The sequence below is a fragment of the Lynx rufus genome, unplaced genomic scaffold, assembly GCF_022079265.1.
Source record: "Lynx rufus isolate CCGP_SWC_20201006 ecotype Redwood Valley unplaced genomic scaffold, mLynRuf1.p SCAF_3, whole genome shotgun sequence".
Taxonomy (NCBI): domain Eukaryota; kingdom Metazoa; phylum Chordata; class Mammalia; order Carnivora; family Felidae; genus Lynx; species Lynx rufus.
In genome coordinates, this window is record NW_025814845.1 from 195750378 (window position 1) to 195819142 (window position 68765).

The 68765-nt window shown below is 53.8% G+C and overlaps 8 protein-coding genes across 8 annotated transcripts in view; all 8 read left to right on the plus strand.

Annotated features, from left to right (window-relative positions):
• The first annotated feature begins 521 nt into the window (after nucleotides 1-521).
• On the plus strand, nucleotides 522-3445 carry LOC124521257 (putative protein FAM90A23P). Its single transcript, XM_047092349.1, has 4 exons — nucleotides 522-641; nucleotides 1127-1326; nucleotides 1736-1844; nucleotides 2504-3445. The coding sequence occupies exons 1-4, from the start codon at nucleotides 522-524 to the stop codon at nucleotides 3443-3445; spliced, it is 1371 nt and encodes a 456-aa protein (XP_046948305.1).
• A 3311-nt stretch (nucleotides 3446-6756) lies between these two features.
• Nucleotides 6757-8364, plus strand: LOC124520772 (ubiquitin carboxyl-terminal hydrolase 17-like protein 6). Its single transcript, XM_047091843.1, has one exon. It carries the CDS (start codon nucleotides 6757-6759, stop codon nucleotides 8362-8364), a length of 1608 nt encoding a protein of 535 aa, XP_046947799.1.
• Nucleotides 8365-20723: 12359 nt separating this feature from the next.
• On the plus strand, nucleotides 20724-23569 carry LOC124521258 (putative protein FAM90A23P). Its single transcript, XM_047092350.1, has 4 exons — nucleotides 20724-20765; nucleotides 21251-21450; nucleotides 21860-21968; nucleotides 22628-23569. The coding sequence occupies exons 1-4, from the start codon at nucleotides 20724-20726 to the stop codon at nucleotides 23567-23569; spliced, it is 1293 nt and encodes a 430-aa protein (XP_046948306.1).
• Nucleotides 23570-26880: 3311 nt separating this feature from the next.
• On the plus strand, nucleotides 26881-28488 carry LOC124520773 (ubiquitin carboxyl-terminal hydrolase 17-like protein 6). The gene has a single exon (XM_047091844.1). It carries the CDS (start codon nucleotides 26881-26883, stop codon nucleotides 28486-28488), a length of 1608 nt encoding a protein of 535 aa, XP_046947800.1.
• A 12364-nt stretch (nucleotides 28489-40852) lies between these two features.
• LOC124521259 (putative protein FAM90A23P) lies at nucleotides 40853-43698 on the plus strand. Its single transcript, XM_047092351.1, has 4 exons — nucleotides 40853-40894; nucleotides 41380-41579; nucleotides 41989-42097; nucleotides 42757-43698. Exons 1-4 carry the CDS (start codon nucleotides 40853-40855, stop codon nucleotides 43696-43698), a joined length of 1293 nt encoding a protein of 430 aa, XP_046948307.1.
• Nucleotides 43699-47009: 3311 nt separating this feature from the next.
• On the plus strand, nucleotides 47010-48617 carry LOC124520775 (ubiquitin carboxyl-terminal hydrolase 17-like protein 6). Its single transcript, XM_047091846.1, has one exon. The coding sequence runs from the start codon at nucleotides 47010-47012 to the stop codon at nucleotides 48615-48617; it is 1608 nt and encodes a 535-aa protein (XP_046947802.1).
• Nucleotides 48618-61013: 12396 nt separating this feature from the next.
• LOC124521260 (putative protein FAM90A23P) lies at nucleotides 61014-63859 on the plus strand. Its single transcript, XM_047092352.1, has 4 exons — nucleotides 61014-61055; nucleotides 61541-61740; nucleotides 62150-62258; nucleotides 62918-63859. Exons 1-4 carry the CDS (start codon nucleotides 61014-61016, stop codon nucleotides 63857-63859), a joined length of 1293 nt encoding a protein of 430 aa, XP_046948308.1.
• A 3311-nt stretch (nucleotides 63860-67170) lies between these two features.
• Nucleotides 67171-68765, plus strand: part of LOC124520776 (ubiquitin carboxyl-terminal hydrolase 17-like protein 6) — a 1608-nt gene continuing 13 nt past the window's right edge. The window contains exon 1 of the mRNA XM_047091847.1: nucleotides 67171-68765. This exon is cut by the window's right edge and continues 13 nt beyond it. Within this exon, the coding sequence (XP_046947803.1) occupies nucleotides 67171-68765 (1595 nt within the window).

Here is a 68765-nt window from a genome sequence, read left to right on the forward strand (position 1 = left end):
TCGAGCAGAAACGAAACGTTTTCCTTGACTTTGTCTCTGAGGGTGGTTTCTCTGGGGGTCAAGTAGGAGAGGTACATTCTGGAGAGGCAAGCATCCTTCTCTTTGCACATGCAACCCTGGGTGCCACAGGGAGTATCGCCGTAGCGTGGATTGCGGTGTCCATGGGGGTCGGGACTTTGTGTGTGGTTTTCCTTCCGGAGGGCGCTGGGAGAGACTTCCCGAAAGTCTCTCCGGTGAGTCACGCAAGACCACCTCCACGGCCTTGCCTGAGGGTGCCGTCCTGCGGGTGGGTCCACGGGAGAGCGCGTAGAACATGCAGGAGGGAGAGGTCCCACCTCCCAGGTGAGGACCGTGTTTGACCTGGTGGGCGTGACGCCCCCTCCTCATGCCCGCTGGGGGAGAAAGGTTCATGAAGGAGTCGTTGTGTCTGTGGGAATGACTCTCCTTTTCCCATTGCCTCAGGAAGTCCAGAAACCCATCTTCGAGCAAGGCTGACTTGACCCTCCAAGGAGAGGGGGCAGATGGCGGGTGGTCACACCCAGCACGCACCTTCCAGACCCTTGAAAGCCCCAAACGGGAAGAGGCAACGGAGAGCACCCATGGCGCCCAGGGTTCCCAGGCTAGAGGACGAGGATCCTCGGGTAAGTGGAGCCCTGGAGGCGTGGCGAACCAGTGGGCGGGTTGGAGGGGCTGGGTCGGGTGGGGGTGGGGGAGCCATGCCTCTGAAGCCGGGGATCGCACACGACGAGGGAATGAAGACTCTGTGTCTGGAAGTCGGTCGTCCTTTCCTAGCCCACGGTGGCCTGCCTTGGCATCTCAGCAGCCTGCCCATTGGGATAAGCTCCCTCGGCCGTAGGGTCACGTCCAGCCTGGTGTCTGTCCCATCGTGGCGTGGGGCTCATTCTACGCGGCCCGAGACCTGCAATCCCAACTCCCGGTCCGTCCCTCACAGAGGCTCGGGTAGAATCCTAGGAACTTCCATCTCCTGGCACCTCCCGAGCCGTCCACGATGTGCCCTGGCCCACCCACACCAGTCCTCTGCTCCCCGAGTGTGTCCTTGTCATGACCTTTGCAGTTGGACTGTCATTGGTGCTGATTCACTGAGCCCCTCCTCCTTGGTCCGCAGCTCAAGTGTAAGGACTGCGGAGCCTTTGGGCACAACGCATCCAGCACCAGGTGCCCCATGAAGCGCTGGGACGGGTGCCTCGCCCCCCAGGCCTTTGTCCCCAGGAAGCCGAAGGAGAATGTGGAACCACGCCAGCAGCAGGACCGGCACAAGCCCGGGCCCCTCAACCAGGCTGCGAGGGACATGGACGAGGGACAAAGGTGAGGATGCGGCCGGCTCCGGCCTGCCCGTGGCCTGGCAGCTCAGGTCGCTGTGTCTCTGTACCCGGACACTGGGTGCTGTGTCGTCTTCAGACACACACAGGGGTGGGGGAGGCAGAGAAAGGAGCTCCCCGCCCCCCAGGGGACGTCACGAGCCTATTGAGCTGCTCTGGGGGAGTCCCCGAGGCTGTGTGTCCTGCGGTAGGGAGACAGGGGGAGGCGGCAGGTGACAGGCAGTGGCGCACACGGCTCTCAACGCAAGGACGTCTTGGGCCAACCTGGACGGCTCGCTGGAGTGGGAGCCAGGAGGGCAGATGAAGAAAGGAGATCTTGCCCAAGCCCCATCGCTCGCTCCCCAGGTGAAGACACGAAATGCCGCTCCTTCACCTTCCCGTTCTTGGTCGTGCAGGCGAGAAGCCCAGCAGAGGAAGGCGCTGCTGCAGAGATTCCCCAGGATAGGCCCTGGAAGGCAGCAGCGAGCCTGGAGGGACTCCACAGAATGCTGTGACTATGTGAGGGTGAGTGTCCCCCGTCCCTGCTCTCGTTCTCTCCTGGGGACGGGGATGTGACGGGCTTCCCGGCCCTCCTGGCTGAGGAAGGGGGTCCACCCCGATTCTCCACATTGGGATTTCCGTGCGGGTCCTTTCCAGCCACGTTTGCTGGGTGTCCATGATCCGGCAGGATTCCTTGCATGTGTGCTAACCGGGTGCCGGGTGGGCGTGCCAACATAATTTCGGGACGCTGTGCCCACACCTAGGCCTCTTGGGAGGCACAGGCATCTTTCCCTGGTGACACATACACCCGCCCCATTGGCCATCCAAACTCAGTAGCCCCCCCGCCCCCCGCCCCCCGCCCCCCGCCGCGAACCTCCACCTGCAGGACGCCTGTCCTTTCCCTGGAAGCCTGAATGGACGTGCTTGTCCACTTCGGGAGGCAGGCACGATGCACAACCTTTGTGGTCCGTCGCTCCCGTGGAATCAAAGCATCAAGGGGCTAGTGCCCAGTGTTTCTTCCCAATCGACGCTGAGCTGGAGGCCCTTGTCCTCTGTCAGTACACTCCTTTCCCGTCTCTCCCGGTTGTTTGCGTTTCTGTTTCTTTGCTGTGCTTGTCGTGCATGTGTCCTTGGTGGGCAGGAAGGACTGATGGCCGTTGTCTGTGTGTTGTGTGTTCCCACAGCATCCGCACAGGCCGATGCCCGTGTACACCACCAAGAGGGTGTCCGTGCTGGCGCCGTACGTCCCGGCGGAGCCTCCTAGCGGGACGCCTGACACGACACAGCTGTCCCCGTCGGCTGCTCCTCTCGGGAGACCTGCGGCGAGCACCTTCCCGCCTGCTGGCCGACAGGATGCCCAGCAAGTGGGGACCCCAGCCCCGCCTGCCCCGCCTGCCCCGGCACACCAACGCTCTGCCCGGGATCCAGGCCTCGGTGTCCAGCTGAGACAACACCGGCCCCGATGTGCCTCCCTGGAAGCTTCCAGGGCTGTCTCCAAGGCGCATGGCATTGGCCACGCCCAGGCACCAGCCAAGCGTCCTGAGGTGAGCCCTGATCCTCCTCCAACCCGTTTGGCTCCGAGTCCCCAGCCCCACATCCAGACACCAGGCAAGAGATGGGCCCCGCTCCCCGACGACCCTTGCCAGAACCCCCGAAAGAAACCATGTTACAGCCCCTTCCAGCCACCCCACAAGAGCACAGGGAGCACCCATGTGGGGCTGCGCCAGAGTCTGTGTCGTCCAGCAAGGAGAAGTGCATGTGGTCCCACGGGGGCAGCCCAGCTGGCCAAGAAGACACCTGCCTCGGTGCACAGCAGGGGCCTCCAGCCTGCACGCCCCCAACCTCACCTGGACACTCTCCAGGCGTGCACCTTGCCCCCGTGCCCGCCCTGTCCGCAGGCACCCGGCCAGCCCCTGCGAATGGTCTTCAGCCGCCTGGACAAAGGCGGCTGGAGCTCCAGGTTCATAGCAGCTCCCTGTCTGCCACCTCCCGAGAGGCCAGTCCCCGCTGGCCAGGGCCCGCCCGTCACACACCAGTCTGAGGGAGGCTGTGTGCCTGTCTCCCGGAGCATCCTCCACGATGACCTGCAGCTTTCCTCGTCCTCGGAGGAGAGCGACCGGGAGTGAGACACCTCGTGTCCTCGGACACTCGTCCTCTGGCTCTTGTGACCCCGAGCAGGTGACTGCGGAGCGGCGGGCAAGGCAGGGCCGTGACCTATTTTTGCTAAAGCAGCAATTCCCCCAAAGACCTGCAAGGACAAAAACTTGCCTCCACACCGTGTTTGGTGTCCTGCTTCGGGCGGGGAGTGGGTTGAGCGCCCACGTGCAGACGCTCATGGTGCACTTTTCCTTTATGCATCTACACCTTCTGGTTCACCTGCTCCGTCTCAATCAACAAGGTCTCGTTTCTTTCGTTTCAATAGATTCTATGAGAAGTCCAGCGCCAGGAGAGCAAGAGGTCGTCCACTCGAATGTAAAGTTAAGGATCTGTGAAATGAATGTGTAGTGGGTTTAGAATGTCTGAATTTGGGGACGCCAGAGGAATGATTCCAGTCTGGGCTGGGCAAGTGGAGGCAATCTTTTGTTTTAGAACAGTTCACTGATATCATTTTTCTGCAGATCGTATCGGGGAATATTTTACATGCTGTCTGCATTTTTGTTTTTCCCTGATAGTGCAACGTTGTGTGTAGTGTTACCACAGCTAATAAAGTTTGCTCAGACACGACCGAATGTGCATGGTTTTCTTTTTCGTGTGTACACTGTAGTTTCCCGTCACTTAGAGTAGAATCCTGCATTTGTTCCCAAGTGCACTTGGGACTTGGATCCTCACCTAGTGGAGGACAACTAAGTATTCAGAAGCAGCAAAGAAACACGGGTTAGCCTCTCTTCCCCTTTCAAGATAAAGTGTCTCCAAGTGTCCTGGGAACAAGACAATGCTAGAGGTGAATTCAAAATCGAGGAGGGTCGGGATGCCTGGGTGGCTCCGTCAGAGAAGTGTCTGACCTGGAGGCGGCGACTCACGTCATGATCTCAGGGTTGGGGAGAGTGAACTTTGAGTTTCCCTCCCTCCTCGGGATTGCCTCTCTCCTTTTCTCTCTAACCCTCCCCCACATTCTCTCTCCCTCCCTCCGTCCCTCTCTCTCTCTCTCTCTGTCTCTCTCTCTGTCTGTCTCTCTCTGTCTGCCAACATAAAAACCCATGAACTGAAAGAACATGTGCGTGGGAAATCAATCAGCATTAGGGGCTGCTGTCCACATGTCTCTCAAAGGCACTTTCATTCACAAGTCACATCAAGGAGGGTGGCATAGAAGAGATACAAGGGAAAGGATGAGAAAGACATTCCACAGATAGATACTAGAGAGGGGAAGGAGACACGAGAGTTAGGAGATAGACACATAGAGTGATGAGCGATTGATGAGAGAGGACAGAGAATTAGGTGGTCAAAGGGTTCTTTGGAAGCAATTCTGCAGGCCTCTTTGCCCACGTGGCAGGTGGCCGGGGCTGAGGCGACAGAAGCAAGGGGGTGTTCGTGGAGTCTGAAGACGGGCGGGCTCCAGACCCGGGGAGAATGGACTTGTCGGGGCCAGGCACTCAGACAGGAGCAGGTGTCTCGTCTTGGGACAGGGGTCAGCTTTTTGCTCCAGGAAGGTCTGGAATGGACTGGCTCAAGTCACTACGTTCAATAGGGCAACTTGCTTTGCTCAGACCAGTCACGTGAGAGTTCCTAGCAGCTAACACCGTCCAGTGAAAACACAACCGGTTTTCTAGGAGGAGATGACAACCAAAGGGAGAGATGATTCCTTGCAGAAACAGGTCCAAACTTGGCGCCTGCCAACGGATATTTGAAGAACAGGGAAAGGTGTGCTTGTGCCCTGGCCTGGCTCGCCCCCCTCCTCTGCCCACTCTCTGGTAGATTCTCCTTGGGGTGTGGTCCTGAGAGTGGCAGGCGCCAGGCTGGCCCGGTGGAGCACGGCCTGGACGTGAGGCCGGGCCAACTGAGGGCGGAGAGCATTGGGATGAGGTGTGGGCATGGGTGTGGCAGGGGTAAGGATGCTGCGGGTAAGGGTGGGGCCGTGGTCCGGTCCCATGCAGTGAGGCCAGGCAGAGGCTGACGGAAGCCGTGGGTGGGGCTGGCGGGCACCAGGCAGGGAGAGGGCCGTGTCTTGAGGCTGTGGTCACAAGAGTCTGAAGACTCCTTTTGTGCATCCCATTGGGTGTCCTCCTTGGCCCCTTGCCCCTTTCCTTCCCCTCACCTGAGGGAGACACCTCACGTGCTCGCAGCCTTTTCCTCCCAGTCGGTGACCCCGAGGAGGTGACTGTTTCATTGAGGATCCTCTCTCCCTCTCTCTCTGTCTCTCCCTGGCTTGTCCACATGAGCGCTCTCTCTCGCTCTCTGCCTCTCTCTGTCTCTCTCTGTCTCTCTCTGTCTCTCTCAAAATAAATCAATTAACATGTTAAAAGTGAAAAACAAACAAACATTAGAGAAGAAATCACAATGTCGGCAGACCTGGTCAGTTCTGAAATCTGGTCTAGAGATACTGACACATTAAAGCCACGGTTTCCACGAGGGGACATCGGTCCATGCATGTCTAAATTCCAATGTCAAACCGTCTATAAACGTCACAAATCCACAACAAACATGTCCTGAACCACGGGAACCTATACCTACCTTGCTATGTGATTTGCTAGTAATACCAGTGACAATTTGGCAAATGATGGGTTTAGGATTTGTTCTCCTATTGGGAAGGGAGCTACAAAATGAAGAAAGCATTTACAAAGCCCGAAACCAGGCAAAGGATATTTCTTGGGACAATTTCTCGGCCACCCCTTGGGAGACAGACATGTTGCAAAGGACCTTCATGATAGTTGTATACACAGATCCCATGGAGACAGTTCAGGAGTGTTAGAATCAAATCCATGGACAGTAATCATTCCAGAATAATTTGCTGGTGTCACATACATTCTGGCTGACGGAGAGGAGGTGCTCCTACATGATACCAGAGCTCAATTGGTGCAATGATCTCCATAGCCTAAAAAATTCATGGCCGTCATTCCTCGACACTTTGTGTTATCTAAGAGCAAAGTGGATACTCAAAAAAGGATTCCCTCTAGGTTGGAAATGCTCAAGTCCGTGTGTCCAGAGAGGGAGCAATGGAAATGAGGGAGGTGGAGAAAGTGGTGAAACGTGTGTGTGTGTGCCTCTTGAGGAGGGAGGGGCAGGAGGAAGGCTGGGCTGAGTCGTCTGTCTGCAGAAGAGTGACCACACCCTAAGACCCTTCATCCAACTGCAGCTGGTAGCTGATTGGATGACGTGGTCCTAGTCAGGTGGGTGGGGCGAGCTTTACGAGGGCTGAGGAGAGGGCCACAGCCATCATTCTGAGACTGGCCTCCTGAGAGAAGCATCGCTCTGCAACGTGAGGCTCCACGTTTCAGGAGACATGGAGACGCCCTCTTCCCACTGCCGAGAGGAGACTCAGTTCCATGTCTTTCCAAACCTCAAACCTAGCGGATCAAATACGGGTGGTGCTGAAGGCCACGGAGGACCCACTCTGCCTGAGAAGCCGGCACCGTCATCGCACACACCCTGCGACCTGCCTAACGGTTGGGCTCCCACGTCGACAGGTCTGCCCCCCGCAGAGAAACCTGTGAGTTGGAGGAGACCTTCTGCGGTTGGGGCTGGCCTGCAGAACCTGGGGAACACGTGCTATGCGAATGCGGCCCTGCAGTGTCTGACCTACACACCACCCCTCGCCAGCTACATGCTGTCCCAGGAGCACTCGCGAAGCTGTGGGAGGCAGCCATTCTGCGTGCTGTGTGCTCTGCAGGCTCACGTGACCCGGGCCCTCTGCCGTCCGGGAGACGTGATCCGGCCTCCACCAAAACTGCTCGCGGCCTTCCACACACACAGGCAGGAGGATGCCCATGAGTTTCTGATGTTCACTCTGGATGCTATGCAGCAAGCGTGTTTGCGTGAGGACAAGGCTTCAGAGCCTCAGGCTCAGGACGCCACCCTCATCCGGCAAATCTTTGGGGGGTACTGGAGGTCTCAAATCCAGTGTCTCCACTGCCAGGGTGTCTCCAGCACTTTGGACCCTTACCTGGACATTAGCCTGGACATCAGGGCAGCTCAGAGTGTGAGCCAAGCTTTGCAACACTTGGTGAAGCCCGAACAGTTGGATGGTGAAAATGCCTATCGCTGTAGTACTTGTCTCGACAAGGTACCTGCTTCCAAGACGTTGACTTTGCACACTTGCTCCAAGGTCCTGATGCTGGTATTGAAACGATTCTGCCATGTCACGGGCAGCAAACTGGCTAAGGAAGTGCAATATCCTGAGCGCCTTGACATGCGACGCTACGTGTCTGGGCAGAACGGGGGGTCGCTGACTTATGTGCTCTATGCCGTGCTGGTGCACGCGGGCTGGAATTGTCACAGCGGACATTACTTCTGTTACATCAAAGCTGGGAATGGCCAGTGGTACAAGATGGATGATGCGAAGGTGACCGCCAGTGACGCGACGTCTGCCCTGAGCCAACACGCCTATGTCCTCTTTTACGTCCAGAAGAGTGAATCGGAAAGAGACCGTGCGAGTGAGCCAGGTGCTGGGGAATCTACATCCCTCCAGGCTGACCACGCAGGCACGGCTGCGGCCCAAGGGGGGCCTGAAACCGACCCCAACATCGAGGTGCCACAATTGGAGGATCACGGGGAAGAGACACCACTGCCAGCAATCACGTTAGACCAGTGGAGATTGCTCCAAGAAAGCCACCGTCCCAAGTCTGAACTCAACCTCAGGAAACTAGAATTTGCTCTTCCCCCCGACGCAGTCCTAATTCACCAGTCCAAATACAGAGACGAGATGGGAAAGGATCACCGTGAACCAAACATCCACCGGCTCAACAGTTCAGCCAGGGACATCCCACCTCAGAGGGCAACGGCCATTAACCAAGTCCCTTGTCTCACCGGCAGAGCCAGAGCTACCAAGAGGAAGAACAAGAAGGGACAGAGGTCTCAGGAAGCAGTCCAGGGATCCCACTACAGGCTTTGAGATACATGCCTGCCCACGTGCACACTCACTACTCACTCACTCACAGTCCCTTGTAGGCCACGTTTTGTGTGTTGTAGGTGGGTGTGATCGGGACATGCGGAGGGACCATGAATCTGGCTGTATTCGTGGGGTATGGCGTTCCAGTTGACCTGGAGAATCCTGAGCTTTAAGGCTGGCTGGCTGCAATGATGTTACTGGAGAGGTGTGGATTATGCTGGGTATTTGGAAGGCTTCTCCCCTCCGTCAGCACCGAGGATCATCGGGCACTCTCAGAGCCTGAAAGGGTCAGAGGAAGTGGCCAATGAGGCATGAAGGTGGAAACAAGGCAGAGCACCGGGAGTCCTTGTGAAAATGCCTGGGACTCACGGTCCCATCATCCCATTCCCTACTCTCTGTGTATTGGTAAAGGACATGTGCCCAAACATGTGCGTGTGGGGACTCTCGGTGATATCCAAACATGCGCCGGCAGGGGAAGGAGTTTGAAACAATCTCAGTGCTTCCACACGGAGGAGTGGCAAATGACCAGGAAACTGGAAGAACTCTAGCTCTACGTGGGAGCAGACAGCCTTTTCAGGAATGTCTTGTGTCGGAAGGAGAGGAGCAGAAGGAAACACTAATTCATAACTGTGCAAAGTGTTTCCTCGTATACATAATATATTTTGTAAAGTCTCCACATGTTCATGCGTTGGCTAATTGCCTGGCAATGGCAAGGAGCAACTAAATGCTTATGTCTCTGGAGACGGGTGGGTGGAGCCTTCCTGGCCCATGTTCATTAGATGAGGTTCCCTGAACAATCCCCCTCCCATGAGGCTGCAGAGCAAATGGGGGAAAGGAACCTTCTTCCACCTCTTCTTGCTGAGCCACCAAGCAGCTCTACCTTGTTCCGCAGAGTTGACCACCATCCCCCCATCGGACAGTCTCCTCCACAAGGGAGGAGGCTCAGGGATTTCTGCTCAGTTGCATTGCAATCTTGGTCCTCGGTTGTACACCTCAGAAAATCAGTCTCACGTGGACACCGAGGCAACAATGTGGTATTTCAGGTCAGGGTATGGATGGATGCTCTCAGTCACACCTGTATTTCTTAGGAGCGAGACTCACTAAATACACCGTTGAATGGGAGTTAGTGCATGATCCTTCAATTCCCCCTAGGGGAGGGGGGCCATATAGGAGATCTCTGGTCGTTTGCCAATGGCACTGACAGGGTAAAGCCTGTTGTTGCTGTTGTTGTGGTGGTGGTGGTGGTGGTTTACAGTCTGCATTAAACATACACATCACACGTAGTGGGAACTCATGTCAGTATGTGAATTTTGTACAGGAAATCATATTGAATTCTGGGTGTTCAAATATCATAGCCGATAGAGGAAAAACACTTTTTCTTAATCTACTTTTAAAATTTATTGGTCTGTTGTTTTCATGTTTTAAACATGAAGTAAAATGTTTAAATAAACAGAGAGGGACACACACACAGAACAGAGACAGAGTGTGAGCATGGGAGGGGGAGAGAGTGAGAGACACAGAACCCAAAGCAGCTCCAGGCTCTGAGCTGTCAGCACAGAGCCCAACGTGGAGCTCAACCCCACGAACCATGAGATCCTGACCTGAGCTGAGGTTGGACACTCAACCGACTGAGGCACCCAGTCCCCCCTCCACTTTCCAAATTTAAATCAAATTGAGTTAACAGTGAGTGTAGTCTTGGTTTCAGGGGTGGAATGTAGGGCTTCGTCCCTTACATGAAACACCCGCTGCTAACCCCCACAGGGGCCCTCCATAACGCCCGTTGCAAATGGAGCCCACCCACTCCTCCCCTCTAGCAACCCTCACTTTCTTCTCTACACTGAAGGGTTCTCCTGGGGCACGTGGGTGTCTCAGCCGGTTCGGACTCTCATTCAGTCAGCTCATGATCTCAGGGTTTGAGACTTCAAGCCCCGTGTCCGGCGCTCTGATGACAGCTCAGAGCCTGGAGCCTGCTCTGGATTCTGTGTGCATGCCTCTCTCCGCCACTCCCCTGGTCATGCGCTCTCTCGCTCTCTCTCTCTCTCAGATAAAGAGAAAACAAAATTTTTTGAAGAGTCTCCTATGGCTTGCCTCCCGCTGTGAGTTTATCTCATGTTATTTATTCTTCGCTTGCCCTAGGTTCTTCTGTTTTGTTTTTCATTCCACAGATGAGTGATGACATGGCACTTTCGCAGTGAAAGAGTTCGACAGGGCTAGCTGGATGTTAGCGCTCAAAAGACATGCACACGTGACATCTATCTTTCCTGTGGATTTGATTCTAAAGTGGGCAGAATCGTGGGTAAAATGCAAACAGTGTATGTGCAACTGAGCCACCAAGGGAAAAGCCACAGAAAATAACCACGCTAGGTCATCCTGTAGAAATTTTGGGATCCAACTTTCTCTTCCTGGATTAAAACCTGTATATCACTCACACACACACACACACACACACGCACACACGGACAATATTTGATCTGGATCTCAAGACGGCTCCATAAGCATCCAGTCAGCTCCCCAGATGCCTATGACCAGCTCTTCCTGGGTGGCCGTGTGTCACGTGTTCCACCCACACATGATGAAGTCCACACCCCTGGCTCTGCAATCCGTGGGGGAGGTCACAAGAGGGAGTCTTGCCACACTGCTCTCTGTCCAGCAGGGGGCGCCGCTGGCCAGCACGGGCATTGCCTAGACTCCCAGGAGGACCTGGCATTGGGCACTTGCTCAGGCTGGCAGGTCGGAGTCTCCGTGCCTCGCACTGCAGCCTGAGCATTTCGTGGGGCATCAAGGCGACCATGAACAATTACAGAAGGTCTGGTGGGTCTAGGATTCCCTCCTTGTGACTTAACTTTGGCCGTGCCGGACCCTGGACTCTGAGCTACAATTGACAACCTTGAGCTGCTCGGGCCACTGGTGACGATCTATTTTCCAGACATTCCAGTTAAACATAAATAAAACATAAATCCAGTTAAGTCAAGACATTCAATTTTAAAAACTGTTGACAATGAGCAAAGAAGATTGCATAGGGGAAAACCAGGAGGTGGCCTCACGTGCGGTGATGTGGGAGCAATCACGGCAATAGGAACAGCGTTATTTGGTCTCGCCAAATCCAGCCAGCCTAATCTGGATTTGTCACGGAAAGCTTAATTCAGAGCTGTCACCCTGCAATTCGTAAGCGTATTCATGACGATCCAGAAAAGGCAGTGTGGGGGGAGGGGCCAAGATGGCAGAAGAGCATGGAAGTTTTTTTTGCGTCTTGCATCCATAAAATGCAGCCACATCAACACAAAAGCATCCTGCACACCTCGAAAACTGATCTGAGGATTCACGCCACAGGTTGCCCAACCTGAACCCCAGAACTCAGTGGGGACGCGGCGCAGAGAGGTGAACTGGGGAAGAGAGAAGCCACAGAGGGCAGGGAGCTGTTTTTGCCTGCAGAGAGAGGACGGAGGAGACAGGGGCAGAATATGGGGAAAGCAATCCCCTCGCCCTCCCCTCCCCCCGCCAAAAGCAGCTGGGGAGAAAGTGGAAATGTGGAAAGAGCCACAGGCACTGAACCAAAACGGGAGGAAGGAGGAAGGAGCGGGTTTAATTTCCATGAAGACGGTACAAACAGGGGGAGAGCAGAGTGCGAAACTCCGCATCTGATACCTGGCGGTGCTCTGGTCGGAAGGGCGAATCCCCGAGAGCAGAGTGAAGACTGGGGGTGTGGAGGAGGGGTGTCTGGAACCACACGGAGAAAAGCGGTTCCCCTGCTGCGAGGACACGAGGTCGAGTGTGTGTGGCCACCCCAGCCGACCCCAGAGGTGCCAGCAGACCCCGGACAACAGCCACATTCGCTGGTGCTGGAACAAGGTCGTTAAGGGGGATGCCCGGTACCAGAAGTGTGTGGTGATTGTCCGTAATCCTCGAAACGCTGCTGCTCCACCATCGCGTGAACGTTCTCGGGCGCAGGCTGGCACCCAGCCGCAGTCTCTGGGCATCGGCAGCGGCACGGTGTTGCCAACGTTCCTGGGTGCGGCCGGCACCCGGCCACTGCTCGCTGAGACCCTGACGCAGAGGATCTGAGCAGGTCTCAGCCTGCTCAGGCCCTCAGAAGTGAGGGGTCGGGAAACACAGCCGCCTGGGAGGTAAATCCCAGGAGGGAGGTGTCTCCTGGCAACCTGACGGCTGGGCCACGGACAGTGTCAAAGCGGCGAGTGGACAGAAGCCGGAGACAAAGGACGGGGGTAGGATTGCTGATCGCAGACAGCCGAGTTCAGATACTACAGACTGGGCACCTGAGCGACGCCGAGGTCTCCGCTCCCGCGCATGCGCATATGCACCTCCAAGCGCCCCAGCAATCCGCGCTTGTAGGCTAGCTGCGCCATCTAGTGGAGAACACAGCCGTGACACTTAGCACCGCCCAACTGGGCCAACCTGGCTCTTCAGGAACCCAAGTGTCTCCGCCACTTGGTAGTGTATGGACTCCAAAGTGCTTCATCCTTTGACTTCTAGGGGACAACAATGTAACTTCAATCTGTATTTCAGTCTGTTCGCGGGTCCATCTCTTTTCTTTTCTTTTCCATTTCTTTTCTTTTTCATGAAGACAGAAAGAGAAAAAATATGTTGTTATTTTCCATGGTTTAAAATAATTTCCTTGAACTTTTTTCGACTATATTCGTTTAATTTTTTGTAAATGTGTCCAATTCTATTTGAATTCCCTCATTTCATTTTATCCTATTTCACTGTATTCTTTTTTCCAAATGTTCAAACGGTTTCCTTTTTTTATGTGCTTTCCCTTTTTCCTCTAATCTTTCAAGCCCATTTCAACAACCAGACCAAAACTCACCTAGGATCTAGCATCATTTGTGTGATTTGTGTGTGTGTGTGAGTGTGTTGTTTCTCATTTTTAAGTTTTGAATTCTTTTATCTTATTCATTCCTTTCCTTCCTCCAAAATGACGAAGCCAAGGGATTCACCCCAACAGAAAGAGCAGGAAGAAAGGACAGCCAGGCCCTTAACCAACACAGATACGAGCAGAACGTTTGAACCAGAATTTAGAATCACGATGATAAAAATGCCAGCTGGGGTCGAAAGTAGATGAGAATGCCTTTCTGTGGGGATAAAAGAAGTAAAAGCTAGCCAGGATGCAATAGACAATGCTAAAAGCGAGCTGCGATCTGGAACAGATGCCACAGCGGCAAGGATGATAAGGCCGAGCAGGGAACCAGCGATAGAGGGGACAAAGCAATGGAGAATAACGAAGCAGAAGGAAAGAGGGAGACTAAAGCAAAAGAGCGGGGTTTAAGAATTCGGGAACTCAGCGACTCATTGAAAAGGAATCACATCACAATCATAGGGGTCCCAGAAGACGAAGAGAGAGAGACAAGGGGGTAGAAGGGTTATGTGAGCACATCACAGCAGAAAACTTTCCTAACCTGGGAAAGACACACAAAATCCAGGAAGCACAGAAGACTCCCATTAGATTCAACAACGTCCAACCATCCACAAGGCAGAGCCTAGTCGACTTCACAAAATACTCAGGCGAGGAAAGAATCATGAAAGCAGCAAAGGAAACAAAAGTCCTTCCCCTACAAGGGACGACTGACCACATTTGCAGCAGACCTATCCACAGAAACCTGGCAGCCCAGAAATGAGTGGCAGGATATATTCATCGCACTGAATCCTGAAAGGATGCGGCCAAAACGTATTTGTCCAGCAAAGCTGTCATTCCAAATAGAAGTAGAGACGGAAAGTTTCCCAAGCAAAAATTAAAGGAGTTCCTGACCACTCAACCAGCCCTGCAAGACATTTGAAGGCAGACTCTCCCAGGGGGCAAAGGACTTAAAGGAAAAAACAGACCACAGGCAGAAAACACTGGCAAGGATCGGCGAACACCCCCAGAAACTCCAACTCTACAAGCAACACAATGGCAATAACTTCATACCGTTCAGTACTCACTCGAAACGTCAATGGACTCAATGCTCCAATCGAAACACATAGGGTAACAGAATGGGTGAGAAAAGAAGGTCATCCATACGCTGCTTACAAGGGACCCACTTTAGATCTAAAGACGCCTTCAGATTGAAAGCAAGGGGATGGAACACCATCTCTCATGCTCATGGTTGACAAAAGAAAGCAGGAGTAGCCATACTCATATCGGACAATCTAGACTTTAAAATAAAGACTCTAACGAGACACGTAGAAGGGCGTTATATCATAATCATTGGGTCTGTCCACCAAGAAGACCTCACGATTGTGAACATTTATGCACCAAACGGGGTGCGCCCAAATGCATACATCAAGTCATCACACACATAAAGACACTCATTGAGAATGATGCCATACTAGGAGGGAACCTCAACACCCCACTTACAGCAACGGACAGCTCACCTAAACCGACACTCAACAAGGAAGCAATGGTTTTGAATGACACACTGGACCAGATGGACTTGACAGATATAGTCAGAACATTTCATCCTAAAGCAGGCAAATAGACCTTCTTCTCCAGTGCACACGGAACATCCTCCACAATAGATCACATACTGGGACACAAATCAGCCCTCAACAGGGACAAAAAGATCGAGATCATATCGTGCATATTCTCAGACCACAATGCTATGAAACTCGAAATCACGACAAGAAACAATGTGGCCATGGAACAAATACTTGGAGACTAAAGAACACCCTACTTAAGAGTGAATGGGCTAACCGAGAAGTTAAAGAGGAAATTAAACAGTCCACGGAAGCCAAGGAAAACGGTAACACCACAGGCCAAAAGCTCTGGGACGCAGCAAAGGGGGTCATTCGAGGGAAGTCTATAGCAATCCAGGCCTTCCGAAAGAAAGAAGAAACGGCTCAGAGACACAATCTAACCGTTCACCTTAAAGAGTTGGAAAAAGAACAGCAAAGAAAACCCCAAACCAGCAGAGACAGGATATAATGCAGATTAGAGCGGAAATCAATGCTATGGAAACCAAAAAAACAAAACACAAACACAAAAACAAGTACAAAAAGAAAACAAACAGCAACAACACCAGAACGGATCCATGAAACCAGAGCTGATTCGTTGAAAGAATTCACAAAACTGATCAATCCCTAGCCAGTTTGCTCAAAAAGAAAAAGGAAAGGACCCGAATAAAGGAAATCAAGAACGAAACAGGAGAGACCACAACCAACACAGCAGAAATACAAACAGTACTACGAGAACGTTGTGAGCAATTATACACCAATAAAATGGGCAATCTGGGAGAAATGGACAAATCCCAAGAAACGTATAAACTACCCAAACTGAAACAGGAAGAAAGAAAATTTGAACAGACCAAAACAAGTAAAGAAAATGAATTAGGAGTCAAAACTCTCCCCCTCCCCCCACCCCCACGAAAAGGAGAATACAGAGTCCAGGGCCACATGGCTTTCCAGGGGAATTCTCCCAAACGTTTAGAGAAGAGTTCACATCTATTCCCTTGAAGCTGCTCCAAAAGAGAGAAACGGAAGGAAAACTTCCAAGCTCTTTCTACGGAGCCAGCGTTTCCTTGATTCCAAATCGAGACAGAGACCCCACGACAAAGGAGAACGATGGACCCATTTCCCTGATGAACATGGATGCGAAACTCCTCAACGAGTTATTAGCCGATCGGATCCAACAATATATCCAAAAAGCGATTCGCCACGACCAGCTGGGATCTCTACCTGGGATGCAGATCTGGTTCAATATGCACAAAACAGTCAATGTGATTCATCACATCTAAGAAAAGAAAGGACAAGAACCACACGATCCTCTCAATCGATGCGGAGAAAGCATGGGACAAAATACAACATCCTATCTTGACACAAACCCTCAAGGACGTAGGGCTAGAAGGATCATAGAAGTCATATGCGAAAGACCCAATGCGCGTATCATCCCCCATGGGGAAAACCTGAGAGCTTTCTCCCTAAGGACAGGGACCACACAGGGAGGTCCACTCTTGCCACTGTTATTCACCATCGCATTGGAAGCCTTAGCCTCAGCCATCAGACAACACAAAGGACTCAAAGGCCTCCAAATGGGCCGGGAGAGGTCAAACGTTCCCTCTTGGTGGAGGACATGATACTCTGTATGGAAAACCCAAAAGATTCCACCAAAAACTGCTAGAACTGATCCATGACTTCAGCAAAGTTGCAGGATGTGAAATCAATGCACAGAAACGGGCTGCATTCCCATACGCCAATGACGAAGCAACAGGAAGAAAAATCAAGCATCGGTCCCATTGACAATTGCACCCAAAATCACAAAATACCTACGAATGAATGTAACCAAAGAGATGAAAAATCGATACACTGAAAACTACATGAAATTTTAGAAGACAGAAAACACAATGGAAAAATATTCCACGCTCCTGGTTGGGAGGACGAAATATGGGTAAAATGTCACTACCACCCAAAGCAATCTACATACTCAAAGCAACACCTATCCAAAGAACACCAGCCCTCCTCACAGAGCTGGAACAGACAATACTAGAATTTGTATGGACCCAGAAAAGGCCCTGAAGAGCCAAAGCTCTGTTGAAAAAGAAAGGAAAGCTGGATGCATCACAATCGCAGACGTCGAGCTGTAATTACACAGCTGTAATCATCAAGACAGTATGGTACTGGCACAAAAACGGACACTCAGCTCAAGAGAACAGAAACGCACCCACCCACAAATGGATGGCCAACTATTCCTTGACAAAGCAGGAAAGAATATCCAATGGAATAAAGCCAGTCTCTTCAACAAGTGGTGCTGGGAAAACTGGACAGCGACATGCGGAAAAAGGAACCCGCACCACTTTCTTACACCGTACACATAAAGAAACTCAAAAGGGAGGAACGTCCTAAGCGTAAGACAGGAAGCCATCAAAACCCTCGAGGAGAAAGCAGGCAAAAGCCTCTGTGATCTGGGCCACAGCAACTTCTTACTCAACACGTCTCCGTCTCCGGAGGCAAGGGAAACAAAAGGAAAAACGACCTATTGAGAACTCACCAAAAGAAAACTCTTCTGCACCGTGAAGGAAACAGATCAGCTACACTAACAAATCAGCTAAATCATCAATGGTAGAAGATATTTGCGAGCGACACATCGGAGAAAGACTCCGTATACAAATCGATAAAGAACTGATCACACTCAACAGCCAAAAACCAAGGAATCCAGTGAAGAAATGGGCAAAAGTCATGAATAGACACTTCTCCAAGAAGACATCCAGATGGTCGACTGACACATGAAAAAATGCTCAACCTCACTCATCATCAGGGAAATCCGTCTCCAGATCGCAATGAGCTACCACTTCACACGTGTCATAATGGCTAACATTAACAACTCAGGCAACAACCGATGTTGGCGAGGGTGCGGAGCAACAGGATCTCTCTTGCACTGCTGGTGGGAAGGCAAACTGGCGCCGCCACTCTGGAAAACAGTATGGAGGTTCCTCAAAACATTGAAAGCGCAGCGACCCTATGAGCCAGCGATTGCACGCCTAGGTATTTATCCAAGGGATATGGGTGTGCTGTCTCGAAGGGGCACCTGCACGCAAACGCCCCCAAAAGCTTCTAGCAGCACTCCCAACGATAGCCAAAGTGTGGAAAGAGCCCGAATGGCCATAGATGCATGGAATGGAAAAAGAAGAGGTGGCACATATATATACAGTGGAACATTACGCGGCGATCGAAAGGAAAGACAGGGTGCCATTCGCAACGATGTGGCTAGAAGTAGAGGGTATTCTCCTCAGCGAAATTAGTCAGAGAAAGACAACTAGCATATGGCTTCACTCATATGAAGGCTCTAAGGTGCAAAACAGATGAGCATCAGGGAAGGGAAGGAAAAATACTATAAAAACAGGGAGGGGTACAAAACCAAGCAGGGAGGGGGCCAAGGGATATTTGAAGAACAGGGAAAGGTGTGCTTGTGCCCTGGCCTCGCTCGCCCCCTCCACCGCCCACTATCTGGGGGATTCTCCCTGGGGAGTGGTCCCGAGAGTGGCCGGCGCCAGGCTGGCCCCGTGGAGCCACGGCCTGGAAGCGAGGCCAAGCCAACGGAGGTTTGAGAGCATTGGGAAAAGGGTGTGGGCATGGGTGTGGCAGGGGTAAGGATGCTGCGTGTAAGGGGGTGGGGCCGTAGTATGGTGCCATGGAGTGAGGAGGCCAGGCAGAGGCTGAAGGAAGTGGTAGGCGGGGCTGGAGGGCACCAGGTTGGGGGAGGGCCATGCCTTGAGGGCAGTGGACAGAGGCCACAGGAGCAGCCTCCCGGAGAAGATAGGAAAGGCCAAATGAAAAGCGCACAACACGCCCAACACAGGCCAATGTTCAAGGAGGGAAACCATCCAGGGTGCCGACGGCACTGCCGATGCAGGCCCTCCACCTCGGCCAGTGGGGCCGCTAGCTTTCGCACTGCTGTGGGAGAAAGGCGCTCGCTCGCCTGACACTCAGGAATGCCCCGCCGATGGGGTTGCACCCTGTCCCTTGGGTCTGGCCCTTCAGGATCCCAAAGACATCTCCCTGACACAGTGTCCGTGGCTGAGGCCAGCCAGGCCAGGCCAGGAGAAGTGGTGGCAGTCACACCTACATGCCCCAATGGCAGCAAAAGCTAAACAGAACGTCCGAGTTGATGGGCAAAAACAAAGAGCCCCAAACGAGGGGCGTCGGCCACAGGGAGCCCCCTGCGTCAACACAGGGACTTGTCAGCAACAGCGACTTGGGTCACGAGACCAAGTGCCAAGGCAGCTAGTTCCCAGGGGACACGGGACACAGGATCCCATTGCTCCGAAGGTCCCAGCGAGCGCAGTCACCGCCCTAGAGACAGAAAGGGGGACGGGGAGGGCAGGGCAGGGTGTGGAGTGAAGGGACACTGCAAATAGGTCATGGACACACCGCTCCTGTTGGGAAAGGGAGAAGCTTGGACACGGAGGACGCCGAGGGGGCCCCCAACCACAGGAACGTACGTGAGGCCAGGGGCCCCGCAAGCTTCCCTGGAGACCCACGAGAAACACCAGTTTACGAATGCAACAGGCACGCACACACGAGTCTCTTTGTCCAAGGGTGAAGATGTGTTCTGAGACGTCTATCTCCACATACATGCATACCAGTTACAACGGCAAGCAATCGCTAAACCTCCAGGATTCGTTCCTAGTGTGGAGACGTGAGCAGCACCAAGGGGACGGGCTGCATGGGATTAAAGTGCCCGAGAGGTCACGTGACCTTGGGCGGGTCTAAGAGTCCGGCAAGGAAGGAAGTGTCCCTCACTGACCATCCCTCGGGCACGCCGAGGGCACGCCTGAGTCTCCTCCACCGCAGTCCGCCTGCCACCCGCCGCTCCGGACGTCTCCTGACACACAGGAGGAGCACATTGGCGTTTCAGGTGCGTTGGGACGATCTGGGGCTCCCACGAGCTGGCACAGAAGTGGGCCAGGGAGGAAATGGAGGTGGTGATGCGCCTCGACTCACCAGGTGAAGGACGCTTTAGTGTTGAGGACTATTGTGAGAACAGAGACTGAGGAAAGGCGTGGCTCTCGGTGTTCCCGAGCACATGAGGTTCTGCTTCCAGAGGAACCGAACCCCAGAGTCTGACTGGTGTGAGGGCGTGTGGGAGCAGTGACAGCATCCTGCTCCATGTCGCCGTGGGGCCTCAGAGCCTAAGGAATTTTCTTGTTCACCCGAATTTCACAGCAAATGCTCATTTGCCACGGCTGACACGTGAGTTCAGCGTGGGGGCCCCATAAAGGCCACGTGAAAGAAAAGGGTTCATTCAGGTCCTGCGTGGGGAAGCTTCCAGTCGAGTCGAGCAGAAACGAAACGTTTTCCTTGACTTTGTCTCTGAGGGTGGTTTCTCTGGGGGTCAAGTAGGAGAGGTACATTCTGGAGAGGCAAGCATCCTTCTCTTTGCACATGCAACCCTGGGTGCCACAGGGAGTATCGCCGTAGCGTGGATTGCGGTGTCCATGGGGGTCGGGACCTTGTGTGTGGTTTTCCTTCCGGAGGGCGCTGGGAGAGACTTCCCGAAAGTCTCTCCGGTGAGTCACGCAAGACCACCTCCACGGCCTTGCCTGAGGGTGCCGTCCTGCGGGTGGGTCCACGGGAGAGCGCGTAGAACATGCAGGAGGGAGAGGTCCCACCTCCCAGGTGAGGACCGTGTTTGACCTGGTGGGCGTGACGCCCCCTCCTCATGCCCGCTGGGGGAGAAAGGTTCATGAAGGAGTCGTTGTGTCTGTGGGAATGACTCTCCTTTTCCCATTGCCTCAGGAAGTCCAGAAACCCATCTTCGAGCAAGGCTGACTTGACCCTCCAAGGAGAGGGGGCAGATGGCGGGTGGTCACACCCAGCACGCACCTTCCAGACCCTTGAAAGCCCCAAACGGGAAGAGGCAACGGAGAGCACCCATGGCGCCCAGGGTTCCCAGGCTAGAGGACGAGGATCCTCGGGTAAGTGGAGCCCTGGAGGCGTGGCGAACCAGTGGGCGGGTTGGAGGGGCTGGGTCGGGTGGGGGTGGGGGAGCCATGCCTCTGAAGCCGGGGATCGCACACGACGAGGGAATGAAGACTCTGTGTCTGGAAGTCGGTCGTCCTTTCCTAGCCCACGGTGGCCTGCCTTGGCATCTCAGCAGCCTGCCCATTGGGATAAGCTCCCTCGGCCGTAGGGTCACGTCCAGCCTGGTGTCTGTCCCATCGTGGCGTGGGGCTCATTCTACGCGGCCCGAGACCTGCAATCCCAACTCCCGGTCCGTCCCTCACAGAGGCTCGGGTAGAATCCTAGGAACTTCCATCTCCTGGCACCTCCCGAGCCGTCCACGATGTGCCCTGGCCCACCCACACCAGTCCTCTGCTCCCCGAGTGTGTCCTTGTCATGACCTTTGCAGTTGGACTGTCATTGGTGCTGATTCACTGAGCCCCTCCTCCTTGGTCCGCAGCTCAAGTGTAAGGACTGCGGAGCCTTTGGGCACAACGCATCCAGCACCAGGTGCCCCATGAAGCGCTGGGACGGGTGCCTCGCCCCCCAGGCCTTTGTCCCCAGGAAGCCGAAGGAGAATGTGGAACCACGCCAGCAGCAGGACCGGCACAAGCCCGGGCCCCTCAACCAGGCTGCGAGGGACATGGACGAGGGACAAAGGTGAGGATGCGGCCGGCTCCGGCCTGCCCGTGGCCTGGCAGCTCAGGTCGCTGTGTCTCTGTACCCGGACACTGGGTGCTGTGTCGTCTTCAGACACACACAGGGGTGGGGGAGGCAGAGAAAGGAGCTCCCCGCCCCCCAGGGGACGTCACGAGCCTATTGAGCTGCTCTGGGGGAGTCCCCGAGGCTGTGTGTCCTGCGGTAGGGAGACAGGGGGAGGCGGCAGGTGACAGGCAGTGGCGCACACGGCTCTCAACGCAAGGACGTCTTGGGCCAACCTGGACGGCTCGCTGGAGTGGGAGCCAGGAGGGCAGATGAAGAAAGGAGATCTTGCCCAAGCCCCATCGCTCGCTCCCCAGGTGAAGACACGAAATGCCGCTCCTTCACCTTCCCGTTCTTGGTCGTGCAGGCGAGAAGCCCAGCAGAGGAAGGCGCTGCTGCAGAGATTCCCCAGGATAGGCCCTGGAAGGCAGCAGCGAGCCTGGAGGGACTCCACAGAATGCTGTGACTATGTGAGGGTGAGTGTCCCCCGTCCCTGCTCTCGTTCTCTCCTGGGGACGGGGATGTGACGGGCTTCCCGGCCCTCCTGGCTGAGGAAGGGGGTCCACCCCGATTCTCCACATTGGGATTTCCGTGCGGGTCCTTTCCAGCCACGTTTGCTGGGTGTCCATGATCCGGCAGGATTCCTTGCATGTGTGCTAACCGGGTGCCGGGTGGGCGTGCCAACATAATTTCGGGACGCTGTGCCCACTCCTAGGCCTCTTGGGAGGCACAGGCATCTTTCCCTGGTGACACATACACCCGCCCCATTGGCCATCCAAACTCAGTAGCCCCCCCGCCCCCCGCCCCCCGCCCCCCGCCGCGAACCTCCACCTGCAGGACGCCTGTCCTTTCCCTGGAAGCCTGAATGGACGTGCTTGTCCACTTCGGGAGGCAGGCACGATGCACAACCTTTGTGGTCCGTCGCTCCCGTGGAATCAAAGCATCAAGGGGCTAGTGCCCAGTGTTTCTTCCCAATCGACGCTGAGCTGGAGGCCCTTGTCCTCTGTCAGTACACTCCTTTCCCGTCTCTCCCGGTTGTTTGCGTTTCTGTTTCTTTGCTGTGCTTGTCGTGCATGTGTCCTTGGTGGGCAGGAAGGACTGATGGCCGTTGTCTGTGTGTTGTGTGTTCCCACAGCATCCGCACAGGCCGATGCCCGTGTACACCACCAAGAGGGTGTCCGTGCTGGCGCCGTACGTCCCGGCGGAGCCTCCTAGCGGGACGCCTGACACGACACAGCTGTCCCCGTCGGCTGCTCCTCTCGGGAGACCTGCGGCGAGCACCTTCCCGCCTGCTGGCCGACAGGATGCCCAGCAAGTGGGGACCCCAGCCCCGCCTGCCCCGCCTGCCCCGGCACACCAACGCTCTGCCCGGGATCCAGGCCTCGGTGTCCAGCTGAGACAACACCGGCCCCGATGTGCCTCCCTGGAAGCTTCCAGGGCTGTCTCCAAGGCGCATGGCATTGGCCACGCCCAGGCACCAGCCAAGCGTCCTGAGGTGAGCCCTGATCCTCCTCCAACCCGTTTGGCTCCGAGTCCCCAGCCCCACATCCAGACACCAGGCAAGAGATGGGCCCCGCTCCCCGACGACCCTTGCCAGAACCCCCGAAAGAAACCATGTTACAGCCCCTTCCAGCCACCCCACAAGAGCACAGGGAGCACCCATGTGGGGCTGCGCCAGAGTCTGTGTCGTCCAGCAAGGAGAAGTGCATGTGGTCCCACGGGGGCAGCCCAGCTGGCCAAGAAGACACCTGCCTCGGTGCACAGCAGGGGCCTCCAGCCTGCACGCCCCCAACCTCACCTGGACACTCTCCAGGCGTGCACCTTGCCCCCGTGCCCGCCCTGTCCGCAGGCACCCGGCCAGCCCCTGCGAATGGTCTTCAGCCGCCTGGACAAAGGCGGCTGGAGCTCCAGGTTCATAGCAGCTCCCTGTCTGCCACCTCCCGAGAGGCCAGTCCCCGCTGGCCAGGGCCCGCCCGTCACACACCAGTCTGAGGGAGGCTGTGTGCCTGTCTCCCGGAGCATCCTCCACGATGACCTGCAGCTTTCCTCGTCCTCGGAGGAGAGCGACCGGGAGTGAGACACCTCATGTCCTCGGACACTCGTCCTCTGGCTCTTGTGACCCCGAGCAGGTGACTGCGGAGCGGCGGGCAAGGCAGGGCCGTGACCTATTTTTGCTAAAGCAGCAATTCCCCCAAAGACCTGCAAGGACAAAAACTTGCCTCCACACCGTGTTTGGTGTCCTGCTTCGGGCGGGGAGTGGGTTGAGCGCCCACGTGCAGACGCTCATGGTGCACTTTTCCTTTATGCATCTACACCTTCTGGTTCACCTGCTCCGTCTCAATCAACAAGGTCTCGTTTCTTTCGTTTCAATAGATTCTATGAGAAGTCCAGCGCCAGGAGAGCAAGAGGTCGTCCACTCGAATGTAAAGTTAAGGATCTGTGAAATGAATGTGTAGTGGGTTTAGAATGTCTGAATTTGGGGACGCCAGAGGAATGATTCCAGTCTGGGCTGGGCAAGTGGAGGCAATCTTTTGTTTTAGAACAGTTCACTGATATCATTTTTCTGCAGATCGTATCGGGGAATATTTTACATGCTGTCTGCATTTTTGTTTTTCCCTGATAGTGCAACGTTGTGTGTAGTGTTACCACAGCTAATAAAGTTTGCTCAGACACGACCGAATGTGCATGGTTTTCTTTTTCGTGTGTACACTGTAGTTTCCCGTCACTTAGAGTAGAATCCTGCATTTGTTCCCAAGTGCACTTGGGACTTGGATCCTCACCTAGTGGAGGACAACTAAGTATTCAGAAGCAGCAAAGAAACACGGGTTAGCCTCTCTTCCCCTTTCAAGATAAAGTGTCTCCAAGTGTCCTGGGAACAAGACAATGCTAGAGGTGAATTCAAAATCGAGGAGGGTCGGGATGCCTGGGTGGCTCCGTCAGAGAAGTGTCTGACCTGGAGGCGGCGACTCACGTCATGATCTCAGGGTTGGGGAGAGTGAACTTTGAGTTTCCCTCCCTCCTCGGGATTGCCTCTCTCCTTTTCTCTCTAACCCTCCCCCACATTCTCTCTCCCTCCCTCCGTCCCTCTCTCTCTCTCTCTCTGTCTCTCTCTCTGTCTGTCTCTCTCTGTCTGCCAACATAAAAACCCATGAACTGAAAGAACATGTGCGTGGGAAATCAATCAGCATTAGGGGCTGCTGTCCACATGTCTCTCAAAGGCACTTTCATTCACAAGTCACATCAAGGAGGGTGGCATAGAAGAGATACAAGGGAAAGGATGAGAAAGACATTCCACAGATAGATACTAGAGAGGGGAAGGAGACACGAGAGTTAGGAGATAGACACATAGAGTGATGAGCGATTGATGAGAGAGGACAGAGAATTAGGTGGTCAAAGGGTTCTTTGGAAGCAATTCTGCAGGCCTCTTTGCCCACGTGGCAGGTGGCCGGGGCTGAGGCGACAGAAGCAAGGGGGTGTTCGTGGAGTCTGAAGACGGGCGGGCTCCAGACCCGGGGAGAATGGACTTGTCGGGGCCAGGCACTCAGACAGGAGCAGGTGTCTCGTCTTGGGACAGGGGTCAGCTTTTTGCTCCAGGAAGGTCTGGAATGGACTGGCTCAAGTCACTACGTTCAATAGGGCAACTTGCTTTGCTCAGACCAGTCACGTGAGAGTTCCTAGCAGCTAACACCGTCCAGTGAAAACACAACCGGTTTTCTAGGAGGAGATGACAACCAAAGGGAGAGATGATTCCTTGCAGAAACAGGTCCAAACTTGGCGCCTGCCAACGGATATTTGAAGAACAGGGAAAGGTGTGCTTGTGCCCTGGCCTGGCTCGCCCCCCTCCTCTGCCCACTCTCTGGTAGATTCTCCTTGGGGTGTGGTCCTGAGAGTGGCAGGCGCCAGGCTGGCCCGGTGGAGCACGGCCTGGACGTGAGGCCGGGCCAACTGAGGGCGGAGAGCATTGGGATGAGGTGTGGGCATGGGTGTGGCAGGGGTAAGGATGCTGCGGGTAAGGGTGGGGCCGTGGTCCGGTCCCATGCAGTGAGGCCAGGCAGAGGCTGACGGAAGCCGTGGGTGGGGCTGGCGGGCACCAGGCAGGGAGAGGGCCGTGTCTTGAGGCTGTGGTCACAAGAGTCTGAAGACTCCTTTTGTGCATCCCATTGGGTGTCCTCCTTGGCCCCTTGCCCCTTTCCTTCCCCTCACCTGAGGGAGACACCTCACGTGCTCGCAGCCTTTTCCTCCCAGTCGGTGACCCCGAGGAGGTGACTGTTTCATTGAGGATCCTCTCTCCCTCTCTCTCTGTCTCTCCCTGGCTTGTCCACATGAGCGCTCTCTCTCGCTCTCTGCCTCTCTCTGTCTCTCTCTGTCTCTCTCTGTCTCTCTCAAAATAAATCAATTAACATGTTAAAAGTGAAAAACAAACAAACATTAGAGAAGAAATCACAATGTCGGCAGACCTGGTCAGTTCTGAAATCTGGTCTAGAGATACTGACACATTAAAGCCACGGTTTCCACGAGGGGACATCGGTCCATGCATGTCTAAATTCCAATGTCAAACCGTCTATAAACGTCACAAATCCACAACAAACATGTCCTGAACCACGGGAACCTATACCTACCTTGCTATGTGATTTGCTAGTAATACCAGTGACAATTTGGCAAATGATGGGTTTAGGATTTGTTCTCCTATTGGGAAGGGAGCTACAAAATGAAGAAAGCATTTACAAAGCCCGAAACCAGGCAAAGGATATTTCTTGGGACAATTTCTCGGCCACCCCTTGGGAGACAGACATGTTGCAAAGGACCTTCATGATAGTTGTATACACAGATCCCATGGAGACAGTTCAGGAGTGTTAGAATCAAATCCATGGACAGTAATCATTCCAGAATAATTTGCTGGTGTCACGTACATTCTGGCTGACGGAGAGGAGGTGCTCCTACATGATACCAGAGCTCAATTGGTGCAATGATCTCCATAGCCTAAAAAATTCATGGCCGTCATTCCTCGACACTTTGTGTTATCTAAGAGCAAAGTGGATACTCAAAAAAGGATTCCCTCTAGGTTGGAAATGCTCAAGTCCGTGTGTCCAGAGAGGGAGCAATGGAAATGAGGGAGGTGGAGAAAGTGGTGAAACGTGTGTGTGTGTGCCTCTTGAGGAGGGAGGGGCAGGAGGAAGGCTGGGCTGAGTCGTCTGTCTGCAGAAGAGTGACCACACCCTAAGACCCTTCATCCAACTGCAGCTGGTAGCTGATTGGATGACGTGGTCCTAGTCAGGTGGGTGGGGCGAGCTTTACGAGGGCTGAGGAGAGGGCCACAGCCATCATTCTGAGACTGGCCTCCTGAGAGAAGCATCGCTCTGCAACGTGAGGCTCCACGTTTCAGGAGACATGGAGACGCCCTCTTCCCACTGCCGAGAGGAGACTCAGTTCCATGTCTTTCCAAACCTCAAACCTAGCGGATCAAATACGGGTGGTGCTGAAGGCCACGGAGGACCCACTCTGCCTGAGAAGCCGGCACCGTCATCGCACACACCCTGCGACCTGCCTAACGGTTGGGCTCCCACGTCGACAGGTCTGCCCCCCGCAGAGAAACCTGTGAGTTGGAGGAGACCTTCTGCGGTTGGGGCTGGCCTGCAGAACCTGGGGAACACGTGCTATGCGAATGCGGCCCTGCAGTGTCTGACCTACACACCACCCCTCGCCAGCTACATGCTGTCCCAGGAGCACTCGCGAAGCTGTGGGAGGCAGCCATTCTGCGTGCTGTGTGCTCTGCAGGCTCACGTGACCCGGGCCCTCTGCCGTCCGGGAGACGTGATCCGGCCTCCGCCAAAACTGCTCGCGGCCTTCCACACACACAGGCAGGAGGATGCCCATGAGTTTCTGATGTTCACTCTGGATGCTATGCAGCAAGCGTGTTTGCGTGAGGACAAGGCTTCAGAGCCTCAGGCTCAGGACGCCACCCTCATCCGGCAAATCTTTGGGGGGTACTGGAGGTCTCAAATCCAGTGTCTCCACTGCCAGGGTGTCTCCAGCACTTTGGACCCTTACCTGGACATTAGCCTGGACATCAGGGCAGCTCAGAGTGTGAGCCAAGCTTTGCAACACTTGGTGAAGCCCGAACAGTTGGATGGTGAAAATGCCTATCGCTGTAGTACTTGTCTCGACAAGGTACCTGCTTCCAAGACGTTGACTTTGCACACTTGCTCCAAGGTCCTGATGCTGGTATTGAAACGATTCTGCCATGTCACGGGCAGCAAACTGGCTAAGGAAGTGCAATATCCTGAGCGCCTTGACATGCGACGCTACGTGTCTGGGCAGAACGGGGGGTCGCTGACTTATGTGCTCTATGCCGTGCTGGTGCACGCGGGCTGGAATTGTCACAGCGGACATTACTTCTGTTACATCAAAGCTGGGAACGGCCAGTGGTACAAGATGGATGATGCGAAGGTGACCGCCAGTGACGCGACGTCTGCCCTGAGCCAACACGCCTATGTCCTCTTTTACGTCCAGAAGAGTGAATCGGAAAGAGACCGTGCGAGTGAGCCAGGTGCTGGGGAATCCACATCCCTCCAGGCTGACCACGCAGGCACGGCTGCGGCCCAAGGGGGGCCTGAAACCGACCCCAACATCGAGGTGCCACAATTGGAGGATCACGGGGAAGAGACACCACTGCCAGCAATCACGTTAGACCAGTGGAGATTGCTCCAAGAAAGCCACCGTCCCAAGTCTGAACTCAACCTCAGGAAACTAGAATTTGCTCTTCCCCCCGACGCAGTCCTAATTCACCAGTCCAAATACAGAGACGAGATGGGAAAGGATCACCGTGAACCAAACATCCACCGGCTCAACAGTTCAGCCAGGGACATCCCACCTCAGAGGGCAACGGCCATTAACCAAGTCCCTTGTCTCACCGGCAGAGCCAGAGCTACCAAGAGGAAGAACAAGAAGGGACAGAGGTCTCAGGAAGCAGTCCAGGGATCCCACTACAGGCTTTGAGATACATGCCTGCCCACGTGCACACTCACTACTCACTCACTCACAGTCCCTTGTAGGCCACGTTTTGTGTGTTGTAGGTGGGTGTGATCGGGACATGCGGAGGGACCATGAATCTGGCTGTATTCGTGGGGTATGGCGTTCCAGTTGACCTGGAGAATCCTGAGCTTTAAGGCTGGCTGGCTGCAATGATGTTACTGGAGAGGTGTGGATTATGCTGGGTATTTGGAAGGCTTCTCCCCTCCGTCAGCACCGAGGATCATCGGGCACTCTCAGAGCCTGAAAGGGTCAGAGGAAGTGGCCAATGAGGCATGAAGGTGGAAACAAGGCAGAGCACCGGGAGTCCTTGTGAAAATGCCTGGGACTCACGGTCCCATCATCCCATTCCCTACTCTCTGTGTATTGGTAAAGGACATGTGCCCAAACATGTGCGTGTGGGGACTCTCGGTGATATCCAAACATGCGCCGGCAGGGGAAGGAGTTTGAAACAATCTCAGTGCTTCCACACGGAGGAGTGGCAAATGACCAGGAAACTGGAAGAACTCTAGCTCTACGTGGGAGCAGACAGCCTTTTCAGGAATGTCTTGTGTCGGAAGGAGAGGAGCAGAAGGAAACACTAATTCATAACTGTGCAAAGTGTTTCCTCGTATACATAATATATTTTGTAAAGTCTCCACATGTTCATGTGAACGTTGGCTAATTGCCTGGCAATGGCAAGGAGCAACTAAATGCTTATGTCTCTGGAGACGGGTGGGTGGAGCCTTCCTGGCCCATGTTCATTAGATGAGGTTCCCTGAACAATCCCCCTCCCATGAGGCTGCAGAGCAAATGGGGGAAAGGAACCTTCTTCCACCTCTTCTTGCTGAGCCACCAAGCAGCTCTACCTTGTTCCGCAGAGTTGACCACCATCCCCCCATCGGACAGTCTCCTCCACAAGGGAGGAGGCTCAGGGATTTCTGCTCAGTTGCATTGCAATCTTGGTCCTCGGTTGTACACCTCAGAAAATCAGTCTCACGTGGACACCGAGGCAACAATGTGGTATTTCAGGTCAGGGTATGGATGGATGCTCTCAGTCACACCTGTATTTCTTAGGAGCGAGACTCACTAAATACACCGTTGAATGGGAGTTAGTGCATGATCCTTCAATTCCCCCTAGGGGAGGGGGGCCATATAGGAGATCTCTGGTCGTTTGCCAATGGCACTGACAGGGTAAAGCCTGTTGTTGCTGTTGTTGTGGTGGTGGTGGTGGTGGTGGTTTACAGTCTGCATTAAACATACACATCACACGTAGTGGGAACTCATGTCAGTATGTGAATTTTGTACAGGAAATCATATTGAATTCTGGGTGTTCAAATATCATAGCCGATAGAGGAAAAACACTTTTTCTTAATCTACTTTTAAAATTTATTGGTCTGTTGTTTTCATGTTTTAAACATGAAGTAAAATGTTTAAATAAACAGAGAGGGACACACACACAGAACAGAGACAGAGTGTGAGCATGGGAGGGGGAGAGAGTGAGAGACACAGAACCCAAAGCAGCTCCAGGCTCTGAGCTGTCAGCACAGAGCCCAACGTGGAGCTCAACCCCACGAACCATGAGATCCTGACCTGAGCTGAGGTTGGACACTCAACCGACTGAGGCACCCAGTCCCCCCTCCACTTTCCAAATTTAAATCAAATTGAGTTAACAGTGAGTGTAGTCTTGGTTTCAGGGGTGGAATGTAGGGCTTCGTCCCTTACATGAAACACCCGCTGCTAACCCCCACAGGGGCCCTCCATAACGCCCGTTGCAAATGGAGCCCACCCACTCCTCCCCTCTAGCAACCCTCACTTTCTTCTCTACACTGAAGGGTTCTCCTGGGGCACGTGGGTGTCTCAGCCGGTTCGGACTCTCATTCAGTCAGCTCATGATCTCAGGGTTTGAGACTTCAAGCCCCGTGTCCGGCGCTCTGATGACAGCTCAGAGCCTGGAGCCTGCTCTGGATTCTGTGTGCATGCCTCTCTCCGCCACTCCCCTGGTCATGCGCTCTCTCTCTCTCTCTCTCTCTCTCAGATAAAGAGAAAACAAAATTTTTTGAAGAGTCTCCTATGGCTTGCCTCCCGCTGTGAGTTTATCTCATGTTATTTATTCTTCGCTTGCCCTAGGTTCTTCTGTTTTGTTTTTCATTCCACAGATGAGTGATGACATGGCACTTTCGCAGTGAAAGAGTTCGACAGGGCTAGCTGGATGTTAGCGCTCAAAAGACATGCACACGTGACATCTATCTTTCCTGTGGATTTGATTCTAAAGTGGGCAGAATCGTGGGTAAAATGCAAACAGTGTATGTGCAACTGAGCCACCAAGGGAAAAGCCACAGAAAATAACCACGCTAGGTCATCCTGTAGAAATTTTGGGATCCAACTTTCTCTTCCTGGATTAAAACCTGTATATCACTCACACACACACACACACACACACGCACACACGGACAATATTTGATCTGGATCTCAAGACGGCTCCATAAGCATCCAGTCAGCTCCCCAGATGCCTATGACCAGCTCTTCCTGGGTGGCCGTGTGTCACGTGTTCCACCCACACATGATGAAGTCCACACCCCTGGCTCTGCAATCCGTGGGGGAGGTCACAAGAGGGAGTCTTGCCACACTGCTCTCTGTCCAGCAGGGGGCGCCGCTGGCCAGCACGGGCATTGCCTAGACTCCCAGGAGGACCTGGCATTGGGCACTTGCTCAGGCTGGCAGGTCGGAGTCTCCGTGCCTCGCACTGCAGCCTGAGCATTTCGTGGGGCATCAAGGCGACCATGAACAATTACAGAAGGTCTGGTGGGTCTAGGATTCCCTCCTTGTGACTTAACTTTGGCCGTGCCGGACCCTGGACTCTGAGCTACAATTGACAACCTTGAGCTGCTCGGGCCACTGGTGACGATCTATTTTCCAGACATTCCAGTTAAACATAAATAAAACATAAATCCAGTTAAGTCAAGACATTCAATTTTAAAAACTGTTGACAATGAGCAAAGAAGATTGCATAGGGGAAAACCAGGAGGTGGCCTCACGTGCGGTGATGTGGGAGCAATCACGGCAATAGGAACAGCGTTATTTGGTCTCGCCAAATCCAGCCAGCCTAATCTGGATTTGTCACAGAAAGCTTAATTCAGAGCTGTCACCCTGCAATTCGTAAGCGTATTCATGACGATCCAGAAAAGGCAGTGTGGGGGGAGGGGCCAAGATGGCAGAAGAGCATGGAAGTTTTTTTTGCGTCTTGCATCCATAAAATGCAGCCACATCAACACAAAAGCATCCTGCACACCTCGAAAACTGATCTGAGGATTCACGCCACAGGTTGCCCAACCTGAACCCCAGAACTCAGTGGGGACGCGGCACAGAGAGGTGAACTGGGGAAGAGAGAAGCCACAGAGGGCAGGGAGCTGTTTTTGCCTGCAGAGAGAGGACGGAGGAGACAGGGGCAGAATATGGGGAAAGCAATCCCCTCGCCCTCCCCTCCCCCCGCCAAAAGCAGCTGGGGAGAAAGTGGAAATGTGGAAAGAGCCACAGGCACTGAACCAAAACGGGAGGAAGGAGGAAGGAGCGGGTTTAAATTCCATGAAGACGGTACAAACAGGGGGAGAGCAGAGTGCGAAACTCCGCATCTGATACCTGGCGGTGCTCTGGTCGGAAGGGCGAATCCCCAAGAGCAGAGTGAAGACTGGGGGTGTGGAGGAGGGGTGTCTGGAACCACACGGAGAAAAGCGGTTCCCCTGCTGCGAGGACACGAGGTCGAGTGTGTGTGGCCACCCCAGCCGACCCCAGAGGTGCCAGCAGACCCCGGACAACAGCCACATTCGCTGGTGCTGGAACAAGGTCGTTAAGGGGGATGCCCGGTACCAGAAGTGTGTGGTGATTGTCCGTAATCCTCGAAACGCTGCTGCTCCACCATCGCGTGAACGTTCTCGGGCGCAGGCTGGCACCCAGCCGCAGTCTCTGGGCATCGGCAGCGGCACGGTGTTGCCAACGTTCCTGGGTGCGGCCGGCACCCGGCCACTGCTCGCTGAGACCCTGACGCAGAGGATCTGAGCAGGTCTCAGCCTGCTCAGGCCCTCAGAAGTGAGGGGTCGGGAAACACAGCCGCCTGGGAGGTAAATCCCAGGAGGGAGGTGTCTCCTGGCAACCTGACGGCTGGGCCACGGACAGTGTCAAAGCGGCGAGTGGACAGAAGCCGGAGACAAAGGACGGGGGTAGGATTGCTGATCGCAGACAGCCGAGTTCAGATACTACAGACTGGGCACCTGAGCGACGCCGAGGTCTCCGCTCCCGCGCATGCGCATATGCACCTCCAAGCGCCCCAGCAATCCGCGCTTGTAGGCTAGCTGCGCCATCTAGTGGAGAACACAGCCGTGACACTTAGCACCGCCCAACTGGGCCAACCTGGCTCTTCAGGAACCCAAGTGTCTCCGCCACTTGGTAGTGTATGGACTCCAAAGTGCTTCATCCTTTGACTTCTAGGGGACAACAATGTAACTTCAATCTGTATTTCAGTCTGTTCGCGGGTCCATCTCTTTTCTTTTCTTTTCCATTTCTTTTCTTTTTCATGAAGACAGAAAGAGAAAAAATATGTTGTTATTTTCCATGGTTTAAAATAATTTCCTTGAACTTTTTTCGACTATATTCGTTTAATTTTTTGTAAATGTGTCCAATTCTATTTGAATTCCCTCATTTCATTTTATCCTATTTCACTGTATTCTTTTTTCCAAATGTTCAAACGGTTTCCTTTTTTTATGTGCTTTCCCTTTTTCCTCTAATCTCTCAAGCCCATTTCAACAACCAGACCAAAACTCACCTAGGACCTAGCATCCTTTGTGTGATTTGTGTGTGTGTGTGTGTTGTTTCTTATTTTTAAATTTTGAATTCTTTTATCTTATTCATTCCTTTCCTTCCTCCAAAATGACGAAGCCAAGGGATTCACCCCAACAGAAAGAGCAGGAAGAAAGGACAGCCAGGCCCTTAACCAACACAGATACTAGCGGAACGTTTGAACCAGAATTTAGAATCACGATGATAAAAATGCCAGCTGGGGTCGAAAGTAGATGAGAATGCCTTTCTGTGGGGATAAAAGAAGTAAAAGCTAGCCAGGATGCAATAGACAATGCTAAAAGCGAGCTGCGATCTGGAACAGATGCCACAGCGGCAAGGATGATAAGGCCGAGCAGGGAACCAGCGATAGAGGGGACAAAGCAATGGAGAATAACGAAGCAGAAGGAAAGAGGGAGACTAAAGCAAAAGAGCGGGGTTTAAGAATTCGGGAACTCAGCGACTCATTGAAAAGGAATCACATCACAATCATAGGGGTCCCAGAAGACGAAGAGAGAGAGACAAGGGGGTAGAAGGGTTATGTGAGCACATCACAGCAGAAAACTTTCCTAACCTGGGAAAGACACACAAAATCCAGGAAGCACAGAAGACTCCCATTAGATTCAACAACGTCCAACCATCCACAAGGCAGAGCCTAGTCGACTTCACAAAATACTCAGGCGAGGAAAGAATCATGAAAGCAGCAAAGGAAACAAAAGTCCTTCCCCTACAAGGGACGACTGACCACATTTGCAGCAGACCTATCCACAGAAACCTGGCAGCCCAGAAATGAGTGGCAGGATATATTCATCGCACTGAATCCTGAAAGGATGCGGCCAAAACGTATTTGTCCAGCAAAGCTGTCATTCCAAATAGAAGTAGAGACGGAAAGTTTCCCAAGCAAAAATTAAAGGAGTTCCTGACCATTCAACCAGCCCTGCAAGACATTTGAAGGCAGACTCTCCCAGGGGGCAAAGGACTTAAAGGAAAAAACAGACCACAGGCAGAAAACACTGGCAAGGATCGGCGAACACCCCCAGAAACTCCAACTCTACAAGCAACACAATGGCAATAACTTCATACCGTTCAGTACTCACTCGAAACGTCAATGGACTCAATGCTCCAATCGAAACACATAGGGTAACAGAATGGGTGAGAAAAGAAGGTCATCCATACGCTGCTTACAAGGGACCCACTTTAGATCTAAAGACGCCTTCAGATTGAAAGCAAGGGGATGGAACACCATCTCTCATGCTCATGGTTGACAAAAGAAAGCAGGAGTAGCCATACTCATATCGGACAATCTAGACTTTAAAATAAAGACTCTAACGAGACACGTAGAAGGGCGTTATATCATAATCATTGGGTCTGTCCACCAAGAAGACCTCACGATTGTGAACATTTATGCACCAAACGTGGTGCGCCCAAATGCATACATCAAGTCATCACACACATAAAGACACTCATTGAGGATGATGCCATACTAGGAGGGAACCTCAACACCCCACTTACAGCAACGGACAGCTCACCTAAACCGACACTCAACAAGGAAGCAATGGTTTTGAATGACACACTGGACCAGATGGACTTGACAGATATAGTCAGAACATTTCATCCTAAAGCAGGCAAATAGACCTTCTTCTCCAGTGCACACGGAACATCCTCCACAATAGATCACATACTGGGACACAAATCAGCCCTCAACAGGGACAAAAAGATCGAGATCATATCGTGCATATTCTCAGACCACAATGCTATGAAACTCGAAATCATGACAAGAAACAAGGTGGCCATGGAACAAATACTTGGAGACTAAAGAACACCCTACTTAAGAGTGAATGGGCTAACCGAGAAGTTAAAGAGGAAATTAAACAGTCCACGGAAGCCAAGGAAAACGGTAACACCACAGGCCAAAAGCTCTGGGACGCAGCAAAGGGGGTCATTCGAGGGAAGTCTATAGCAATCCAGGCCTTCCGAAAGAAAGAAGAAACGGCTCAGAGACACAATCTAACCGTTCACCTTAAAGAGTTGGAAAAAGAACAGCAAAGAAAACCCCAAACCAGCAGAGACAGGATATAATGCAGATTAGAGCGGAAATCAATGCTATGGAAACCAAAAAAACAAAACACAAACACAAAAACAAGTACAAAAAGAAAACAAACAGCAACAACACCAGAACGGATCCATGAAACCAGAGCTGATTCGTTGAAAGAATTCACAAAACTGATCAATCCCTAGCCAGTTTGCTCAAAAAGAGAAAGGAAAGGACCCGAATAAAGGAAATCAAGAACGAAACAGGAGAGACCACAACCAACACAGCAGAAATACAAACAGTACTACGAGAACGTTGTGAGCAATTATACACCAATAAAATGGGCAATCTGGGAGAAATGGACAAATCCCAAGAAACGTATAAACTACCCAAACTGAAACAGGAAGAAAGAAAATTTGAACAGACCAAAACAAGTAAAGAAAATGAATTAGGAGTCAAAACTCTCCCCCTCCCCCCACCCCCACGAAAAGGAGAATACAGAGTCCAGGGCCACATGGCTTTCCAGGGGAATTCTCCCAAACGTTTAGAGAAGAGTTCACATCTATTCCCTTGAAGCTGCTCCAAAAGAGAGAAACGGAAGGAAAACTTCCAAGCTCTTTCTACGGAGCCAGCGTTTCCTTGATTCCAAATCGAGACAGAGACCCCACGACAAAGGAGAACGATGGACCCATTTCCCTGATGAACATGGATGCGAAACTCCTCAACGAGTTATTAGCCGATCGGATCCAACAATATATCCAAAAAACGATTCGCCACGACCAGCTGGGATCTCTACCTGGGAGGCAGATCTGGTTCAATATGCACAAAACAGTCAATGTGATTCATCACATCTAAGAAAAGAAAGGACAAGAACCACACGATCCTCTCAATCGATGCGGAGAAAGCATGGGACAAAATACAACATCCTATCTTGACACAAACCCTCAAGGACGTGGGGCTAGAAGGATCATAGAAGTCATATGCGAAAGACCCAACGCGAGTATCATCCCCCATGGGGAAAACCTGAGAGCTTTCTCCCTAAGGACAGGGGCCAGACAGGGAGGTCCACTCTTGCCACTGTTATTCACCATCGCATTGGAAGCCTTAGCCTCAGCCATCAGACAACACAAAGGACTCAAAGGCCTCCAAATGGGCCGGGAGAGGTCAAACGTTCCCTCTTGGCGGAGGACATGATACTCTGTAAGGAAAACCCAAAAGATTCCACCAAAAACTGCTAGAACTGATCCATGACTTCAGCAAAGTTGCAGGATGTGAAATCAACGCACAGAAACGGGCTGCATTCCCATACGCCAATGACGAAGCAACAGGAAGAAAAATCAAGCATCGGTCCCATTGACAATTGCACCCAAAATCACAAAATACCTACGAATGAATGTAACCAAAGAGATGAAAAATCGATACACTGAAAACTACATGAAATTTTAGAAGACAGAAAACACAATGGAAAAATATTCCACGCTCCTGGTTGGGAGGACGAAATATGGGTAAAATGTCACTACCACCCAAAGCAATCTACATACTCAAAGCAACACCTATCCAAAGAACACCAGCCCTCCTCACAGAGCTGGAACAGACAATACTAGAATTTGTATGGACCCAGAAAAGGCCCTGAAGAGCCAAAGCTCTGTTGAAAAAGAAAGGAAAGCTGGATGCATCACAATCGCAGACGTCGAGCTGTAATTACACAGCTGTAATCATCAAGACAGTATGGTACTGGCACAAAAACGGACACTCAGCTCAAGAGAACAGAAACGCACCCACCCACAAATGGATGGCCAACTATTCCTTGACAAAGCAGGAAAGAATATCCAATGGAATAAAGCCAGTCTCTTCAACAAGTGGTGCTGGGAAAACTGGACAGCGACATGCGGAAAAAGGAACCCGCACCACTTTCTTACACCGTACACATAAAGAAACTCAAAAGGGAGGAACGTCCTAAGCGTAAGACAGGAAGCCATCAAAACCCTCGAGGAGAAAGCAGGCAAAAGCCTCTGTGATCTGGGCCACAGCAACTTCTTACTCAACACGTCTCCGTCTCCGGAGGCAAGGGAAACAAAAGGAAAAACGACCTATTGAGAACTCACCAAAAGAAAACTCTTCTGCACCGTGAAGGAAACAGATCAGCTACACTAACAAATCAGCTAAATCATCAATGGTAGAAGATATTTGCGAGCGACACATCGGAGAAAGGCTCCGTATACAAATCGATAAAGAACTGATCACACTCAACAGCCAAAAACCAAGGAATCCAGTGAAGAAATGGGCAAAAGTCATGAATAGACACTTCTCCAAGAAGACATCCAGATGGTCGACTGACACATGAAAAAATGCTCAACCTCACTCATCATCAGGGAAATCCGTCTCCAGATCGCAATGAGCTACCACTTCACACGTGTCATAATGGCTAACATTAACAACTCAGGCAACAACCGATGTTGGCGAGGGTGCGGAGCAACAGGATCTCTCTTGCACTGCTGGTGGGAAGGCAAACTGGCGCCGCCACTCTGGAAAACAGTATGGAGGTTCCTCAAAACATTGAAAGCGCAGCGACCCTATGAGCCAGCGATTGCACGCCTAGGTATTTATCCAAGGGATATGGGTGTGCTGTCTCGAAGGGGCACCTGCACGCAAACGCCCCCAAAAGCTTCTAGCAGCACTCCCAACGATAGCCAAAGTGTGGAAAGAGCCCGAATGGCCATAGATGCATGGAATGGAAAAAGAAGAGGTGGCACATATATATACAGTGGAACATTACGCGGCGATCGAAAGGAAAGACAGGGTGCCATTCGCAACGATGTGGCTAGAAGTAGAGGGTATTCTCCTCAGCGAAATTAGTCAGAGAAAGACAACTAGCATATGGCTTCACTCATATGAAGGCTCTAAGGTGCAAAACAGATGAGCATCAGGGAAGGGAAGGAAAAATACTATAAAAACAGGGAGGGGTACAAAACCAAGCAGGGAGGGGGCCAAGGGATATTTGAAGAACAGGGAAAGGTGTGCTTGTGCCCTGGCCTCGCTCGCCCCCTCCACCGCCCACTATCTGGGGGATTCTCCCTGGGGAGTGGTCCCGAGAGTGGCCGGCGCCAGGCTGGCCCCGTGGAGCCACGGCCTGGAAGCGAGGCCAAGCCAACGGAGGTTTGAGAGCATTGGGAAAAGGGTGTGGGCATGGGTGTGGCAGGGGTAAGGATGCTGCGTGTAAGGGGGTGGGGCCGTAGTATGGTGCCATGGAGTGAGGAGGCCAGGCAGAGGCTGAAGGAAGTGGTAGGCGGGGCTGGAGGGCACCAGGTTGGGGGAGGGCCATGCCTTGAGGGCAGTGGACAGAGGCCACAGGAGCAGCCTCCCGGAGAAGATAGGAAAGGCCAAATGAAAAGCGCACAACACGCCCAACACAGGCCAATGTTCAAGGAGGGAAACCATCCAGGGTGCCGACGGCACTGCCGATGCAGGCCCTCCACCTCGGCCAGTGGGGCCGCTAGCTTTCGCACTGCTGTGGGAGAAAGGCGCTCGCTCGCCTGACACTCAGGAATGCCCCGCCGATGGGGTTGCACCCTGTCCCTTGGGTCTGGCCCTTCAGGATCCCAAAGACATCTCCCTGACACAGTGTCCGTGGCTGAGGCCAGCCAGGCCAGGCCAGGAGAAGTGGTGGCAGTCACACCTACATGCCCCAATGGCAGCAAAAGCTAAACAGAACGTCCGAGTTGATGGGCAGAAACAAAGAGCCCCAAACGAGGGGCGTCGGCCACAGGGAGCCCCCTGCGTCAACACAGGGACTTGTCAGCAACAGCGACTTGGGTCACGAGACCAAGTGCCAAGGCAGCTAGTTCCCAGGGGACACGGGACACAGGATCCCATTGCTCCGAAGGTCCCAGCGAGCGCAGTCACCGCCCTAGAGACAGAAAGGGGGACGGGGAGGGCAGGGCAGGGTGTGGAGTGAAGGGACACTGCAAATAGGTCATGGACACACCGCTCCTGTTGGGAAAGGGAGAAGCTTGGACACGGAGGACGCCGAGGGGGCCCCCAACCACAGGAACGTACGTGAGGCCAGGGGCCCCGCAAGCTTCCCTGGAGACCCACGAGAAACACCAGTTTACGAATGCAACAGGCACGCACACACGAGTCTCTTTGTCCAAGGGTGAAGATGTGTTCTGAGACGTCTATCTCCACATACATGCATACCAGTTACAACGGCAAGCAATCGCTAAACCTCCAGGATTCGTTCCTAGTGTGGAGACGTGAGCAGCACCAAGGGGACGGGCTGCATGGGATTAAAGTGCCCGAGAGGTCACGTGACCTTGGGCGGGTCTAAGAGTCCGGCAAGGAAGGAAGTGTCCCTCACTGACCATCCCTCGGGCACGCCGAGGGCACGCCTGAGTCTCCTCCACCGCAGTCCGCCTGCCACCCGCCGCTCCGGACGTCTCCTGACACACAGGAGGAGCACATTGGCGTTTCAGGTGCGTTGGGACGATCTGGGGCTCCCACGAGCTGGCACAGAAGTGGGCCAGGGAGGAAATGGAGGTGGTGATGCGCCTCGACTCACCAGGTGAAGGACGCTTTAGTGTTGAGGACTATTGTGAGAACAGAGACTGAGGAAAGGCGTGGCTCTCGGTGTTCCCGAGCACATGAGGTTCTGCTTCCAGAGGAACTGAACCCCAGAGTCTGACTGGTGTGAGGGCGTGTGGGAGCAGTGACAGCATCCTGCTCCATGTCGCCGTGGGGCCTCAGAGCCTAAGGAATTTTCTTGTTCACCCGAATTTCACAGCAAATGCTCATTTGCCACGGCTGACACGTGAGTTCAGCGTGGGGGCCCCGTAAAGGCCACGTGAAAGAAAAGGGTTCATTCAGGTCCTGCGTGGGGAAGCTTCCAGTCGAGTCGAGCAGAAACGAAACGTTTTCCTTGACTTTGTCTCTGAGGGTGGTTTCTCTGGGGGTCAAGTAGGAGAGGTACATTCTGGAGAGGCAAGCATCCTTCTCTTTGCACATGCAACCCTGGGTGCCACAGGGAGTATCGCCGTAGCGTGGATTGCGGTGTCCATGGGGGTCGGGACCTTGTGTGTGGTTTTCCTTCCGGAGGGCGCTGGGAGAGACTTCCCGAAAGTCTCTCCGGTGAGTCACGCAAGACCACCTCCACGGCCTTGCCTGAGGGTGCCGTCCTGCGGGTGGGTCCACGGGAGAGCGCGTAGAACATGCAGGAGGGAGAGGTCCCACCTCCCAGGTGAGGACCGTGTTTGACCTGGTGGGCGTGACGCCCCCTCCTCATGCCCGCTGGGGGAGAAAGGTTCATGAAGGAGTCGTTGTGTCTGTGGGAATGACTCTCCTTTTCCCATTGCCTCAGGAAGTCCAGAAACCCATCTTCGAGCAAGGCTGACTTGACCCTCCAAGGAGAGGGGGCAGATGGCGGGTGGTCACACCCAGCACGCACCTTCCAGACCCTTGAAAGCCCCAAACGGGAAGAGGCAACGGAGAGCACCCATGGCGCCCAGGGTTCCCAGGCTAGAGGACGAGGATCCTCGGGTAAGTGGAGCCCTGGAGGCGTGGCGAACCAGTGGGCGGGTTGGAGGGGCTGGGTCGGGTGGGGGTGGGGGAGCCATGCCTCTGAAGCCGGGGATCGCACACGACGAGGGAATGAAGACTCTGTGTCTGGAAGTCGGTCGTCCTTTCCTAGCCCACGGTGGCCTGCCTTGGCATCTCAGCAGCCTGCCCATTGGGATAAGCTCCCTCGGCCGTAGGGTCACGTCCAGCCTGGTGTCTGTCCCATCGTGGCGTGGGGCTCATTCTACGCGGCCCGAGACCTGCAATCCCAACTCCCGGTCCGTCCCTCACAGAGGCTCGGGTAGAATCCTAGGAACTTCCATCTCCTGGCACCTCCCGAGCCGTCCACGATGTGCCCTGGCCCACCCACACCAGTCCTCTGCTCCCCGAGTGTGTCCTTGTCATGACCTTTGCAGTTGGACTGTCATTGGTGCTGATTCACTGAGCCCCTCCTCCTTGGTCCGCAGCTCAAGTGTAAGGACTGCGGAGCCTTTGGGCACAACGCATCCAGCACCAGGTGCCCCATGAAGCGCTGGGACGGGTGCCTCGCCCCCCAGGCCTTTGTCCCCAGGAAGCCGAAGGAGAATGTGGAACCACGCCAGCAGCAGGACCGGCACAAGCCCGGGCCCCTCAACCAGGCTGCGAGGGACATGGACGAGGGACAAAGGTGAGGATGCGGCCGGCTCCGGCCTGCCCGTGGCCTGGCAGCTCAGGTCGCTGTGTCTCTGTACCCGGACACTGGGTGCTGTGTCGTCTTCAGACACACACAGGGGTGGGGGAGGCAGAGAAAGGAGCTCCCCGCCCCCCAGGGGACGTCACGAGCCTATTGAGCTGCTCTGGGGGAGTCCCCGAGGCTGTGTGTCCTGCGGTAGGGAGACAGGGGGAGGCGGCAGGTGACAGGCAGTGGCGCACACGGCTCTCAACGCAAGGACGTCTTGGGCCAACCTGGACGGCTCGCTGGAGTGGGAGCCAGGAGGGCAGATGAAGAAAGGAGATCTTGCCCAAGCCCCATCGCTCGCTCCCCAGGTGAAGACACGAAATGCCGCTCCTTCACCTTCCCGTTCTTGGTCGTGCAGGCGAGAAGCCCAGCAGAGGAAGGCGCTGCTGCAGAGATTCCCCAGGATAGGCCCTGGAAGGCAGCAGCGAGCCTGGAGGGACTCCACAGAATGCTGTGACTATGTGAGGGTGAGTGTCCCCCGTCCCTGCTCTCGTTCTCTCCTGGGGACGGGGATGTGACGGGCTTCCCGGCCCTCCTGGCTGAGGAAGGGGGTCCACCCCGATTCTCCACATTGGGATTTCCGTGCGGGTCCTTTCCAGCCACGTTTGCTGGGTGTCCATGATCCGGCAGGATTCCTTGCATGTGTGCTAACCGGGTGCCGGGTGGGCGTGCCAACATAATTTCGGGACGCTGTGCCCACTCCTAGGCCTCTTGGGAGGCACAGGCATCTTTCCCTGGTGACACATACACCCGCCCCATTGGCCATCCAAACTCAGTAGCCCCCCCGCCCCCCGCCCCCCGCCCCCCGCCGCGAACCTCCACCTGCAGGACGCCTGTCCTTTCCCTGGAAGCCTGAATGGACGTGCTTGTCCACTTCGGGAGGCAGGCACGATGCACAACCTTTGTGGTCCGTCGCTCCCGTGGAATCAAAGCATCAAGGGGCTAGTGCCCAGTGTTTCTTCCCAATCGACGCTGAGCTGGAGGCCCTTGTCCTCTGTCAGTACACTCCTTTCCCGTCTCTCCCGGTTGTTTGCGTTTCTGTTTCTTTGCTGTGCTTGTCGTGCATGTGTCCTTGGTGGGCAGGAAGGACTGATGGCCGTTGTCTGTGTGTTGTGTGTTCCCACAGCATCCGCACAGGCCGATGCCCGTGTACACCACCAAGAGGGTGTCCGTGCTGGCGCCGTACGTCCCGGCGGAGCCTCCTAGCGGGACGCCTGACACGACACAGCTGTCCCCGTCGGCTGCTCCTCTCGGGAGACCTGCGGCGAGCACCTTCCCGCCTGCTGGCCGACAGGATGCCCAGCAAGTGGGGACCCCAGCCCCGCCTGCCCCGCCTGCCCCGGCACACCAACGCTCTGCCCGGGATCCAGGCCTCGGTGTCCAGCTGAGACAACACCGGCCCCGATGTGCCTCCCTGGAAGCTTCCAGGGCTGTCTCCAAGGCGCATGGCATTGGCCACGCCCAGGCACCAGCCAAGCGTCCTGAGGTGAGCCCTGATCCTCCTCCAACCCGTTTGGCTCCGAGTCCCCAGCCCCACATCCAGACACCAGGCAAGAGATGGGCCCCGCTCCCCGACGACCCTTGCCAGAACCCCCGAAAGAAACCATGTTACAGCCCCTTCCAGCCACCCCACAAGAGCACAGGGAGCACCCATGTGGGGCTGCGCCAGAGTCTGTGTCGTCCAGCAAGGAGAAGTGCATGTGGTCCCACGGGGGCAGCCCAGCTGGCCAAGAAGACACCTGCCTCGGTGCACAGCAGGGGCCTCCAGCCTGCACGCCCCCAACCTCACCTGGACACTCTCCAGGCGTGCACCTTGCCCCCGTGCCCGCCCTGTCCGCAGGCACCCGGCCAGCCCCTGCGAATGGTCTTCAGCCGCCTGGACAAAGGCGGCTGGAGCTCCAGGTTCATAGCAGCTCCCTGTCTGCCACCTCCCGAGAGGCCAGTCCCCGCTGGCCAGGGCCCGCCCGTCACACACCAGTCTGAGGGAGGCTGTGTGCCTGTCTCCCGGAGCATCCTCCACGATGACCTGCAGCTTTCCTCGTCCTCGGAGGAGAGCGACCGGGAGTGAGACACCTCATGTCCTCGGACACTCGTCCTCTGGCTCTTGTGACCCCGAGCAGGTGACTGCGGAGCGGCGGGCAAGGCAGGGCCGTGACCTATTTTTGCTAAAGCAGCAATTCCCCCAAAGACCTGCAAGGACAAAAACTTGCCTCCACACCGTGTTTGGTGTCCTGCTTCGGGCGGGGAGTGGGTTGAGCGCCCACGTGCAGACGCTCATGGTGCACTTTTCCTTTATGCATCTACACCTTCTGGTTCACCTGCTCCGTCTCAATCAACAAGGTCTCGTTTCTTTCGTTTCAATAGATTCTATGAGAAGTCCAGCGCCAGGAGAGCAAGAGGTCGTCCACTCGAATGTAAAGTTAAGGATCTGTGAAATGAATGTGTAGTGGGTTTAGAATGTCTGAATTTGGGGACGCCAGAGGAATGATTCCAGTCTGGGCTGGGCAAGTGGAGGCAATCTTTTGTTTTAGAACAGTTCACTGATATCATTTTTCTGCAGATCGTATCGGGGAATATTTTACATGCTGTCTGCATTTTTGTTTTTCCCTGATAGTGCAACGTTGTGTGTAGTGTTACCACAGCTAATAAAGTTTGCTCAGACACGACCGAATGTGCATGGTTTTCTTTTTCGTGTGTACACTGTAGTTTCCCGTCACTTAGAGTAGAATCCTGCATTTGTTCCCAAGTGCACTTGGGACTTGGATCCTCACCTAGTGGAGGACAACTAAGTATTCAGAAGCAGCAAAGAAACACGGGTTAGCCTCTCTTCCCCTTTCAAGATAAAGTGTCTCCAAGTGTCCTGGGAACAAGACAATGCTAGAGGTGAATTCAAAATCGAGGAGGGTCGGGATGCCTGGGTGGCTCCGTCAGAGAAGTGTCTGACCTGGAGGCGGCGACTCACGTCATGATCTCAGGGTTGGGGAGAGTGAACTTTGAGTTTCCCTCCCTCCTCGGGATTGCCTCTCTCCTTTTCTCTCTAACCCTCCCCCACATTCTCTCTCCCTCCCTCCGTCCCTCTCTCTCTCTCTCTCTGTCTCTCTCTCTGTCTGTCTCTCTCTGTCTGCCAACATAAAAACCCATGAACTGAAAGAACATGTGCGTGGGAAATCAATCAGCATTAGGGGCTGCTGTCCACATGTCTCTCAAAGGCACTTTCATTCACAAGTCACATCAAGGAGGGTGGCATAGAAGAGATACAAGGGAAAGGATGAGAAAGACATTCCACAGATAGATACTAGAGAGGGGAAGGAGACACGAGAGTTAGGAGATAGACACATAGAGTGATGAGCGATTGATGAGAGAGGACAGAGAATTAGGTGGTCAAAGGGTTCTTTGGAAGCAATTCTGCAGGCCTCTTTGCCCACGTGGCAGGTGGCCGGGGCTGAGGCGACAGAAGCAAGGGGGTGTTCGTGGAGTCTGAAGACGGGCGGGCTCCAGACCCGGGGAGAATGGACTTGTCGGGGCCAGGCACTCAGACAGGAGCAGGTGTCTCGTCTTGGGACAGGGGTCAGCTTTTTGCTCCAGGAAGGTCTGGAATGGACTGGCTCAAGTCACTACGTTCAATAGGGCAACTTGCTTTGCTCAGACCAGTCACGTGAGAGTTCCTAGCAGCTAACACCGTCCAGTGAAAACACAACCGGTTTTCTAGGAGGAGATGACAACCAAAGGGAGAGATGATTCCTTGCAGAAACAGGTCCAAACTTGGCGCCTGCCAACGGATATTTGAAGAACAGGGAAAGGTGTGCTTGTGCCCTGGCCTGGCTCGCCCCCCTCCTCTGCCCACTCTCTGGTAGATTCTCCTTGGGGTGTGGTCCTGAGAGTGGCAGGCGCCAGGCTGGCCCGGTGGAGCACGGCCTGGACGTGAGGCCGGGCCAACTGAGGGCGGAGAGCATTGGGATGAGGTGTGGGCATGGGTGTGGCAGGGGTAAGGATGCTGCGGGTAAGGGTGGGGCCGTGGTCCGGTCCCATGCAGTGAGGCCAGGCAGAGGCTGACGGAAGCCGTGGGTGGGGCTGGCGGGCACCAGGCAGGGAGAGGGCCGTGTCTTGAGGCTGTGGTCACAAGAGTCTGAAGACTCCTTTTGTGCATCCCATTGGGTGTCCTCCTTGGCCCCTTGCCCCTTTCCTTCCCCTCACCTGAGGGAGACACCTCACGTGCTCGCAGCCTTTTCCTCCCAGTCGGTGACCCCGAGGAGGTGACTGTTTCATTGAGGATCCTCTCTCCCTCTCTCTCTGTCTCTCCCTGGCTTGTCCACATGAGCGCTCTCTCTCGCTCTCTGCCTCTCTCTGTCTCTCTCTGTCTCTCTCTGTCTCTCTCAAAATAAATCAATTAACATGTTAAAAGTGAAAAACAAACAAACATTAGAGAAGAAATCACAATGTCGGCAGACCTGGTCAGTTCTGAAATCTGGTCTAGAGATACTGACACATTAAAGCCACGGTTTCCACGAGGGGACATCGGTCCATGCATGTCTAAATTCCAATGTCAAACCGTCTATAAACGTCACAAATCCACAACAAACATGTCCTGAACCACGGGAACCTATACCTACCTTGCTATGTGATTTGCTAGTAATACCAGTGACAATTTGGCAAATGATGGGTTTAGGATTTGTTCTCCTATTGGGAAGGGAGCTACAAAATGAAGAAAGCATTTACAAAGCCCGAAACCAGGCAAAGGATATTTCTTGGGACAATTTCTCGGCCACCCCTTGGGAGACAGACATGTTGCAAAGGACCTTCATGATAGTTGTATACACAGATCCCATGGAGACAGTTCAGGAGTGTTAGAATCAAATCCATGGACAGTAATCATTCCAGAATAATTTGCTGGTGTCACGTACATTCTGGCTGACGGAGAGGAGGTGCTCCTACATGATACCAGAGCTCAATTGGTGCAATGATCTCCATAGCCTAAAAAATTCATGGCCGTCATTCCTCGACACTTTGTGTTATCTAAGAGCAAAGTGGATACTCAAAAAAGGATTCCCTCTAGGTTGGAAATGCTCAAGTCCGTGTGTCCAGAGAGGGAGCAATGGAAATGAGGGAGGTGGAGAAAGTGGTGAAACGTGTGTGTGTGTGCCTCTTGAGGAGGGAGGGGCAGGAGGAAGGCTGGGCTGAGTCGTCTGTCTGCAGAAGAGTGACCACACCCTAAGACCCTTCATCCAACTGCAGCTGGTAGCTGATTGGATGACGTGGTCCTAGTCAGGTGGGTGGGGCGAGCTTTACGAGGGCTGAGGAGAGGGCCACAGCCATCATTCTGAGACTGGCCTCCTGAGAGAAGCATCGCTCTGCAACGTGAGGCTCCACGTTTCAGGAGACATGGAGACGCCCTCTTCCCACTGCCGAGAGGAGACTCAGTTCCATGTCTTTCCAAACCTCAAACCTAGCGGATCAAATACGGGTGGTGCTGAAGGCCACGGAGGACCCACTCTGCCTGAGAAGCCGGCACCGTCATCGCACACACCCTGCGACCTGCCTAACGGTTGGGCTCCCACGTCGACAGGTCTGCCCCCCGCAGAGAAACCTGTGAGTTGGAGGAGACCTTCTGCGGTTGGGGCTGGCCTGCAGAACCTGGGGAACACGTGCTATGTGAATGCGGCCCTGCAGTGTCTGACCTACACACCACCCCTCGCCAGCTACATGCTGTCCCAGGAGCACTCGCGAAGCTGTGGGAGGCAGCCATTCTGCGTGCTGTGTGCTCTGCAGGCTCACGTGACCCGGGCCCTCTGCCGTCCGGGAGACGTGATCCGGCCTCCGCCAAAACTGCTCGCGGCCTTCCACACACACAGGCAGGAGGATGCCCATGAGTTTCTGATGTTCACTCTGGATGCTATGCAGCAAGCGTGTTTGCGTGAGGACAAGGCTTCAGAGCCTCAGGCTCAGGACGCCACCCTCATCCGGCAAATCTTTGGGGGGTACTGGAGGTCTCAAATCCAGTGTCTCCACTGCCAGGGTGTCTCCAGCACTTTGGACCCTTACCTGGACATTAGCCTGGACATCAGGGCAGCTCAGAGTGTGAGCCAAGCTTTGCAACACTTGGTGAAGCCCGAACAGTTGGATGGTGAAAATGCCTATCGCTGTAGTACTTGTCTCGACAAGGTACCTGCTTCCAAGACGTTGACTTTGCACACTTGCTCCAAGGTCCTGATGCTGGTATTGAAACGATTCTGCCATGTCACGGGCAGCAAACTGGCTAAGGAAGTGCAATATCCTGAGCGCCTTGACATGCGACGCTACGTGTCTGGGCAGAACGGGGGGTCGCTGACTTATGTGCTCTATGCCGTGCTGGTGCACGCGGGCTGGAATTGTCACAGCGGACATTACTTCTGTTACATCAAAGCTGGGAACGGCCAGTGGTACAAGATGGATGATGCGAAGGTGACCGCCAGTGACGCGACGTCTGCCCTGAGCCAACACGCCTATGTCCTCTTTTACGTCCAGAAGAGTGAATCGGAAAGAGACCGTGCGAGTGAGCCAGGTGCTGGGGAATCCACATCCCTCCAGGCTGACCACGCAGGCACGGCTGCGGCCCAAGGGGGGCCTGAAACCGACCCCAACATCGAGGTGCCACAATTGGAGGATCACGGGGAAGAGACACCACTGCCAGCAATCACGTTAGACCAGTGGAGATTGCTCCAAGAAAGCCACCGTCCCAAGTCTGAACTCAACCTCAGGAAACTAGAATTTGCTCTTCCCCCCGACGCAGTCCTAATTCACCAGTCCAAATACAGAGACGAGATGGGAAAGGATCACCGTGAACCAAATATCCACCGGCTCAACAGTTCAGCCAGGGACATCCCACCTCAGAGGGCAATGGCCATTAACCAAGTCCCTTGTCTCACCGGCAGAGCCAGAGCTACCAAGAGGAAGAACAAGAAGGGACAGAGGTCTCAGGAAGCAGTCCAGGGATCCCACTACAGGCTTTGAGATACATGCCTGCCCACGTGCACACTCACTACTCACTCACTCACTCACTCACTCACAGTCCCTTGTAGGCCACGTTTTGTGTGTTGTAGGTGGGTGTGATCGGGACATGCGGAGGGACCATGAATCTGGCTGTATTCGTGGGGTATGGCGTTCCAGTTGACCTGGAGAATCCTGAGCTTTAAGGCTGGCTGGCTGCAATGATGTTACTGGAGAGGTGTGGATTATGCTGGGTATTTGGAAGGCTTCTCCCCTCCGTCAGCACCAAGGATCATCGGGCACTCTCAGAGCCTGAAAGGGTCAGAGGAAGTGGCCAATGAGGCATGAAGGTGGAAACAAGGCAGAGCACCGGGAGTCCTTGTGAAAATGCCTGGGACTCACGGTCCCATCATCCCATTCCCTACTCTCTGTGTATTGGTAAAGGACATGTGCCCAAACATGTGCGTGTGGGGACTCTCGGTGATATCCAAACATGCACCGGCAGGGGAAGGAGTTTGAAACAATCTCAGTGCTTCCACACGGAGGAGTGGCAAATGACCAGGAAACTGGAAGAACTCTAGCTCTACGTGGGAGCAGACAGCCTTTTCAGGAATGTCTTGTGTCGGAAGGAGAGGAGCAGAAGGAAACACTAATTCATAACTGTGCAAAGTGTTTCCTCGTATACATAATATATTTTGTAAAGTCTCCACATGTTCATGTGAACGTTGGCTAATTGCCTGGCAATGGCAAGGAGCAACTAAATGCTTATGTCTCTGGAGACGGGTGGGTGGAGCCTTCCTGGCCCATGTTCATTAGATGAGGTTCCCTGAACAATCCCCCTCCCATGAGGCTGCAGAGCAAATGGGGGAAAGGAACCTTCTTCCACCTCTTCTTGCTGAGCCACCAAGCAGCTCTACCTTGTTCCGCAGAGTTGACCACCATCCCCCCATCGGACAGTCTCCTCCACAAGGGAGGAGGCTCAGGGATTTCTGCTCAGTTGCATTGCAATCTTGGTCCTCGGTTGTACACCTCAGAAAATCAGTCTCACGTGGACACCGAGGCAACAATGTGGTATTTCAGGTCAGGGTATGGATGGATGCTCTCAGTCACACCTGTATTTCTTAGGAGCGAGACTCACTAAATACACCGTTGAATGGGAGTTAGTGCATGATCCTTCAATTCCCCCTAGGGGAGGGGGGCCATATAGGAGATCTCTGGTCGTTTGCCAATGGCACTGACAGGGTAAAGCCTGTTGTTGCTGTTGTTGTGGTGGTGGTGGTGGTGGTGGTTTACAGTCTGCATTAAACATACACATCACACGTAGTGGGAACTCATGTCAGTATGTGAATTTTGTACAGGAAATCATATTGAATTCTGGGTGTTCAAATATCATAGCCGATAGAGGAAAAACACTTTTTCTTAATCTACTTTTAAAATTTATTGGTCTGTTGTTTTCATGTTTTAAACATGAAGTAAAATGTTTAAATAAACAGAGAGGGACACACACACAGAACAGAGACAGAGTGTGAGCATGGGAGGGGGAGAGAGTGAGAGACACAGAACCCAAAGCAGCTCCAGGCTCTGAGCTGTCAGCACAGAGCCCAACGTGGAGCTCAACCCCACGAACCATGAGATCCTGACCTGAGCTGAGGTTGGACACTCAACCGACTGAGGCACCCAGTCCCCCCTCCACTTTCCAAATTTAAATCAAATTGAGTTAACAGTGAGTGTAGTCTTGGTTTCAGGGGTGGAATGTAGGGCTTCGTCCCTTACATGAAACACCCACTGCTAACCCCCACAGGGGCCCTCCATAACGCCCGTTGCAAATGGAGCCCACCCACTCCTCCCCTCTAGCAACCCTCACTTTCTTCTCTACACTGAAGGGTTCTCCTGGGGCACGTGGGTGTCTCAGCCGGTTCGGACTCTCATTCAGTCAGCTCATGATCTCAGGGTTTGAGACTTCAAGCCCCGTGTCCGGCGCTCTGATGACAGCTCAGAGCCTGGAGCCTGCTCTGGATTCTGTGTGCATGCCTCTCTCCGCCACTCCCCTGGTCATGCGCTCTCTCGCTCTCTCTCTCTCTCTCTCTCTCTCTCAGATAAAGAGAAAACAAAATTTTTTGAAGAGTCTCCTATGGCTTGCCTCCCGCTGTGAGTTTATCTCATGTTATTTATTCTTCGCTTGCCCTAGGTTCTTCTGTTTTGTTTTTCATTCCACAGATGAGTGATGACATGGCACTTTCGCAGTGAAAGAGTTCGACAGGGCTAGCTGGATGTTAGCGCTCAAAAGACATGCACACGTGACATCTATCTTTCCTGTGGATTTGATTCTAAAGTGGGCAGAATCGTGGGTAAAATGCAAACAGTGTATGTGCAACTGAGCCACCAAGGGAAAAGCCACAGAAAATAACCACGCTAGGTCATCCTGTAGAAATTTTGGGATCCAACTTTCTCTTCCTGGATTAAAACCTGTATATCACTCACACACACACACACACACACACACACGCACACACGGACAATATTTGATCTGGATCTCAAGACGGCCTCCATAAGCATCCAGTCAGCTCCCCAGATGCCTATGACCAGCTCTTCCTGGGTGGCCGTGTGTCACGTGTTCCACCCACACATGATGAAGTCCACACCCCTGGCTCTGCAATCCGTGGGGGAGGTCACAAGAGGGAGTCTTGCCACACTGCTCTCTGTCCAGCAGGGGGCGCCGCTGGCCAGCACGGGCATTGCCTAGACTCCCAGGAGGACCTGGCATTGGGCACTTGCTCAGGCTGGCAGGTCGGAGTCTCCGTGCCTCGCACTGCAGCCTGAGCATTTCGTGGGGCATCAAGGCGACCATGAACAATTACAGAAGGTCTGGTGGGTCTAGGATTCCCTCCTTGTGACTTAACTTTGGCCGTGCCGGACCCTGGACTCTGAGCTACAATTGACAACCTTGAGCTGCTCGGGCCACTGGTGACGATCTATTTTCCAGACATTCCAGGAACTTCTCTTTCAAAACATAAATCCAGTTAAGTCAAGACATTCAATTTTAAAAACTGTTGACAATGAGCAAAGAAGATTGCATAGGGGAAAACCAGGAGGTGGCCTCACGTGCGGTGATGTGGGAGCAATCACGGCAATAGGAACAGCGTTATTTGGTCTCGCCAAATCCAGCCAGCCTAATCTGGATTTGTCACGGAAAGCTTAATTCAGAGCTGTCACCCTGCAATTCGTAAGCGTATTCATGACGATCCAGAAAAGGCAGTGTGGGGGGAGGGGCCAAGATGGCAGAAGAGCATGGAAGTTTTTTTTGCGTCTTGCATCCATAAAATGCAGCCACATCAACACAAAAGCATCCTGCACACCTCGAAAACTGATCTGAGGATTCACGCCACAGGTTGCCCAACCTGAACCCCAGAACTCAGTGGGGACGCGGCGCAGAGAGGTGAACTGGGGAAGAGAGAAGCCACAGAGGGCAGGGAGCTGTTTTTGCCTGCAGAGAGAGGACGGAGGAGACAGGGGCAGAATATGGGGAAAGCAATCCCCTCGCCCTCCCCTCCCCCCGCCAAAAGCAGCTGGGGAGAAAGTGGAAATGTGGAAAGAGCCACAGGCACTGAACCAAAACGAGAGGAAGGAGGAAGGAGCGGGTTTAAATTCCATGAAGACGGTACAAACAGGGGGAGGGCAGAGTGCGAAACTCCGCATCTGATACCTGGCGGTGCTCTGGTCGGAAGGGCGAATCCCCGAGAGCAGAGTGAAGACTGGGGGTGTGGAGGAGGGGTGTCTGGAACCACACGGAGAAAAGCGGTTCCCCTGCTGCGAGGACACGAGGTCGAGTCTGTGTGGCCACCCCAGCCGACCCCAGAGGTGCCAGCAGACCCCGGACAACAGCCACATTCGCTGGTGCTGGAACAAGGTCGTTAAGGGGGAAGCCCGGTACCAGAAGTGTGTGGTGATTCTCCGTAATCCTCGAAACGCTGCTGCTCCACCATCGCGTGAACGTTCTCGGGCGCAGGCTGGCACCCAGCCGCAGTCTCTGGGCATCGGCAGCGGCACGGTGTTGCCAACGTTCCTGGGTGCGGCCGGCACCCGGCCACTGCTCGCTGAGACCCTGACGCAGAGGATCTGAGCAGGTCTCAGCCTGCTCAGGCCCTCAGAAGTGAGGGGTCGGGAAACACAGCCGCCTGGGAGGTAAATCCCAGGAGGGAGGTGTCTCCTGGCAACCTGACGGCTGGGCCACGGACAGTGTCAAAGCGGCGAGTGGACAGAAGCCGGAGACAAAGGACGGGGGTAGGATTGCTGATCGCAGACAGCCGAGTTCAGATACTACAGACTGGGCACCTGAGCGACGCCGAGGTCTCCGCTCCCGCGCATGCGCATATGCACCTCCAAGCGCCCCAGCAATCCGCGCTTGTAGGCTAGCTGCGCCATCTAGTGGAGAACACAGCCGTGACACTTAGCACCGCCCAACTGGGCCAACTTGGCTCTTCAGGAACCCAAGCGTCTCCGCCACTTGGTAGTGTATGGACTCCAAAGTGCTTCATCCTTTGACTTCTAGGGGACAACAATGTAACTTCAATCTGTATTTCAGTCTGTTCGCGGGTCCATCTCTTTTCTTTTCTTTTCCATTTCTTTTCTGTTTCATGAAGACAGAAAGAGAAAAAATATGTTGTTATTTCCCATGGTTTAAAATAATTTCCTTGAACTTTTTTCGACTATATTCGTTTAATTTTTTGTAAATGTGTCCAATTCTATTTGAATTCCCTCATTTCATTTTATCCTATTTCACTGTATTCTTTTTTCCAAATGTTCAAACGGTTTCCTTTTTTTATGTGCTTTCCCTTTTTCCTCTAATCTTTCAAGCCCATTTCAACAACCAGACCAAAACTCACCTAGGATCTAGCATCATTTGTGTGATTTGTGTGTGTGTGTGAGTGTGTTGTTTCTCATTTTTAAGTTTTGAATTCTTTTATCTTATTCATTCCTTTCCTTCCTCCAAAATGACGAAGCCAAGGGATTCACCCCAACAGAAAGAGCAGGAAGAAAGGACAGCCAGGCCCTTAACCAACACAGATACGAGCGGAACGTTTGAACCAGAATTTAGAATCACGATGATAAAAATGCCAGCTGGGGTCGAAAGTAGATGAGAATGCCTTTCTGTGGGGATAAAAGAAGTAAAAGCTAGCCAGGATGCAATAGACAATGCTAAAAGCGAGCTGCGATCTGGAACAGATGCCACAGCGGCAAGGATGATAAGGCCGAGCAGGGAACCAGCGATAGAGGGGACAAAGCAATGGAGAATAACGAAGCAGAAGGAAAGAGGGAGACTAAAGCAAAAGAGCAGGGTTTAAGAATTCGGGAACTCAGCGACTCATTGAAAAGGAATCACATCACAATCATAGGGGTCCCAGAAGACGAAGAGAGAGAGACAAGGGGGTAGAAGGGTTATGTGAGCACATCACAGCAGAAAACTTTCCTAACCTGGGAAAGACACACAAAATCCAGGAAGCACAGAAGACTCCCATTAGATTCAACAACGTCCAACCATCCACAAGGCAGAGCCTAGTCGACTTCACAAAATACTCAGGCGAGGAAAGAATCATGAAAGCAGCAAAGGAAACAAAAGTCCTTCCCCTACAAGGGACGACTGACCACATTTGCAGCAGACCTATCCACAGAAACCTGGCAGCCCAGAAATGAGTGGCAGGATATATTCATCGCACTGAATCCTGAAAGGATGCGGCCAAAACGTATTTGTCCAGCAAAGCTGTCATTCCAAATAGAAGTAGAGACGGAAAGTTTCCCAAGCAAAAATTAAAGGAGTTCCTGACCACTCAACCAGCCCTGCAAGACATTTGAAGGCAGACTCTCCCAGGGGGCAAAGGACTTAAAGGAAAAAACAGACCACAGGCAGAAAACACTGGCAAGGATCGGCGAACACCCCCAGAAACTCCAACTCTACAAGCAACACAATGGCAATAACTTCATACCGTTCAGTACTCACTCGAAACGTCAATGGACTCAATGCTCCAATCGAAACACATAGGGTAACAGAATGGGTGAGAAAAGAAGGTCATCCATACGCTGCTTACAAGGGACCCACTTTAGATCTAAAGACGCCTTCAGATTGAAAGCAAGGGGATGGAACACCATCTCTCATGCTCATGGTTGACAAAAGAAAGCAGGAGTAGCCATACTCATATCGGACAATCTAGACTTTAAAATAAAGACTCTAACGAGACACGTAGAAGGGCGTTATATCATAATCATTGGGTCTGTCCACCAAGAAGACCTCACGATTGTGAACATTTATGCACCAAACGGGGTGCGCCCAAATACATACATCAAGTCATCACACACATAAAGACACTCATTGAGAATGATGCCATACTAGGAGGGAACCTCAACACCCCACTTACAGCAACGGACAGCTCACCTAAACCGACACTCAACAAGGAAGCAATGGTTTTGAATGACACACTGGACCAGATGGACTTGACAGATATAGTCAGAACATTTCATCCTAAAGCAGGCAAATAGACCTTCTTCTCCAGTGCACACGGAACATCCTCCACAATAGATCACATACTGGGACACAAATCAGCCCTCAACAGGGACAAAAAGATCGAGATCATATCGTGCATATTCTCAGACCACAATGCTATGAAACTCGAAATCACGACAAGAAACAAGGTGGCCGTGGAACAAATACTTGGAGACTAAAGAACACCCTACTTAAGAGTGAATGGGCTAACCGAGAAGTTAAAGAGGAAATTAAACAGTCCACGGAAGCCAAGGAAAACGGTAACACCACAGGCCAAAAGCTCTGGGACGCAGCAAAGGGGGTCATTCGAGGGAAGTCTATAGCAATCCAGGCCTTCCGAAAGAAAGAAGAAACGGCTCAGAGACACAATCTAACCGTTCACCTTAAAGAGTTGGAAAAAGAACAGCAAAGAAAACCCCAAACCAGCAGAGACAGGATATAATGCAGATTAGAGCGGAAATCAATGCTATGGAAACCAAAAAAACAAAACACAAACACAAAAACAAGTACAAAAAGAAAACAAACAGCAACAACACCAGAACGGATCCATGAAACCAGAGCTGATTCGTTGAAAGAATTCACAAAACTGATCAATCCCTAGCCAGTTTGCTCAAAAAGAAAAAGGAAAGGACCCGAATAAAGGAAATCAAGAACGAAACAGGAGAGACCACAACCAACACAGCAGAAATACAAACAGTACTACGAGAACGTTGTGAGCAATTATACACCAATAAAATGGGCAATCTGGGAGAAATGGACAAATCCCAAGAAACGTATAAACTACCCAAACTGAAACAGGAAGAAAGAAAATTTGAACAGACCAAAACAAGTAAAGAAAATGAATTAGGAGTCAAAACTCTCCCCCTCCCCCCACCCCCACGAAAAGGAGAATACAGAGTCCAGGGCCACATGGCTTTCCAGGGGAATTCTCCCAAACGTTTAGAGAAGAGTTCACATCTATTCCCTTGAAGCTGCTCCAAAAGAGAGAAACGGAAGGAAAACTTCCAAGCTCTTTCTACGGAGCCAGCGTTTCCTTGATTCCAAATCGAGACAGAGACCCCACGACAAAGGAGAACGATGGACCCATTTCCCTGATGAACATGGATGCGAAACTCCTCAACGAGTTATTAGCCGATCGGATCCAACAATATATCCAAAAAACGATTCGCCACGACCAGCTGGGATCTCTACCTGGGATGCAGATCTGGTTCAATATGCACAAAACAGTCAATGTGATTCATCACATCTAAGAAAAGAAAGGACAAGAACCACACGATCCTCTCAATCGATGCGGAGAAAGCATGGGACAAAATACAACATCCTATCTTGACACAAACCCTCAAGGACGTGGGGCTAGAAGGATCATAGAAGTCATATGCGAAAGACCCAACGCGAGTATCATCCCCCATGGGGAAAACCTGAGAGCTTTCTCCCTAAGGACAGGGACCACACAGGGAGGTCCACTCTTGCCACTGTTATTCACCATCGCATTGGAAGCCTTAGCCTCAGCCATCAGACAACACAAAGGACTCAAAGGCCTCCAAATGGGCCGGGAGAGGTCAAACGTTCCCTCTTGGCGGATGACATGATACTCTGTATGGAAAACCCAAAAGATTCCACCAAAAACTGCTAGAACTGATCCATGACTTCAGCAAAGTTGCAGGATGTGAAATCAACGCACAGAAACGGGCTGCATTCCCATACGCCAATGACGAAGCAACAGGAAGAAAAATCAAGCATCGGTCCCATTGACAATTGCACCCAAAATCACAAAATACCTACGAATGAATGTAACCAAAGAGATGAAAAATCGATACACTGAAAACTACATGAAATTTTAGAAGACAGAAAACACAATGGAAAAATATTCCACGCTCCTGGTTGGGAGGACGAAATATGGGTAAAATGTCACTACCACCCAAAGCAATCTACATACTCAAAGCAACACCTATCCAAAGAACACCAGCACTCCTCACAGAGCTGGGACAGACAATACTAGAATTTGTATGGACCCAGAAAAGGCCCTGAAGAGCCAAAGCTCTGTTGAAAAAGAAAGGAAAGCTGGATGCATCACAATCGCAGACGTCGAGCTGTAATTACACAGCTGTAATCATCAAGACAGTATGGTACTGGCACAAAAACGGACACTCAGCTCAAGAGAACAGAAACGCACCCACCCACAAATGGATGGCCAACTATTCCTTGACAAAGCAGGAAAGAATATCCAATGGAATAAAGCCAGTCTCTTCAACAAGTGGTGCTGGGAAAACTGGACAGCGACATGCGGAAAAAGGAACCCGCACCACTTTCTTACACCGTACACATAAAGAAACTCAAAAGGGAGGAACGTCCTAAGCGTAAGACAGGAAGCCATCAAAACCCTCGAGGAGAAAGCAGGCAAAAGCCTCTGTGATCTGGGCCACAGCAACTTCTTACTCAACACGTCTCCGTCTCCGGAGGCAAGGGAAACAAAAGGAAAAACGACCTATTGAGAACTCACCAAAAGAAAACTCTTCTGCACCGTGAAGGAAACAGATCAGCTACACTAACAAATCAGCTAAATCATCAATGGTAGAAGATATTTGCGAGCGACACATCGGAGAAAGGCTCCGTATACAAATCGATAAAGAACTGATCACACTCAACAGCCAAAAACCAAGGAATCCAGTGAAGAAATGGGCAAAAGTCATGAATAGACACTTCTCCAAGAAGACATCCAGATGGTCGACTGACACATGAAAAAATGCTCAACCTCACTCATCATCAGGGAAATCCGTCTCCAGATCGCAATGAGCTACCACTTCACACGTGTCATAATGGCTAACATTAACAACTCAGGCAACAACCGATGTTGGCGAGGGTGCGGAGCAACAGGATCTCTCTTGCACTGCTGGTGGGAAGGCAAACTGGCGCCGCCACTCTGGAAAACAGTATGGAGGTTCCTCAAAACATTGAAAGCGCAGCGACCCTATGAGCCAGCGATTGCACGCCTAGGTATTTATCCAAGGGATATGGGTGTGCTGTCTCGAAGGGGCACCTGCACGCAAACGCCCCCAAAAGCTTCTAGCAGCACTCCCAACGATAGCCAAAGTGTGGAAAGAGCCCGAATGGCCATAGATGCATGGAATGGAAAAAGAAGAGGTGGCACATATATATACAGTGGAACATTACGCGGCGATCGAAAGGAAAGACAGGGTGCCATTCGCAACGATGTGGCTAGAAGTAGAGGGTATTCTCCTCAGCGAAATTAGTCAGAGAAAGACAACTAGCATATGGCTTCACTCATATGAAGGCTCTAAGGTGCAAAACAGATGAGCATCAGGGAAGGGAAGGAAAAATACTATAAAAACAGGGAGGGGTACAAAACCAAGCAGGGAGGGGGCCAAGGGATATTTGAAGAACAGGGAAAGGTGTGCTTGTGCCCTGGCCTCGCTCGCCCCCTCCACCGCCCACTATCTGGGGGATTCTCCCTGGGGAGTGGTCCCGAGAGTGGCCGGCGCCAGGCTGGCCCCGTGGAGCCACGGCCTGGAAGCGAGGCCAAGCCAACGGAGGTTTGAGAGCATTGGGAAAAGGGTGTGGGCATGGGTGTGGCAGGGGTAAGGATGCTGCGTGTAAGGGGGTGGGGCCGTAGTATGGTGCCATGGAGTGAGGAGGCCAGGCAGAGGCTGAAGGAAGTGGTAGGCGGGGCTGGAGGGCACCAGGTTGGGGGAGGGCCATGCCTTGAGGGCAGTGGACAGAGGCCACAGGAGCAGCCTCCCGGAGAAGATAGGAAAGGCCAAATGAAAAGCGCACAACACGCCCAACACAGGCCAATGTTCAAGGAGGGAAACCATCCAGGGTGCCGACGGCACTGCCGATGCAGGCCCTCCACCTCGGCCAGTGGGGCCGCTAGCTTTCGCACTGCTGTGGGAGAAAGGCGCTCGCTCGCCTGACACTCAGGAATGCCCCGCCGATGGGGTTGCACCCTGTCCCTTGGGTCTGGCCCTTCAGGATCCCAAAGACATCTCCCTGACACAGTGTCCGTGGCTGAGGCCAGCCAGGCCAGGCCAGGAGAAGTGGTGGCAGTCACACCTACATGCCCCAATGGCAGCAAAAGCTAAACAGAACGTCCGAGTTGATGGGCAGAAACAAAGAGCCCCAAACGAGGGGCGTCGGCCACAGGGAGCCCCCTGCGTCAACACAGGGACTTGTCAGCAACAGCGACTTGGGTCACGAGACCAAGTGCCAAGGCAGCTAGTTCCCAGGGGACACGGGACACAGGATCCCATTGCTCCGAAGGTCCCAGCGAGCGCAGTCACCGCCCTAGAGACAGAAAGGGGGACGGGGAGGGCAGGGCAGGGTGTGGAGTGAAGGGACACTGCAAATAGGTCATGGACACACCGCTCCTGTTGGGAAAGGGAGAAGCTTGGACACGGAGGACGCCGAGGGGGCCCCCAACCACAGGAACGTACGTGAGGCCAGGGGCCCCGCAAGCTTCCCTGGAGACCCACGAGAAACACCAGTTTACGAATGCAACAGGCACGCACACACGAGTCTCTTTGTCCAAGGGTGAAGATGTGTTCTGAGACGTCTATCTCCACATACATGCATACCAGTTACTACGGCAAGCAATCGCTAAACCTCCAGGATTCGTTCCTAGTGTGGAGACGTGACGAGCACCAAGGGGACGGGCTGCATGGGATTAAAGTGCCCGAGAGGTCACGTGACCTTGGGCGGGTCTAAGAGTCCGGCAAGGAAGGAAGTGTCCCTCACTGACCGTCCCTCGGGCACGCCGAGGGCACGCCTGAGTCTCCTCCACCGCAGTCCGCCTGCCACCCGCCGCTCCGGACGTCTCCTGACACACAGGAGGAGCACATTGGCGTTTCAGGTGCGTTGGGACGATCTGGGGCTCCCACGAGCTGGCACAGAAGTGGGCCAGGGAGGAAATGGAGGTGGTGATGCGCCTCGACTCACCAGGTGAAGGACGCTTTAGTGTTGAGGACTATTGTGAGAACAGAGACTGAGGAAAGGCGTGGCTCTCGGTGTTCCCGAGCACATGAGGTTCTGCTTCCAGAGGAACCGAACCCCAGAGTCTGACTGGTGTGAGGGCGTGTGGGAGCAGTGACAGCATCCTGCTCCATGTCGCCGTGGGGCCTCAGAGCCTAAGGAATTTTCTTGTTCACCCGAATTTCACGGCAAATGCTCATTTGCCACGGCTGACACGTGAGTTCAGCGTGGGGGCCCCGTAAAGGCCACGTGAAAGAAAAGGGTTCATTCAGGTCCTGCGTGGGGAAGCTTCCAGTCGAGTCGAGCAGAAACGAAACGTTTTCCTTGACTTTGTCTCTGAGGGTGGTTTCTCTGGGGGTCAAGTAGGAGAGGTACATTCTGGAGAGGCAAGCATCCTTCTCTTTGCACATGCAACCCTGGGTGCCACAGGGAGTATCGCCGTAGCGTGGATTGCGGTGTCCATGGGGGTCGGGACCTTGTGTGTGGTTTTCCTTCCGGAGGGCGCTGGGAGAGACTTCCCGAAAGTCTCTCCGGTGAGTCACGCAAGACCACCTCCACGGCCTTGCCTGAGGGTGCCGTCCTGCGGGTGGGTCCACGGGAGAGCGCGTAGAACATGCAGGAGGGAGAGGTCCCACCTCCCAGGTGAGGACCGTGTTTGACCTGGTGGGCGTGACGCCCCCTCCTCATGCCCGCTGGGGGAGAAAGGTTCATGAAGGAGTCGTTGTGTCTGTGGGAATGACTCTCCTTTTCCCATTGCCTCAGGAAGTCCAGAAACCCATCTTCGAGCAAGGCTGACTTGACCCTCCAAGGAGAGGGGGCAGATGGCGGGTGGTCACACCCAGCACGCACCTTCCAGACCCTTGAAAGCCCCAAACGGGAAGAGGCAACGGAGAGCACCCATGGCGCCCAGGGTTCCCAGGCTAGAGGACGAGGATCCTCGGGTAAGTGGAGCCCTGGAGGCGTGGCGAACCAGTGGGCGGGTTGGAGGGGCTGGGTCGGGTGGGGGTGGGGGAGCCATGCCTCTGAAGCCGGGGATCGCACACGACGAGGGAATGAAGACTCTGTGTCTGGAAGTCGGTCGTCCTTTCCTAGCCCACGGTGGCCTGCCTTGGCATCTCAGCAGCCTGCCCATTGGGATAAGCTCCCTCGGCCGTAGGGTCACGTCCAGCCTGGTGTCTGTCCCATCGTGGCGTGGGGCTCATTCTACGCGGCCCGAGACCTGCAATCCCAACTCCCGGTCTGTCCCTCACAGAGGCTCGGGTAGAATCCTAGGAACTTCCATCTCCTGGCACCTCCCGAGCCGTCCACGATGTGCCCTGGCCCACCCACACCAGTCCTCTGCTCCCCGAGTGTGTCCTTGTCATGACCTTTGCAGTTGGACTGTCATTGGTGCTGATTCACTGAGCCCCTCCTCCTTGGTCCGCAGCTCAAGTGTAAGGACTGCGGAGCCTTTGGGCACAACGCATCCAGCACCAGGTGCCCCATGAAGCGCTGGGACGGGTGCCTCGCCCCCCAGGCCTTTGTCCCCAGGAAGCCGAAGGAGAATGTGGAACCACGCCAGCAGCAGGACCGGCACAAGCCCGGGCCCCTCAACCAGGCTGCGAGGGACATGGACGAGGGACAAAGGTGAGGATGCGGCCGGCTCCGGCCTGCCCGTGGCCTGGCAGCTCAGGTCGCTGTGTCTCTGTACCCGGACACTGGGTGCTGTGTCGTCTTCAGACACACACAGGGGTGGGGGAGGCAGAGAAAGGAGCTCCCCGCCCCCCAGACGACCTCACGAGCCTATTGAGCTGCTCTGGGGGAGTCCCCGAGGCTGTGTGTCCTGCGGTAGGGAGACAGGGGGAGGCGGCAGGTGACAGGCAGTGGCGCACACGGCTCTCAACGCAAGGACGTCTTGGGCCAACCTGGACGGCTCGCTGGAGTGGGAGCCAGGAGGGCAGATGAAGAAAGGAGATCTTGCCCAAGCCCCATCGCTCGCTCCCCAGGTGAAGACACGAAATGCCGCTCCTTCACCTTCCCGTTCTTGGTCGTGCAGGCGAGAAGCCCAGCAGAGGAAGGCGCTGCTGCAGAGATTCCCCAGGATAGGCCCTGGAAGGCAGCAGCGAGCCTGGAGGGACTCCACAGAATGCTGTGACTATGTGAGGGTGAGTGTCCCCCGTCCCTGCTCTCGTTCTCTCCTGGGGACGGGGATGTGACGGGCTTCCCGGCCCTCCTGGCTGAGGAAGGGGGTCCACCCCGATTCTCCACATTGGGATTTCCGTGCGGGTCCTTTCCAGCCACGTTTGCTGGGTGTCCATGATCCGGCAGGATTCCTTGCATGTGTGCTAACCGGGTGCCGGGTGGGCGTGCCAACATAATTTCGGGACGCTGTGCCCACACCTAGGCCTCTTGGGAGGCACAGGCATCTTTCCCTGGTGACACATACACCCGCCCCATTGGCCATCCAAACTCAGTAGCCCCCCCGCCCCCCGCCCCCCGCCCCCCGCCGCGAACCTCCACCTGCAGGACGCCTGTCCTTTCCCTGGAAGCCTGAATGGACGTGCTTGTCCACTTCGGGAGGCAGGCACGATGCACAACCTTTGTGGTCCGTCGCTCCCGTGGAATCAAAGCATCAAGGGGCTAGTGCCCAGTGTTTCTTCCCAATCGACGCTGAGCTGGAGGCCCTTGTCCTCTGTCAGTACACTCCTTTCCCGTCTCTCCCGGTTGTTTGCGTTTCTGTTTCTTTGCTGTGCTTGTCGTGCATGTGTCCTTGGTGGGCAGGAAGGACTGATGGCCGTTGTCTGTGTGTTGTGTGTTCCCACAGCATCCGCACAGGCCGATGCCCGTGTACACCACCAAGAGGGTGTCCGTGCTGGCGCCGTACGTCCCGGCGGAGCCTCCTAGCGGGACGCCTGACACGACACAGCTGTCCCCGTCGGCTGCTCCTCTCGGGAGACCTGCGGCGAGCACCTTCCCGCCTGCTGGCCGACAGGATGCCCAGCAAGTGGGGACCCCAGCCCCGCCTGCCCCGCCTGCCCCGGCACACCAACGCTCTGCCCGGGATCCAGGCCTCGGTGTCCAGCTGAGACAACACCGGCCCCGATGTGCCTCCCTGGAAGCTTCCAGGGCTGTCTCCAAGGCGCATGGCATTGGCCACGCCCAGGCACCAGCCAAGCGTCCTGAGGTGAGCCCTGATCCTCCTCCAACCCGTTTGGCTCCGAGTCCCCAGCCCCACATCCAGACACCAGGCAAGAGATGGGCCCCGCTCCCCGACGACCCTTGCCAGAACCCCCGAAAGAAACCATGTTACAGCCCCTTCCAGCCACCCCACAAGAGCACAGGGAGCACCCATGTGGGGCTGCGCCAGAGTCTGTGTCGTCCAGCAAGGAGAAGTGCATGTGGTCCCACGGGGGCAGCCCAGCTGGCCAAGAAGACACCTGCCTCGGTGCACAGCAGGGGCCTCCAGCCTGCACGCCCCCAACCTCACCTGGACACTCTCCAGGCGTGCACCTTGCCCCCGTGCCCGCCCTGTCCGCAGGCACCCGGCCAGCCCCTGCGAATGGTCTTCAGCCGCCTGGACAAAGGCGGCTGGAGCTCCAGGTTCATAGCAGCTCCCTGTCTGCCACCTCCCGAGAGGCCAGTCCCCGCTGGCCAGGGCCCGCCCGTCACACACCAGTCTGAGGGAGGCTGTGTGCCTGTCTCCCGGAGCATCCTCCACGATGACCTGCAGCTTTCCTCGTCCTCGGAGGAGAGCGACCGGGAGTGAGACACCTCGTGTCCTCGGACACTCGTCCTCTGGCTCTTGTGACCCCGAGCAGGTGACTGCGGAGCGGCGGGCAAGGCAGGGCCGTGACCTATTTTTGCTAAAGCAGCAATTCCCCCAAAGACCTGCAAGGACAAAAACTTGCCTCCACACCGTGTTTGGTGTCCTGCTTCGGGCGGGGAGTGGGTTGAGCGCCCACGTGCAGACGCTCATGGTGCACTTTTCCTTTATGCATCTACACCTTCTGGTTCACCTGCTCCGTCTCAATCAACAAGGTCTCGTTTCTTTCGTTTCAATAGATTCTATGAGAAGTCCAGCGCCAGGAGAGCAAGAGGTCGTCCACTCGAATGTAAAGTTAAGGATCTGTGAAATGAATGTGTAGTGGGTTTAGAATGTCTGAATTTGGGGACGCCAGAGGAATGATTCCAGTCTGGGCTGGGCAAGTGGAGGCAATCTTTTGTTTTAGAACAGTTCACTGATATCATTTTTCTGCAGATCGTATCGGGGAATATTTTACATGCTGTCTGCATTTTTGTTTTTCCCTGATAGTGCAACGTTGTGTGTAGTGTTACCACAGCTAATAAAGTTTGCTCAGACACGACCGAATGTGCATGGTTTTCTTTTTCGTGTGTACACTGTAGTTTCCCGTCACTTAGAGTAGAATCCTGCATTTGTTCCCAAGTGCACTTGGGACTTGGATCCTCACCTAGTGGAGGACAACTAAGTATTCAGAAGCAGCAAAGAAACACGGGTTAGCCTCTCTTCCCCTTTCAAGATAAAGTGTCTCCAAGTGTCCTGGGAACAAGACAATGCTAGAGGTGAATTCAAAATCGAGGAGGGTCGGGATGCCTGGGTGGCTCCGTCAGAGAAGTGTCTGACCTGGAGGCGGCGACTCACGTCATGATCTCAGGGTTGGGGAGAGTGAACTTTGAGTTTCCCTCCCTCCTCGGGATTGCCTCTCTCCTTTTCTCTCTAACCCTCCCCCACATTCTCTCTCCCTCCCTCCGTCCCTCTCTCTCTCTCTCTCTGTATCTCTCTCTGTCTGTCTCTCTCTGTCTGCCAACATAAAAACCCATGAACTGAAAGAACATGTGCGTGGGAAATCAATCAGCATTAGGGGCTGCTGTCCACATGTCTCTCAAAGGCACTTTCATTCACAAGTCACATCAAGGAGGGTGGCATAGAAGAGATACAAGGGAAAGGATGAGAAAGACATTCCACAGATAGATACTAGAGAGGGGAAGGAGACACGAGAGTTAGGAGATAGACACATAGAGTGATGAGCGATTGATGAGAGAGGACAGAGAATTAGGTGGTCAAAGGGTTCTTTGGAAGCAATTCTGCAGGCCTCTTTGCCCACGTGGCAGGTGGCCGGGGCTGAGGCGACAGAAGCAAGGGGGTGTTCGTGGAGTCTGAAGACGGGCGGGCTCCAGACCCGGGGAGAATGGACTTGTCGGGGCCAGGCACTCAGACAGGAGCAGGTGTCTCGTCTTGGGACAGGGGTCAGCTTTTTGCTCCAGGAAGGTCTGGAATGGACTGGCTCAAGTCACTACGTTCAATAGGGCAACTTGCTTTGCTCAGACCAGTCACGTGAGAGTTCCTAGCAGCTAACACCGTCCAGTGAAAACACAACCGGTTTTCTAGGAGGAGATGACAACCAAAGGGAGAGATGATTCCTTGCAGAAACAGGTCCAAACTTGGCGCCTGCCAACGGATATTTGAAGAACAGGGAAAGGTGTGCTTGTGCCCTGGCCTGGCTCGCCCCCCTCCTCTGCCCACTCTCTGGTAGATTCTCCTTGGGGTGTGGTCCTGAGAGTGGCAGGCGCCAGGCTGGCCCGGTGGAGCACGGCCTGGACGTGAGGCCGGGCCAACTGAGGGCGGAGAGCATTGGGATGAGGTGTGGGCATGGGTGTGGCAGGGGTAAGGATGCTGCGGGTAAGGGTGGGGCCGTGGTCCGGTCCCATGCAGTGAGGCCAGGCAGAGGCTGACGGAAGCCGTGGGTGGGGCTGGCGGGCACCAGGCAGGGAGAGGGCCGTGTCTTGAGGCTGTGGTCACAAGAGTCTGAAGACTCCTTTTGTGCATCCCATTGGGTGTCCTCCTTGGCCCCTTGCCCCTTTCCTTCCCCTCACCTGAGGGAGACACCTCACGTGCTCGCAGCCTTTTCCTCCCACTCGGTGACCCCGAGGAGGTGACTGTTTCATTGAGGATCCTCTCTCCCTCTCTCTCTGTCTCTCCCTGGCTTGTCCACATGAGCGCTCTCTCTCGCTCTCTGCCTCTCTCTGTCTCTCTCTGTCTCTCTCTGTCTCTCTCAAAATAAATCAATTAACATGTTAAAAGTGAAAAACAAACAAACATTAGAGAAGAAATCACAATGTCGGCAGACCTGGTCAGTTCTGAAATCTGGTCTAGAGATACTGACACATTAAAGCCACGGTTTCCACGAGGGGACATCGGTCCATGCATGTCTAAATTCCAATGTCAAACCGTCTATAAACGTCACAAATCCACAACAAACATGTCCTGAACCACGGGAACCTATACCTACCTTGCTATGTGATTTGCTAGTAATACCAGTGACAATTTGGCAAATGATGGGTTTAGGATTTGTTCTCCTATTGGGAAGGGAGCTACAAAATGAAGAAAGCATTTACAAAGCCCGAAACCAGGCAAAGGATATTTCTTGGGACAATTTCTCGGCCACCCCTTGGGAGACAGACATGTTGCAAAGGACCTTCATGATAGTTGTATACACAGATCCCATGGAGACAGTTCAGGAGTGTTAGAATCAAATCCATGGACAGTAATCATTCCAGAATAATTTGCTGGTGTCACGTACATTCTGGCTGACGGAGAGGAGGTGCTCCTACATGATACCAGAGCTCAATTGGTGCAATGATCTCCATAGCCTAAAAAATTCATGGCCGTCATTCCTCGACACTTTGTGTTATCTAAGAGCAAAGTGGATACTCAAAAAAGGATTCCCTCTAGGTTGGAAATGCTCAAGTCCGTGTGTCCAGAGAGGGAGCAATGGAAATGAGGGAGGTGGAGAAAGTGGTGAAACGTGTGTGTGTGTGCCTCTTGAGGAGGGAGGGGCAGGAGGAAGGCTGGGCTGAGTCGTCTGTCTGCAGAAGAGTGACCACACCCTAAGACCCTTCATCCAACTGCAGCTGGTAGCTGATTGGATGACGTGGTCCTAGTCAGGTGGGTGGGGCGAGCTTTACGAGGGCTGAGGAGAGGGCCACAGCCATCATTCTGAGACTGGCCTCCTGAGAGAAGCATCGCTCTGCAACGTGAGGCTCCACGTTTCAGGAGACATGGAGACGCCCTCTTCCCACTGCCGAGAGGAGACTCAGTTCCATGTCTTTCCAAACCTCAAACCTAGCGGATCAAATACGGGTGGTGCTGAAGGCCACGGAGGACCCACTCTGCCTGAGAAGCCGGCACCGTCATCGCACACACCCTGCGACCTGCCTAACGGTTGGGCTCCCACGTCGACAGGTCTGCCCCCCGCAGAGAAACCTGTGAGTTGGAGGAGACCTTCTGCGGTTGGGGCTGGCCTGCAGAACCTGGGGAACACGTGCTATGTGAATGCGGCCCTGCAGTGTCTGACCTACACACCACCCCTCGCCAGCTACATGCTGTCCCAGGAGCACTCGCGAAGCTGTGGGAGGCAGCCATTCTGCGTGCTGTGTGCTCTGCAGGCTCACGTGACCCGGGCCCTCTGCCGTCCGGGAGACGTGATCCGGCCTCCGCCAAAACTGCTCGCGGCCTTCCACACACACAGGCAGGAGGATGCCCATGAGTTTCTGATGTTCACTCTGGATGCTATGCAGCAAGCGTGTTTGCGTGAGGACAAGGCTTCAGAGCCTCAGGCTCAGGACGCCACCCTCATCCGGCAAATCTTTGGGGGGTACTGGAGGTCTCAAATCCAGTGTCTCCACTGCCAGGGTGTCTCCAGCACTTTGGACCCTTACCTGGACATTAGCCTGGACATCAGGGCAGCTCAGAGTGTGAGCCAAGCTTTGCAACACTTGGTGAAGCCCGAACAGTTGGATGGTGAAAATGCCTATCGCTGTAGTACTTGTCTCGACAAGGTACCTGCTTCCAAGACGTTGACTTTGCACACTTGCTCCAAGGTCCTGATGCTGGTATTGAAACGATTCTGCCATGTCACGGGCAGCAAACTGGCTAAGGAAGTGCAATATCCTGAGCGCCTTGACATGCGACGCTACGTGTCTGGGCAGAACGGGGGGTCGCTGACTTATGTGCTCTATGCCGTGCTGGTGCACGCGGGCTGGAATTGTCACAGCGGACATTACTTCTGTTACATCAAAGCTGGGAACGGCCAGTGGTACAAGATGGATGATGCGAAGGTGACCGCCAGTGACGCGACGTCTGCCCTGAGCCAACACGCCTATGTCCTCTTTTACGTCCAGAAGAGTGAATCGGAAAGAGACCGTGCGAGTGAGCCAGGTGCTGGGGAATCCACATCCCTCCAGGCTGACCACGCAGGCACGGCTGCGGCCCAAGGGGGGCCTGAAACCGACCCCAACATCGAGGTGCCACAATTGGAGGATCACGGGGAAGAGACACCACTGCCAGCAATCACGTTAGACCAGTGGAGATTGCTCCAAGAAAGCCACCGTCCCAAGTCTGAACTCAACCTCAGGAAACTAGAATTTGCTCTTCCCCCCGACGCAGTCCTAATTCACCAGTCCAAATACAGAGACGAGATGGGAAAGGATCACCGTGAACCAAATATCCACCGGCTCAACAGTTCAGCCAGGGACATCCCACCTCAGAGGGCAATGGCCATTAACCAAGTCCCTTGTCTCACCGGCAGAGCCAGAGCTACCAAGAGGAAGAACAAGAAGGGACAGAGGTCTCAGGAAGCAGTCCAGGGATCCCA

Coding starts and splice junctions, on each gene's coding strand:
- LOC124521257 (XM_047092349.1), top strand. CDS start 522: ATGGCGGGTGGTCACACCCAGCACGCACCTTCCAGACCCTTGAAAGCC. Junction 642..1,126: donor TAGAGGACGAGGATCCTCGG/GTAAGTGGAGCC, acceptor CTTGGTCCGCAG/CTCAAGTGTAAGGACTGCGG. Junction 1,845..2,503: donor AATGCTGTGACTATGTGAGG/GTGAGTGTCCCC, acceptor GTGTTCCCACAG/CATCCGCACAGGCCGATGCC.
- LOC124520772 (XM_047091843.1), top strand. CDS start 6,757: ATGGAGACGCCCTCTTCCCACTGCCGAGAGGAGACTCAGTTCCATGTC.
- LOC124521258 (XM_047092350.1), top strand. CDS start 20,724: ATGGCGCCCAGGGTTCCCAGGCTAGAGGACGAGGATCCTCGG. Junction 20,766..21,250: donor TAGAGGACGAGGATCCTCGG/GTAAGTGGAGCC, acceptor CTTGGTCCGCAG/CTCAAGTGTAAGGACTGCGG. Junction 21,969..22,627: donor AATGCTGTGACTATGTGAGG/GTGAGTGTCCCC, acceptor GTGTTCCCACAG/CATCCGCACAGGCCGATGCC.
- LOC124520773 (XM_047091844.1), top strand. CDS start 26,881: ATGGAGACGCCCTCTTCCCACTGCCGAGAGGAGACTCAGTTCCATGTC.
- LOC124521259 (XM_047092351.1), top strand. CDS start 40,853: ATGGCGCCCAGGGTTCCCAGGCTAGAGGACGAGGATCCTCGG. Junction 40,895..41,379: donor TAGAGGACGAGGATCCTCGG/GTAAGTGGAGCC, acceptor CTTGGTCCGCAG/CTCAAGTGTAAGGACTGCGG. Junction 42,098..42,756: donor AATGCTGTGACTATGTGAGG/GTGAGTGTCCCC, acceptor GTGTTCCCACAG/CATCCGCACAGGCCGATGCC.
- LOC124520775 (XM_047091846.1), top strand. CDS start 47,010: ATGGAGACGCCCTCTTCCCACTGCCGAGAGGAGACTCAGTTCCATGTC.
- LOC124521260 (XM_047092352.1), top strand. CDS start 61,014: ATGGCGCCCAGGGTTCCCAGGCTAGAGGACGAGGATCCTCGG. Junction 61,741..62,149: donor GACATGGACGAGGGACAAAG/GTGAGGATGCGG, acceptor TTGGTCGTGCAG/GCGAGAAGCCCAGCAGAGGA. Junction 62,259..62,917: donor AATGCTGTGACTATGTGAGG/GTGAGTGTCCCC, acceptor GTGTTCCCACAG/CATCCGCACAGGCCGATGCC.